The 72,089-nt window shown below is 37.1% G+C and overlaps 2 protein-coding genes and 1 non-coding gene across 3 annotated transcripts; 2 read left to right on the top strand and 1 right to left on the bottom strand.

Moving 5' to 3' along the window:
* Nucleotides 1-3,731: 3,731 nt before the first annotated feature.
* On the top strand, nucleotides 3,732-7,713 carry RPUSD2 (RNA pseudouridine synthase domain containing 2). Its single transcript, XM_063091480.1, has 3 exons — nucleotides 3,732-4,346; nucleotides 5,694-5,990; nucleotides 6,682-7,713. Exons 1-3 carry the CDS (start codon nucleotides 3,741-3,743, stop codon nucleotides 7,414-7,416), a joined length of 1,638 nt encoding a protein of 545 aa, XP_062947550.1. The 5' UTR covers nucleotides 3,732-3,740; the 3' UTR covers nucleotides 7,417-7,713.
* An 8,683-nt stretch (nucleotides 7,714-16,396) lies between these two features.
* TRNAS-GCU (transfer RNA serine (anticodon GCU)) lies at nucleotides 16,397-16,478 on the bottom strand. Its single transcript has one exon. It is a non-coding gene; the product is annotated as a tRNA-Ser (tRNA).
* An 8,586-nt stretch (nucleotides 16,479-25,064) lies between these two features.
* On the top strand, nucleotides 25,065-69,569 carry KNL1 (kinetochore scaffold 1). The gene is made up of 25 exons (XM_063091529.1): nucleotides 25,065-25,099; nucleotides 26,022-26,061; nucleotides 27,009-27,068; nucleotides 29,793-29,854; nucleotides 37,019-37,071; nucleotides 37,349-37,382; nucleotides 40,898-40,935; nucleotides 43,486-43,538; nucleotides 44,330-49,381; nucleotides 51,102-51,240; nucleotides 51,776-51,843; nucleotides 52,214-52,312; nucleotides 55,750-55,865; nucleotides 57,340-57,430; nucleotides 58,033-58,149; nucleotides 59,286-59,373; nucleotides 63,094-63,171; nucleotides 63,327-63,366; nucleotides 64,511-64,612; nucleotides 65,042-65,142; nucleotides 66,738-66,806; nucleotides 67,477-67,586; nucleotides 67,782-67,900; nucleotides 68,587-68,709; nucleotides 69,455-69,569. Exons 1-25 carry the CDS (start codon nucleotides 25,065-25,067, stop codon nucleotides 69,567-69,569), a joined length of 7,002 nt encoding a protein of 2,333 aa, XP_062947599.1.
* Nucleotides 69,570-72,089: the final 2,520 nt, after the last annotated feature.

The following is a 72,089-nucleotide window of genomic DNA, read 5'->3' as shown; positions in this document are numbered from 1 at the left end:
CTCAAGGCCAGTTTCTCTCTCCCAAGAAAGCATGCGATGAAAGGCATCAGCCAACCATCAATAGAAGTAACTTGGCTGAGAGTACAGTCTCTAGATGTGTCCAAATCCAGTCATTGTGGCTATAGTTATAATAATTACTACCATGTGAAAGGACCACCACAAGGTATACTGTTGCTCATAATTCGTAACCATTCTTAGAATACGTAAACAGAAGGAACTGTAAAGCAAGGAGATTAGAAAAGAAAAGAGCAAATACTGGGCAAGATTTTGGCAGTATTTATTCATAGGGAGAGAGACATGAATCTGGATTCACAGAAAAGGGCACTGTCCTAGGTTTATGAGTGCTTCATCAAGCTACTCCATGGCCTCATGACTCACTTAAACTCTTTTCTCTGATTTCATGTTCACCAAACTCTTGATTTCAAATTTGGCCTCTCAGGTTTCTTGATTCCAGAATAAGGGTGCCTTTGACAGTGGGCACAAATAGCCCAGTCGCTGGAAAATTACATTTTTAAATTTAAAGTTATAAATTAACAAATTGACACCTTGCCAATTCATCTTTGTCTTCTGAGTCTGATTAATATGTGCACTGAACAAATCCAAACCAGATCCTGGACTTGGAAAGCTGAAATCATAAGCCTTCGTTATATCCCCCTCCCCAAGTACTACTCACATGGGGAGCCATTGGAGTACATATACAAGCCCTCTATCTTGGAGCCCTCTCTCCTTTACTGTAGTTTGATTAGCATTAATTTTTTTTAATTTTTCCTCAACCAGCTTAGACCTTCACTGCCATCAGGAACCATGTCTTTCTTCCCTCTGTATCTCTAGAGCCAAGTCTGGCAAATGTTCACAAATTGTTGTCTGTGAATATTTGAACTTGAACCCTAGTGGTAAAGGACCATGCTGAACTACAGCTAAACTTATGATTTCCTCTACCTTCCCTTTTCTTTGCTGCAACCAGAGTGATCCTTTTGTTATGGAAATCAGATCATGTCTCTCTCTCTCTCTCTCTCTCACACACACACACACACACACACAAAATTTTTTGATTTCCTATTGCTCTTAAAACTAACTAAATAAATAAAGACCCAAATCCTTACCATAGTAAATTAGTTGGAGTTCTTAGTTCCAACAACAGAACTAATTCTAGCTAGTTTGAGCAGTAAAAGAAATTGATAAAAGCAGCTCTGTCCAGTAGAACTTTTCATGATGACTGAAATGTTCTGTATCTGAGCTGTTAAACAAGGTACCACTAGCTTCATGTAGCTGTTGTAGACTTGAAATGTGGCTTGTGTAATTGAGAAACTGAATTTTAAATTTTATTTTTTTTAATTAATTTAAATTTAAATAGCCACATGTGACTAATGGTGACCCTATTGTACAGCACAGGATTAAATAATGTTAAGTAGTTCACAGAATCTCAAGGTGGGCAGAGAGTCAGGGTTCAGGTCTATACAGCCAGAAATAGTATCTAAACCTCATTAAGGTACTGCTCAGGTAACACCCCACTGCCACAAAACATAGATACTATAGCTGGCATCATTGACTGGGCACTGGACACAAGAACCTCCCCCCACTGTAAGATGCCTCCAAAGCTACCTTGTCAGACATGGATTCCCCACTGTGCCTGCCTCAGCTGCTGTGTGCCTCTGAACCAAAGCATCTGCTGGATAGATGGAGCCCAGGTCAGATGCCTATGCCCAAGCTGCAAGGGAGGCCTGGAAGGCCAGTTTCTGACTTCCACCCATTGGAGGCAGTAATGTAATGTGAGAAAATCTTCACTAAGAAGATGCTGGATGTCCATCAATTACATAGTCTATGCCAGTGCTTCTCAAACTTTAATATATAGACAAATCACTTGGGCATCATGTTAAAATGCAGATTCTAATTCAGTGAGTCAGGAGGGAAGGGGGAATAAGATTCTAGTTTGTTTTCTATCTCCATAGTTTTTCCAGGCACTATTCTAAGTGTTTTACTTGAATTAACTCATTTAATTATCCCACCCCATATAAAACAGAGAGGGTAGCTAAGAATACTTTCTTTTGGATAAGGTGCTACTGTCATTGTGAATTTCTTAAAAGGTAACTCACTTGAGAGATAGTGTCTCTCCTTTGAAGCAATTTGGTTCTAATGTACCTCAATCAATGGAAAATTCTACCTCTTAATTTGAGGACAGAGTTAGGAATCAAGCTTTTCGGGAGTTCCAAAGCTGTGGATACCTCAGACTGCTCTGAAGTAAGAATGTCAGCTGCAGTCCCTCAGTTAGTTTGGTGAGACTGATGACTTACAGAAGAAATTTAGCTAAAAAAGACTTCTCTTTCTCCTCTCCAGTGTCCTAACGCATATGATAAGAATTCCCTAAATCAACACCAGCATTTTATATCACAAAGGCTCAGTAAAGGCTAATGATTAGTCTCCTGAATGGGACTGAACAATTGTTCTTTTTTTGCACCCTAGCATCCAAATGCCTGTCTATCTGGAGGAATCCCATTCTGAAAACTAAACAGGGTCAGATTCTTCTATCTTCATGCACCCTTGAAGTGAGGGTTCATACTAGTGACCTGGGTTTGGTTGATAAGACTCTCCTGCAGGACTCTGAACCTTGAGAGAGGGACAGAGAGATTCAGGTAGATGTAAGGATTTTCAAAAGGTGGTAGGGCAGTAGGGTAATGAGTCCTTTGGCACAACAGAGTGTCTGGTAGCTTCAGCATCCCAGCTGGATTTCTTCCCTGGCATCGGCTTGCTAGTTCTCAAAGGCCTTGGCTTCCTTTGATTTAGCCCTTTCTTTGAACCTTTTCTCCAGTTCTCCTGTGAATTCTACATGAGGCACTAAAAACCTTTCCATAATTCCCTCTCTGATGAAGTTAACCAGAGTTGGTTTCCATATATATATATATATATATTTTTTTTTTTTTTTTTTTAAGATGACTGGTAAGGGGATCTTAACCCTTGACTTGGTGTTGTCAGCACCATGCTCTCCAAGTGAGCAAACTGGCCATCCCTGTATAGAGATCCAAACCCGTGACCTTGGGGTTATCAGCACTGCACTCTCCCAAGTGAGCCACGGGCCAGCCCAGGTTTCAATATTTTGCATTTAAAAACCCTGGCAAGTACATTTTCTGACCCACTTGCAGTTTTAATTTCAAGATGGGAACATATAGGAGACAAATGGGAGATCTCTAATCCTTCTCATGCTGTTAGGGGAAAGGATAAGTGTGAAAACATTGCTTCTGGTGTGTGTGTGTTGAATACATATATAACAGCTTTACTGAGATATGTCAATACTATAATATTCATCCTTTTTAAGTATACAATATAGTGGGTTTTAGAATACTAACAGCGTTAAGCAACCTTATTGTGCTTGTTTCTTTGTTTGTTTTGTTTCGTTTTAAATAAAGCTCCTTTTCAAGCCTTCAGACCCAAGTGACTTTTAACCTATCTATATGGAATCTACATGATCAACTCCTGCCATGGCTTTTATACGGAGCAATACCGAAGATTTCCTTTATGCAATAACCGTCGGATCTCCCTGGTTAGGAGGACTTTTACGTAAGGTCACTTTTGGTGACACATCCCAGCAGTCTCTCAACTCGCCGCCATTCACTCAACTCATCGAACAATTCAAGCAACTCACTCATTCACTCATCGCAGACCCCGCCTCGGGACTGGGTCTCACTGATTGGCTGGTGCCGAGTGACGTCTTCAGATCGCGACCCGGGAGTGGGGGTGGCGTGGTTATGTGGCTGGGCTGTTGGCTGAGGTTCAGGGTTCTTGGTCATTGGCGCTTAGACTTCTGGAGCCCCAGACTTGCCAGGACTTGGAGTGGCTGTGGGGGTCCTATGGCGGAAACACTCTCGACCAGGGTCGAGGCAGCGGGAGGGCTGAGGTGTCTGGCTCAGGAAAACGGAGAAGCTGGTGGCGACGCGAGGGGAGAGCGGCTCCTGGAGCGCCCGGAGCCGGCGGGCCCGGGTGTGGAGCAAGCCCTAGGAGTCGGGGAGCAGGGCTCGGCTTCAGCCTCGGGCCCAGGCAAGCGGAAAAAGCGGCGAGGCGCAACCGGGGAGCGCGTCGTGCCGCCCCCGAAGAAGCGGCGGGCTGGCGTGAGCTTCGGCGACGAGCACTTTGCAGAGACTAGCTACTACTTCGAGGGCGGCCTGCGCAAGGTGCGGCCCTATTACTTTGACTTCCGGACCTACTGCAAAGGCCGCTGGGTGGGCCACAGCCTTCTGCACGTCTTCAGCACCGAGTTCCGAGCCCAGACCCTGGCCTACTACGAGGCCGCCGCCCGGGCGGGTCGCCTGCACCTCAACGAGGAGCCAGTACAGGACCTCAGCATCGTGCTCAAGGTGGAGTACTGATAGGGCTGGCCAGAAGCGGGCGAGGAAAGGGGTCAGTTTTTTTTCAGACCTAGTAGAACATAGCAACTGGAGTAAAATCATGGTAACTCCGGAGTTCTCTCCCTTTCATCTCCGCAAGTAGACTGTCTGTGCTTCAGACCTCAGTCCGTTTATCCTCTCCTCCAAGATGGCTTCCTTCTTTCCAAGTTGGAATTCTCATTGTTCCTTTTATACACTGTCTTGTAGCAAGGACGCTAATCACTTTCTACCCTGCATTGTAGATCTCTGTACAAATTGTAATAACAGGGACTATCACTTATGTCTCCTTACTGTATGCGGGGCACAAAGTTAAGCATTTTATGTACTTTAACGTTTAATTCTAAGGACAACCTGTGGAGTAAGTATTTCCACCCCTGTGAGATGTTTACCTGTGAGGAAGCTGAAGAAACTAAGTTAAACCTCACAGAGGTAAGGCAACAGTGCCACTTCCAAAGCCTGTGTTCTTATTATTACTTGACTATCACAGAGCCTGATATGTGCTAGAATTTTGAGATATCAAGGATAGAGATTAGAATTACCTAGCCCAGTGCTTGACCCCTTCTTTAAAATTCCATTATAGCTACGAGGTACCAGACACCCCTCTGTCAGTACCACTGGCTCATTATGGTTGTGAGGGGAGACAAGGTGATTTCACAATTTGGGGAATGGATGGTTTGAATCCTGTTCCCATTCCAGTTTTGAAAAGCACAGGTAATGGTCTAACCCTCACATTTTATGCATAAGGAAACTGAGGCCCAGAGAAGTTAAGTGACTTGCCAAGAGCGTGTAGTGAGTCTGTGGCAAATCCAGGTCTAGAGCCCAGATCTCTGGACTTACAGCTTGGTGTTTGTTCAAGGCTATGATAAGTGACAATTTTTTAGTGTTTTTCCTCTATTTTAGAAAAATTGACCTTTAAGGGTTGGCTGTTAGCTCAGTTGGTTAGAGCGTGGTGCTGATAACAGTCCAGGGTTCGATCCCTGTACTGGCCAGCTGCTAAAAAAATTTAAAAATTTACTTTTAAAATATAACTTTATTATAGAGAAAATACAAATAAAACCAAAATCCATAATTTCATCACCCAGAGATATTACCATTATTTATGTGTATATACTTCCAGTATTTTTTCAATGCCTGCTATCTGCCTGTGTGTCTGTATTTTTACAAAATGAGATCCCACTACGCACACTGCTTTTTCTGCTTAAGTTTGAACTGTGACCATTCTTTCATATCAATAAGAAATAGGGGGAGCAGGGTATGAAGTTGACTGATGAGAGGCTACTGGTCCCTAGGCTGACTAGTTATTTCTATCTTTGACAGGACAATGATTTCTTGCGCAACACGGTTCACAGGCATGAGCCACCAGTCATGGCAGAGCCTATTCGCCTGTTAGCTGAGAATGAAGACGTGGTGGTTGTAGACAAGCCTTCCTCCATTCCTGTTCACCCCTGTGGCCGCTTCCGACACAACACGGTCATCTTCATCCTCGGCAAGGAGCACCAACTCAAGGAGCTACACCCATTGCATCGGCTTGACCGCCTTACCTCAGGGGTGCTCATGTTTGCCAAGACAGCTGAAGTTTCTGAGAAAATTCATGAGCACGTTCGGGACCGGCAGGTGAGCCAGACTTTTGTCTCCTGCAGGCCACATCCTGGGCTCACAAATGCTTTGTGTCAAAAAGGCAGCACAGAGTTCTAGATCTAAAGTAGGCCTTCAGGTTTATCTGGCTAAACTTCCTACCTTCAGGAGGATTAACATCTGAAGTGCCAAATACATGTTATCATTTTGTATGTTTTAAAAGATCTTTAGAGATGGTGTACACTGCATCTGTTGGTAGTTTGCTGTTTTGAAGTTTTAAAATGCTGACAGACTGAGCAAGGTTTTTAAGACTGCACGGAGAGCCTCATTGGTAGAAAGATTCTATGAAGTTGGACAAGGCTTTGGTAGAAGAGTTTAATGGTAATGACTGTGGTCTTGAGACTTGTAATCCCGGATCTGGATCGTAATACATTTATTAAGTGTATAATGTATAATAGGCTTAGTACAAAGCACATTAGAGCCTAACTTACTGAATGCTTACAACAACCCTGAGAGATAAATGCTTTTCTAATTTCACATTTTCTAGATAAGTTAATGGGACTTAAAGAGGTTAAGTAATGTATCCAGGATGATGAATCTGACAAAAGCTAGAGCTGGGGTTTGAATCCTCTTCTGTCTGACACTGGTATATTCTTATCACTCCCCAGAGAGTTTGGATTCCATACCTTTAGACTTTGTGCTGACTTTTTCCCTCTTGCTTCCTGTGTAGCTGGAGAAGGAGTATGTGTGCCGAGTGGAAGGGGAGTTCCCCATCGAGGAAGTGACCTGCAAAGAACCCATCTTAGTGGTGTCTTACAAGGTCGGAGTGTGCCGTGTAGATCCCCAGGGCAAGCCCTGTGAGACAGTGTTCCAGAGGCTGAGCTACAATGGCCATTCCAGTGTGGTACAGTGCCGGCCACTCACAGGTCGTACCCACCAGATCCGAGTCCACCTCCAGTTCCTGGGTCACCCTATTCTCAATGACCCCATCTACAACTCAGTTGCCTGGGGCCCCTCCCGAGGCCGGGGTGGCCACATTCCCAAGACAGATGAGGAACTGCTACGGGATTTGGTGGCAGAGCACCAAGCCAAACAGAGCCTGGATGTGCTAAATCTCTGTGAGGGTGACCTGTCCCCAGGACTCACAGACTCTATGGCCCCCTCCTCAGAGTTGAGCAAGGACAGCCTGGAAGAGTTAGCTACAACTGCCCAGAAGACGGATGGAGTAGTTGAGGCAGCTCCTCAGGATCTGGACACAATGGCCTTGGCACAAGGGACGGCAGCTGAAACAGATGTTATAAATCAAGAGACAGACCCACTCTGTGCAGAGTGCCGACTGGTGCGACAGGATCCCTTGCCCCAAGACCTCGTGATGTTCCTGCATGCCCTGCGCTATAAAGGTCCGGGCTTTGAATACTGCTCACCCATGCCTGCTTGGGCACATGATGACTGGCAAGAAAACTGAGGGCTGTGGCCAGTGGAGGAATTACTTTTTGGGTTGGAACAGGGATGGGCCATGTGGCAGGGGCTGACCTCATGGGCTGGTACTTAGGTTTTCTACAGGAGTGAGATTGGGCTCTAAAAAGACCTGCTCAGGGCCGAGCCCGTGGCGCACTCCGAAGAGTGTGGCAGTGGGAGTGCGGCGACGCTCCCGCCGCGGGTTTGGATCCTATATAGGAATGGCCGGTGCATTCACTGGCTGAGTGCTGGTCACGAAAAAGGCAAAAAATAATAATAATAATAAAATAAAAAATAAAAACACCTGCTCATACTACCTCTTTCCTTCCTTTCCCTCTAGCTAGAGTTTGGGAACTTTTTGGTTTATAAATATATCCTTTTTTCTAACACCTCGTGTGTCTAGTTTTCTTACTGCTTTTTTTTTTTTTATCGAGATAAAGTTCACACAACATAAAATTAGCTACTTAAAGATGTATATGTTAGTGGCATTTAGTATATTTACAATGTTGTGCAACCATTACCTCTTATATAGTCCAAAACATTTTCATCACCCCAAAAGGAACCCTGTAACCATTAAGCAGTCACTGCCCATTCCTCTCTCCCCAGCCACTAGTAACCATTAATGTACTTTCTGTCTTTATGGATTTGCTTATTCCAGACATTTTATATAAGTGGAATCATATGTGACCTTTTGTATCTATCTTTTACTTAGCATAATGTTTTCAAGGTTCATCCAATTTGTAGCATGTGCCAGTACTTTATTCTTTTTTTATGGTGGAATAATATTCCATTGTATGGGTGTAACACATTTTGTATATTCATCAGTTGATCGATGTTTGGATTGTTTCCGCCTTTGGCTGTTGTGACTAGTGCTGCTATGAACATTCGTGTACAGGCTGGCCAGTTAGCTCAGTTTGTTAGAGCAGGGCCTTGTAACACCAAGGTAGAAGGGTTCAGTTCCCCAGACTGGCCAGCTGCGAAAAAAAAAAAGAAAAAGAAAAACAAAGTTAATGATAGCTAGAATGCTTACTCTGTGCTAGAGCCAGCTAGAGTGGGAGATGCTTTACTCTCATTTGAGGGAAAGGTGGGAAAAAAACCGTTCGTGTACAGGATTTTTTCTGAATACATGTTTTCAGTTCTTTTATACAAGGAAGGGTTTTTTGTTTTTGTTTTTGTTTTGCAGCTGGCTAGTACAGGGATCTAACCCTGGACATGGGTGTTATCAGCACCACACTCTAACCAGCTGAGCTAACTGGCCAGCCCAGTTTTCAGTTCTTTTGAGTACATACCTAGGAGTGGAATTGCTGGGTCATATAGTAATTCTATGTTTAACTTTTTGAGGAACCACCGAACCACCAAGTTTCCACAGAGGCTGAACTACAATGTACAAAGGTTCCAATTTCTCCACATCCTTACCAACACTTGCTATTGTCCATTGTTCTGATTATGACCATCCTACTGGGAATGAAGCAGTATTTCATTATGGGTTGTTAGTCTTTTTGTTGTGGAATTGTAAGTGTTTTTTATATATTCTAGGTATGAGATCCTTATCAACAACAAAAAGACTAACAACCCAATTTAAAAATGGGTAAAGGAGGGGCTGGCCATTTAGCTCAGTTGGTTAGATTGTGGTGTTGTAACACCAAGGTCAAGGGTTCAGATCCCCCTACTGGCTAGGTGCAAAAAAAAAATTTTTTTTTTAAATATGCAAAGCAAACCACACTCCAGAGTAATAGAAGAAGCATCTGCTTTATGATAATAGGGGAGGACTTGATCACACCTGTCTCAGTACTGGACAGATCATAGGCAACAAACCAACAGAGGAACAGTTAATCTATCAGATGGAGAGAATAAATCTATGGTTGTTAGTGGTGGAGGAGGGAGGGAGGTGGAGGGGGAGAGACTGGATAAGTGGCATAAAGAATAAGTATGATTTGTAATAATGAATATGCTAATAAAAATAAATTTAAAAAAATAAAATAATAAAATGTGCAAAGGATTTGAAAAGACATTTTTCCAAGGAAGATATACAATGGCCAACAAATATGAAAAAATGCTCAACATGATTAGTTGTTAGGGAAATGCAAAGCAAAACAGTGTGGTATTAGCATAAGGGTAGACATATAAATCAATGGAATAGAATGAAGAGTCCAGAAATAAACACATACATCTAAGGTCAATTGACTTTTAACAAGAATGCCAGGACCATTCAATGGGAGGAAAATAGTCTTTTCAACAGATGGTACTAGGAAAACTGGTTATCCATATACAAAAGAATGAAGTTGGACATCTACCTCACATACATAAAAATTAAGTGAAAATGGATCAAAGACCTAAATGTAAGACCTAAAACTATAAAACTCCTAGAAAATGCAGGGGGTAAATCTAAATGACCTTGGATTTGGCAACAGATTCTTAGATATAACATCAAAAGCACAATCAACAAAAGAAAACTAGGGCTGGCCAGTTACCTGAGTTCGTTAGAGCACAGTGTTACAACACCAAGGTTAAGAGTTCAGATCATGGGCTGGCCCATGGCTCACTTGGGAGAGTGTGGTGCTGGTAACACCAAGGCCACTGGTTCAGATCCCTATATAGGGATGGCCGGTTAGCTCATGTGGGAGAGCGTGGTGCTGACAACACCAAGTCAAGGGCTAAGATCCCCTTACCGGTCATCTATAAAAAAAAAAAAAAAAAAGTTCAGATCACTATACTGGCCAGCCGCCAAAACAAAAAGAATGAAAAACTGAGTAAATTGGACTTTATCAAAATTTAAACTTTGGTGAAATCAAAAGACACTTTATCAATAAAATGAAAAGATAAGCTTACAGAATGGGAGAAAAATCCAGAAGTTGAATTGTTGGATCGTATGGTAATTGTATTTTTAATTTTCAGAGAAACCTCCAAATAACCATACTGTTTTCCATAGCAGTTGCACCATTTTACAATCCTACCAGCAGTACACAAGTGTACCAGTTTCTCCACATCCTTGTCAACACTTGTCATTTTTTGTTTTTTTCATAAGTGGCCATCCTTGGGCCGGCCCGTGGCTCACTCGGGAGAGTGTGGTGCTGATAACACCAAGGCCACGGGTTGGGATCCCATATACGGATGGCCGGTTCGCTCACTGGCTGAGCGTGGTGCTCACAACACCAAGTCAAGGGTTAAGATCCCCTTACCGGTCATCTTTAAAAGAAAAAAAAAAAAAAAAAAATAAGTGGCCATCCTAATGGGTGTGAGGTGATTTCTCATTGTGGTTTTGATGTGCATTTCTCTGACTAGTAATGTTGGGCATCTTTCCATATGCTTTTTGGCCATTTGTATATCATCTTTGGAAAAATGTCAATTTAAGTTCTTTGCTTATTTTTTAGTATGATTATTTGATTTTTTTTGTTGTTGTAGGAGCTCTTTATATATTCTAGATATAAATGCATTGTTAAATATATGCTTTGTAAAAATTTTCTTCCATTCCATAGGTTGCCTTTTCATTCTGTTGATTGTGACCTTTGATGCACAAAAGTTTTAAAGTTTAATGCAGCCCCATTTGTCTGTTTTTGCTTTTGTTGCCTGTGAGGCTGATGGGATTTTGGTAGGGATATTGAATCTATAAATTGAGGTAGTATTGCCATTTTAACAGCATCAACTCTTCCAACCCATGAACGTGGGGTGTCCTTTCATTAATTTAGGTCTTCTTTACTTTCTTCCAAGAATGTTTTGTCATTCCAATGTACAAGTCTTGTACCTCCTTTGTTAAATTTCTCCCAAAATACGTTATTCTTTTTGATACTGTTTCTAATGGAATTGTTTTCTTAATTTCATTTTTGGTACATTCATTGCTAGTATGTAGAAATACAACTGATTTTTGTGTGTTGATTTTATTCTTGGCAATTTTGCTGAATTTCTTTATTAACTTTAGTTCTTTGGTGGATTCTTTAGCAATGTGTATGTGTATGTATAAAATCATGTCATCTTAGAATAGAGATAGTTTTACTCCTTCCTTTCCCATTTGAATGCCTTTTATTTTATTTTATTTTTCTTTTCTAATTGCTCTGGACAGAACTTGCAGTACAATGGGTTTTTTTTTTTGGACCGGTAAGGGGCACGGTGCTGTCTGCACCACACTCAGCCAGTGAGCACACCGCCATCCCTATATAGGATCCAAACCCGCGGCCTCGGCGCTCCCAGCACTGCACTCTCCCAAGTGAGCCGCGGGGCTGGCCCTGTACAATGTTGAACAGAAGTAGTGTAGTGAACGTGGGCATCTTTGTCTTGTTCCTGATCTTAGAGGGAAGTTTGCAGTCTTTCACCCTTGGGTATAGTGTTAGCTGTGGGTTTTTCATAAATGCTCTTTACCATATTGAGGACATTCTTACTTCTTGTTTCTTGCCCTGCATTTCTGCCTGGACAGCCCTTTGACTTCTATTCTGTACAAACAGAAATTTTCTCTTTTCTGTTCCTTCTCTTGTACATCTGTTATGTATTTTCTGTTTCTTTGGAATACCCACAAAGAACTGTGGATTTTTGTTTTCAGGTGCCTTCAGGGTGAATGTCACAGGCTCACTAATACCCAGTCCATAGCCTTTGACCAGCACATAATGAGCAGTAGTAGTGTGTGTGGGGGGGGGGGGAAACAATTGTGTTTATATTCTTTTAGTGCTCCATACTGGTTGTTAACCACCTACTATATGACAAACACTTAATACCAGGATACAGAGATGAATACCTGGCCCCTGCTCTGGTAAAGCATACATGATGGAATGTGCAAAATACAAAGGGAACCACTGGAGATATTACATAATTCTATCAGAAATGCAAGCACAGATTTCTCAGAGGAAGAGGCATTTAACAGTGAGTTAGAATTTGCCCAGCAGAGACAGGTAGTGGATTGAATTCTGTCCCCACAAAACTCCCTGAAGCTTGAATTGTTTCCCCCAAGTTTTATGTATTAGAAACTTAGTCCCCACTGTGACTGTTAAGAGGGTGGGAAATCCTACTATGGTGATTGAAAAGTGGAGCCTTGAAAAGGTGATTGGGTTGTAGGACCCTGCAGTAGTGAATGGATTAAAAATTATGGTCAGAACATGGTTCTGAGGAATTTAAAAGAAGAGAGTATGTCTCTCTTCCTTGCTCTGCTCTCTCTGCTTCCACCATCTTGCAGTGTGAGACCCCTAGGTCACTGTTGCCACCACCAGATGGACTTTGGACTTCCCAGCCTCAGAAACTGTAAGCAATAAATTTTTTTTTTATAAATCACCCAGTTTCAGGTATTTTGTTATAAGCAACAAAACAGACTAATACAAGACATAAGAGTAGAATTCTAGGTGGGTGCAATGTGAGAGAAGGCAGGCATATTCCAGAACTAGAGAAACACAGAGGATGAGATAGATACCCAAAGAAGAGGCTTAGGGGACATTTGGCCCTCAAGTCCTATGTATGGCTCATTGTCACTGACTATTGAAGCCTTTCAATGACTTGTATATCACACGGGACTCTGAACTGCAAGGCATAGAAACAGCCCAGGTGATGCAGGATTCTCATGGATCTGAATATTTGCTCAACTTCATGAAAACCCTATTTCCATCCCATGAGCTAACCAACTCCTCTTATCACTGAGACCCTCTGTAACTTGGGAGCTCTGGGCTCCTAGGACTGGGAAGAATCGGATGCGTAGTAAAACTCGTTCATTCAGCAGATATATTCATACTAGGCTCTGGGTATATAAGAGAGGTGAATAAGAGAGACGTGGTCTCTGCTCTTATGGACTATATAGTCTGAGTGCACAGCACAATGTGGGGAAGACCAGCAAGCAGTTAATATATGGTGTGGTAAATGTTCTGTGTGATAGGAGGTAGGCAAAGGCTACTTCCACACCTAGTATAATTCCTTCCAGTGTTCTGAATGGGAACATTAGTGTTTGCACATTTTTCCATCTCAGCTCTTCAGTTCTGTATTCTACCCTTTCTAGCCCTGTTTATCCTATTCTGATTATTTTAGTCAGTTTCAGAGGTTATTGATCTAGAGACACATGGATGGGCTTGAGAGGGTCCCTGGATCTCTCTCTCTCCCTCTCTCTCTTTTTTTTTTTTTTATAAAGATGACCGGTAAGGGGATCTTAATCCTTGACTTGGTGCTGTCAGCACCACACTCTCCCAAGGGAGCCACGGGCCAGCCCAGAACCTCATTCTGGAGAGAGAGACTGGATCTTCCTGAAGTTGGATCCAGAGAATGAAAACCCTGGCACTCAAATAGTAAGAGCTGGAATATCTTGGTAATGTATTTGACTGTGCAGCAGCTCTTTTTTGAGGTCTTCCAGAGGTTGAGGGGTCCTGCAATAGTTCAGGATAGTACTTGTGAGGAAGAACCTTGATGTTGATTGAGAATGGTTTCTTTGAGCTGTGGTTTGTTGATGAATTTGGGGGGATAGAGGAGATCTTTCCAGAAGTAGCAAATCATTCCTGTAGGATTATCTTGTCCAAGTCTTGCCGTTGCAGCTGCTCCAGTAGATGGCGCCTCTAACTCATTACTGCCTTAGCTTCTTAAAAGTTTCTGTTTCCATTACTAATTCAAGTATTTCCCCCTCTCCCCAGGGCTTTAAATAATCTGGCATGTTGTTGATTCTTTTGACTCTTTAAAAGGGGGGTGGGGGGGGAATAAGCACAGTTTTTATAGATCAACATAAATGACAAATTGTCATATTATCTTACTGTGATTTCATATGAAAGAAACCACAAACGAACAACTGAGCATGAAAACGAGTAAAGAACTGAGGACTAGAAAAGTGAGCTTCCAACTCACAATTTCTTCTTTTTTATCCCTCCTCTAGACTCTTCCAGTGCATTGTATTTTCAGAACTTCTACAGCTGAAGATTTGACTTTGAGAAAATAATCTATCTACCTCTTTTTTGTAGAGACTAGACACATTGATAGACTTTATCTATTTTCCAAAGGAAGTCATCACTGCAAGAAGCTGGTAAAACTCCAGGAAAATGATGCACACCTGCCAGTCTCTAGTGAGGTTGCAGCACTACAGGCAATTTAAATACTGCCTGGCAAGTGCTACAGGAGCATCTAGGAGGTGTGCAAAGGCCCAGAAGCAAGAGAGAGCACTGGGGCTAGTTGAGGGAAGTGTAAGAGTGAGCTGCAGGTTTTATGGCTAGGGGAGCCTTGTTGATGGGGATGACATTTAAGCTGAGATCTGAAGAAAGAGCAACAACCAACTAGGCAGTGACAGGATGGGAAGGAAGGGGGCAGGGGGTTCTGGGTGTTTTCCAGGGAGAGGAATAGGGACAGCATCTGCAAAGGTGTTGTGGAGAGAGAGCAAGCCCTAGTTCAGGAAAGATAAGATCAGTCTCTCCAGGGCAATTTAAAAAGGTCCTCAGGGGCTCTTAAATTTTTTGTGACACAAATCCCTTTGTCATTCTGGTGAAGCCTATGGATGTCTTCTCAGAATATTGTTTTTAAGTGCATAAAAATATGTGGGAATACAAAGGCAACCAATTACATTGGAATACAGTTATTAAATTTTGTTTTTAGTTTGTGATATAACATAATAATGTATGTACTAATTTATGAATGCATAACATGACAAGATCTAATGGCAGTTCTAATAATTACCATAATTTTGAAGTAATAAGGAGCATGAAGCAATAACGGTAATGTGATATAAAAATATGTGACTTCTATTGGTCACAAAGTTACAGGTAAAGTTAACACTACTGTAGTTTGTTGTTTAGATATATTGAAAGAAGTACTTTAATGAGAGATTATAAAAATAAGGATGCACTCTTTTTTCCCAACCAAATAACCCACTGAATTTTATCCATGGACCCTTGGTAATTGTGTGGAACCCAAGTAGAAACTCTTCCTAGCAGCAGGGCAGTGAATGGAATGGAGAGCAAGGCTAAAGAAAGGTGCCCCAAACTCCTCAGCCCAAGAAAATAATAATTTTCCCAAGGGATTTGGATCTCAGAGGGAGGAAACAGTGGAGCCCTTAGAGAAGGGGTTACTGCCTTCCACCCTCAGTGTGGCAAACCTTGCTGAAGCACCTGCCAGGTGCTGGGTTCTGGAGCAGCATGCGCGCGCTGCAGCCACCTTGTGGGGCACAGAATCTATAACCCATTACTGCAAGAGATTGATGAGCGCTGTTTATTAATCTCCAGCACGGTACAGGATGGTGGTTAAGGGCCACCAGAGTCCGACAGATTTGGGTTACACTGCCCTTTCTGCAATTTAGAAGCTGAATAACCTTGGGCAAGCTAATCTTTCAGTGTCCTTATCTGTAAAATGGAGTAATAAAAATATCTATCGTGATCACAGGATTATGGTGAGTTAAAGTGATGTAATTCATGTAAAACGTGTGGTGCCTGTAGATATTACATACCGGATAAATAAACGTTGTTAAATGTGAGTTGAATGAATCTGCTTGATGACATTTCAAGAGGGGAATCTGTTCTTTTCCTGCTCCCTGTTACTCCTCTGGTTAAATCCAAGAGAGTTCGTCCCGGTGTTTACATTTCTTGAGTACCTGCCGCCTGCTAGAGCTGGAAGAGAATCCTGAACACTGTCTCGCAGTAGCTTTTTAAGTGAAACCTGACATTTCGTAATCACGACAGATATTAAAAACCTTAGAGTAAGATTCCACAATACTAGAAGCCCCTCAGTTAGGAACTAGATTACTTTAAGTTGGAGCGGACCAGCATTGGAACACATGAGATGGTAATAATCGTGGAATTCTGTGCAGTTGTTTACTTCGTAAGAAATAAATTAAATCTAGTAAATTTTCTGATTCCCAGAAAAAGTTTTTACCTCTCCCCTTTTCTTTATCTATGAGGTCAGAACGCTCCGTAGCAGTATTTCAAATATTCCAAATCAGAAATTGACGGTGCCATATTAAATTGACTAATAAATCATTACCAGAATATTCAACTGTTTCCAGTCTGCAAATAAATTTACATACATCGGTTCAAATCTGAGGCAAAATAGACTGCCGACGAGGATGGGATTCGAACCCACGCGTGCAGAGCACAATGGATTAGCAGTCCATCGCCTTAACCACTCGGCCACCTCGTCACAGAGACTACCGTCTTCCTGATGGCTATAGAGAGTAATCATAGGTGGATGTGACGCAACGTTATGGAAATCGCCATTTTGTACGGAAGCCAAGAACCCATCACTTCTATAGCAAGCAATCGAAAGAAAATGGCCGCTCCCATGCATGGGGGGGTCTGCATTATAGACGTCAAAGGAAAGTCGATAGAAAATGAGATAAACTTGAAGGAAATAAAATTGACACAGAGGCTGAGAGAGTTTAATTAAAGGAATGGGGTTGGTCTGGACAGTAAGGGGAGGAACCGACGAGTAGAGCAGCTTTGCGCATGCGCGTCAGTTAGGCGGTTAGATTTGAATACTTCACTGAGGCAGGCTGGGCGTTGTGAGATGACGTCTAGAGGCGGCAGTGAGCTTCCTCTCTGAGGAGCGCGCGGACCCCAGACAAGTCTGAGAAGAATTTGTCAAGCAGGTGGGCCGCCGTGGGTAAAGAGAATGACCCTTTAGTTCTGGACTCCTGGGAGGACTTTGGGTCTTGCCTGAGCTCTCTGAAGTTCTCGCGGTGGGAGGCGGGGGGCCTACCTCAGCCAGGCGGTCTCCGGAAGAGCCGGGCCCGGAGCGGACGCCTCTGCCCCGCCTCTGCTCGGCTCATTCTTTCCCCACCTCATCCTCACATTATGCCGCCTCCCCATTCCCTACTACTGCTCCATCCACACCTGGACCCCTCCCCTCGGGCTGGCTAGGATTGCTTGTCTGTCGCTTTCTCGGTGTCCTCGTCCTTCTCGCCCTGCCACCTTCTGTAAGAGCTCCCGGACTCTTCTTCGCACCCCTGCCTCTCTTCCCTGGAAAACTCACGGCTGTTTGTTGACTTAAGCTTTTCTTGACTATAAAATGAAGTGACAGCAGTAAGTGATTTTTAAAATTCTCGGCTCGTCATGGTTTATTTACAGTGTCTGATCGGAGTGTTAGCAGCACTTAACAGATTTTCGATTTTCCTTAGATATAATACCATTAACAGATAAAGTCAATATTAATAGGCCACAAATTAATTTTTAAAAAATTTTCCTCAGTCCGTTATTAAAGCTCAGGGTTAAAGCCCCCTTTCTTGCCATTTATTTAAATACTAGAGTTTAAAGGGAAAAAGTATTGCCTATTGGAATTTTACAGATAGGTTTTTTTAGGCGTTAACAAGAGATAAAGGATATGGATGAAGACCAAAGCAGAAGCTTACTCTAGATAATAAGATTGAGATTTTTCACTTCAGTTGAATTGGATCAGTCGAATTACACAGATATTTTTTGTGTTAGGGATAAAAGCGGATGATTCAGAGTTTAGAGAGGTTTACAGTCCAGAAAGGGAAATAACGGATATACACAAACTGCGTTCTAAAGTGGTGTGAGAGCACAGAGAAAGAAGAGCTTATTTAATGCTTTTGGTAATGGAGACTAAAGTAGACTTCCTGGAGAGAGTGGCATTTGAGGTGGAACTTGAAGGGATAATTTACAGAGATGGAGAGTTGATATATTGTGAGGTATTGGTAATTAAAGGTTAGGTTCAAAGCAGTATAATTCTTCTTGACTGTCTGAATGGCTGGAAATGTTTACAAGACGACAAATACATGTAATTTGAGTAAAAAAAAAATTTTGTTTTTTATTATAAAGATGACCGGTAAGGGGATCTTAACCCTTGATTGGTTGGTTTTAGCACCACGCTCTCCAAAGTGAGCTAACTGGCCATCCCTATATAGGGATCCAAACCCTGCAGCCTTGCTGTTATCATTACCACACTCTCCCAAGTGAGCCACAGGGCGGCCCCGGCGTAAAAATATTTGGAATGGTAGTATTAAGGATGTGTTTGATGCTAAATAAGAGACTACAGATGATACCGACTCTAGATATTAGTAATAAGACAGTATTGTCCAACAGAACTTTCTGTAATAACAGTTTTGTTTTATATTTTATATTTTATATTTATATTGTTTTATATTTGCATTGTCCAGCACAGTATCCATCAGCCACATATGACTCTTGAAATGTGGTTAGAGTGACCAAAGAACTGAATTTTAAATTTTATTTCATTTTAATTAATTTAAATGTAAATAACTACTGTATTCGACAGCACAGGGCTAGAGTCATTATCATAGGTGTATATCATTGGATACTGTGGCTAACATTAACTCTAGATATTGGTAGTCTAAATACAGGAGTGGGCAAAGAGCCAGATAGTAAATATTTCAGGCTTTGCAGGCTGCATGGTGACTGGCATGGTCTCTGTCACGTATTGTTTGTTTGTTTTGTTGTTGCTGTTTGCTTTGTTTTCTACAACTCATTAAAAATGTAAAAACTGCTCTTAGCTCAAGGACTGATTTGGTCCAGTAGCAGTAGTTGCAGACCTCCAGATTATTTAGACTAGTGGTTCCTAAACTTTCTTGGTTCAAGGCACTCTTAGGCCAAAATAAATTTCCATTTATTAAGTAGTTAGGTCCAAACAACTTAATAAGTATTTATGTCCTAATCACTTAGTAGCCATTTGAAAAAGAATATGCATAAATTGAAGGAAAAGGTAATATTTTAATTTTATTTTTAAATCACAATTACTGATCACACTTCTTTTTTTTTTTTTTTTCTTTTTAAAAGATGACCGGTAAGGGGATCTTAACCCTTGACTTGGTGTTGTCAGCACCACACTCAGCCAGTGAGCGAACTGGCCATCCGTGTATGGGATCCGAACCCGGGGCCTTGGTGTTATCAGCACCGCACTCTACCGAGTGAGCCACGGGCCGGCCGGCCCCACTGATCACACTTCTAATGCTGTTGGACACTGCACAACTTCTCAAAGCTTGGAATCACATTGTACATTACCACTCATTTCCTGTATCACTTCAATAAAATGTACTTCCTTTGTGTCACAGCAACTGCTAAAAATCTAGCTTCACAATGATATGTTATTAAAACTAATGTAATGTGAATGGATACTATTTTGAGCTAGTAGTTCATAAGTGCCTGGTAAATGTTGAGAATTGCTGTGAGTCGCTCAAAAATTTAAAATATCCCAGGACACCTCTGTGAGTATGCTGCAGCACCCCTGGGTGCCAGGTGTAGTTTTGGAACCAATCAATAATCAATCAATGTGGCAGTAATCAAGAGTTCAGCCATAACAGCATTTTACAAATGAAGCTTAACATGAGAGTCTGAGGTCTCCAATTTCTGATAATGGTAGGGCTTATTACAGTTATGTAATAAATAGAATATTTAAAAAGGGAGACCTCAGTAAGCTTTGAATCTCATCAGTAATTACATGCCAACTGGTCTGCAGATTGGACAGGAATGATTCTCAATGACTATTTCAAACCATTCAAAGATAGTTAGGTGATCTTGAGTTGATAGTATTTGATATTTTTATTTGTGAATTTTGAATATGTGCATTAAATTTGAAAATATTCCCAAAGGAGAAAAGATATGTAAGTTAGTGTAGAACTAGGGCTAGGGTCTGGTGCTCACAGACCCCTCAAGCCCATTCACTAGCCCTTCACAGGCAAGTCTATGAACTAGGTAACCGGACAAACGGTCATTGGCGCCTTGGCTGAAGAACGAATAGTCTTTATTCAGCACACACACGTCTAGGAGCTAGGCAGTACAAAGGAGAAGCTCAGAAACTCAACTGCTATGGCAAGTCCAAAGACAAACTGAGCAGCTGCCAGCAGAATAAACATGCTCTAATTTTAGACGCGAGCTCTGCCAGCCAGCTCTGCTAATTAACTGAAGAACATACAATAGCAGTAAGTAGAAAGATACATGGGTGCACATGCGCACCAACTCCACCCACACAACTTGTTTACAAAGAAATGTCGAGGGAGCCTGACTAAATTATCCTATTTTCCCCACAGTTAGTAATCATAAAGATTTAAATAATTGTTTCTTAATTGGTATATTTAATGTTTTGTATTCATCAGGGTAGTCACAGTGTCGTTGTGGTATTCCTGATAAACCAAGGAAATATTGTGGAAAGAAGGTAACTTCTATGATTCTGAAGTGAATTTTGGCTCAAGTTAAATCTAGTGTGTAACCTGAGAATAATGGGAATCAGTGAACAACTTCTCCTATGATGGTGAAAACTGCTTCTATTGATAGGATATAGTGGAAATGTGCTACAACATGTGTCCTGAAGAACAATGTCTAGTGATGAGTGAGCTAATATAGTTCCTGTTAGGCCTCCATCTATAATTAAAAAGATAAAGCAGGGAACACTTATTCTATTTTATGGAATAACATGTTGCTCAATTCTAGAATCTCAGTAAAGCCAATTGAAATCTTCAACCGAAAAAATAAATAAATAAAACATAAAGCTCATAATATAGCTAGAGATCATTTAATGTTACCTCCATGTAGTGTTTGTTGCTAGTCAGCTAAATACTTTAAACCCTGTAGGAATAGTAGTAATTATAGTGGCAGATGTAAAGTATGCTCGGGTGTCCACATCTATTCCTACTGTAAACATACCGTTTGCTCCTATGATGAAGCCTAGAAAATCAATTGATACTATAGCTTATACTATTCCTGTATAACCAAATAGTTCTTTTTTCCAGAATAATAGCTCACAATGTGTGAGATTATTCCAAAGCCGGGTAAAAAAAGAATGTACACTCTGGATGACAAAAAAATCAGAATAAATGTTGGTGTGAAATTGGATCCAGCAAATATTTATGGAGCTCCTACTATTTACAAAGCACTGCTAGTCTATAACAGTAAACACAAGAGACAGCAGCCCTATACTCATAGAATTTACTGTTGCGGCAAAGGTAGTTTAGGGAGATAAAAGGAATAAATTAATTTACATAGCAAATTTAAAAATTACAGTTGTGATAATGGTACAAAGAAGACATACACAGTGCTACAAAGAGTGATTTTCTTATCCTTCTTGCCAAGAGAGAATAGCCAATATAAATTCATTGATTAAGGACAAAGCTCTGTGTGCACAGAAATAGAAAAGCTAGTATAGCTAGCATAGTCAGTGAGGAAGACAGTAGTATGAGAAGAAGTCTGAGAGGCAAGCAGGAACCAGATCTTGTAGAGCTCTGTGGGTCCTGGTGAAGAGTTTATTCTCAGTAAAATGAGAAACCATAGAAAGATTTTAAGTGGGAAATGCCTTTAATGTGATATATGTTTTAAGAAGATAACAGGCTGCTATGTGAAGAAAGGATTGTACTGGGATAAGAGTGAAAGCAGGGATACCAGTGAGGTGGATATAGCAGTATTCTATGTGAGAGATGATAGCTTGAATTATGGGTTGGCACTGAAGGTATAAATGAATGGATTGGAGATATATTATTGGAAATAAAACTATTAAGACTTGATGATGGATCAAATAGAAATGTAAATAGCTGTCATACTTGTTTGATCTTAGAAAGTTTTCAAAATTTAAACTTTAAGTTGATTTTTGCTGTTGGTTTTTGTTTTCGTTTTTTGCAGCTGGCTGATATGGGGATCTGAATGCTACTGGTTTTCTAAATAGAGACTGTTAATTTATCTTCTATTCCTAGTTTGCCAAGTTTAAAAACAAAAACAAAAACAGGAAAGAACGTTGAATTCATCACTTTTTTTTTTCTCATCCGTTGATATGATCATATGATTTTTACCTTTAATATGTTAATATGGTAAATTGCAAGGTTGATTTTGTAATATTAAGCTGAGATAGGAGGTGCTCAGTTCTGGGTTTGGGTTTCAGGACACACCTCTGAGTTTTAAGCCATTCCCCAAAGTCTTAGGGCCCCCCCCCCACCCAGAGGAAAGTTACTGTTGCTAGTTAGACCTATTTTCAGCACTAAAATGAGGAGATTGAGACCGTGTGGCTGGTTTATGCAAATCCAGTGGCTGGGCATGCTCAATAGAGGAGGGTTATATAACCTTGGTAGCCAAGCATGCTCAGTGGAAGGGAGTTTATCTTTGAATGACTAAAGGTGCTAAGCAGCACAGAATATTCTTTTTTTTAAGTTTATTTATTTATTAATATTACTTTTTTATATTCTATGATGTTGTGGTGCAGTTGGGGGAGGGGGAGAGGAAGGGGAAGGTAATAGGGTGGGAGAAGAAGGAAGGAGGAGGGGCAAGGTTGAGGCCTGCGGCAACCCCGTCATTCCTGCATGAGAAATCAGGAGGCTTCCAGCAGTGGCTGGTGATTGCTGAGCTGGGTGCAGATGTCAGAGGGATGTGGCTGAAGCCCTTGCTCGCCCACTGCCCCAGCTTGGGAGCCTAGGTGCTTCCTGCAGCAGCTCCGTGGTCAATGCTGGGCTGGTTGCAGGTATCAGGGCATGGCCTACCTAGGCCCTCGGGGGGGCCCCACCTCCCGGCTTGGGAGAGCCCAGGGCAGAATGTGCTTGAGTTTATCTGGTACATGTGATAGAATTTGACCAATGAACATAATCCAAAAGGAGACCAACTGAGTATGTGGGAGACTATGTTACATAACAGGGACCCACCCCCTTAATTGAATATTCATTAGATAGTGAAACTATAAAAGCCAAATCCCGGCAAAAGGCAGTGTTGTTGCTCACTTTCCTGGGACCATCAGGTGCTTTGGCAGCTGAGGTGTGTATGATATGCTTTACTTTTGTGTTAAGTTTACTTTTAACAGGTAGCTGCTCACTCTCTTGAGCCAGCCTGCACTCTACTAAACTTTAAGTGTGTATTTTTTACTTCTGTATTAAACTTGGTGTGGGCCCTCCCCAGTGTCTGGTGCTAGGCTGTCCTTTTTCGGTGAGGTCTGTATTTCTTATCAGTTACATTAAACCTGTTTTCATCTTCTACTGTGACTCTGCTCTTGAATTTTATCCTGTGTCAGAGTTAAGAATCTGGTAAGAGGATGGGTTGAGTTGAGGCATGCTATCGGACTCCCCCAGACCGTTCCTCTGGCATCAAAACCAATTGTGCGTTTCTGCACAATTCTGCACAATAGTGGGGGCAAAATATAACATGACCGTGATATATTATCATTTTTACAAATTGCTAGATTCTTTTTGCTAACATTTTATTTAGGATTTTTATATTTATGGTAGTAAAATTGGCATATAATCTTTCCTTTCTTATACTGTATTTACCTGTGTGTGTGTGCGTGTGTGTGTGTGTGAGTGTGATGGAGGTGCTTGTAGGAAAGGGAGCTTAAATTTCACTTCCATGGTGAGAAGACAGTTTAATGCCTAAACCTAGAAAAATCAGAAAGTAGCAATAAATTATCTAGATTAATAAAATAATCAGCTAAACGTAAAAATGGTTGCCTTTGGGAAGGAGGAAATTGGAGTGCAGGGAGCTACTAATCTAAAAATACAGCGATCTAGGGGCCGAGCCTGTGGTGCACTCGGGAGAGTACGGCGCTGGGAGCGCGGCAACGCTCCCGCCGCGGGTTCGGATCCTATATAGGAATGGCCTGTGCACTCACAGGCTGAGTGCCGGTCACGAAAACGACAAAAAATAAATAAATAAATAAATAAAAATACAGCGATCCAACCAGTCCTATATAATCGACTCCTTATACTGTGTACATAAAAGCTAAAATTTTTTAAAAATTAAAAATATTATTTTAAGAGTGTTATTTGTGAACAGGAGGTAAGTGAAACCAGAAGAATGGAAAAGTATACTGAGAAAGTGATGGAAAACAAAAGGAGAGGATTAGACATAAAATCCCAGATGTTGCCCATCATCCTATCTATACTGACAGCTAATTGATTTCAGTGACACTAAAAAATAAACAGACTTTTATTTCATTTTGAAGTTTAGTTTCATTATGAAGTATTGTTCTCTAATTTGGCTTTTATGTATGATGAAAGCACATAACATAAGCTATCTTTTAGAGATAACTGTTTCCTTATTGCTAAAAGTAAGAACATTGATTACAACAGTTTATGTATATGGTATTAATTTAGTATTATGGTGGAAATGTTAATACAGTTGAGTCAGAATTTTTAGTTATTCTCTTTTTTGAAATCTGTAATGGCATTTTTCTTACCCAAAGATGAGGTTCTAAATGTATAAAGTGAAAATCTAATACTGTATGTGTAGGTAGGAACTGAGACCATCTGCCTCCTACTTCATCTTTCCAGGGCAAATACTCATTGAATGCAATTTTAAGCATAATTAGCTGTACTATTTTAAATGTTATTTTCTTATCTTTTTTTTTTTTTTTGCTGAGTACTTATAGTTGAATTTTCCTAATATAAACATGCATGTAATGCAAATCCACTGTACTTAGATATCTGATTGACTACCATTTGGGGATTAAATTACTATATAACCCATAAGCTCTTGTAAGTAGGCCAAATTTTTATTTGAACCAGTAAAGTCCATATCATCCTGATCAGAATTAGTCACTGATTTTACCTTGAATATGAGAAATTTTCAAAAGTATTAATTTAACAGAGTAGTTTAAACTCCTTAAAATGTTTCATGGTTTATGGCCTCATAATGTAGTTTTTTCCTTCCTGTTTTTGGTCTTCACTCTGAAAGTAACCCTAAAGTCACAATTCTGCTCTTAATCTCTTCATAGATTGTAATTTATCTTCCTTCTTTCTCATCTTTCCTAATATGGTGTATTTGTTACAGAAAAAAGTTTTCTTCAAATATGGATGGGATGTCTTCAGAGGCTAATGAAGAAAAGTAAGTTCATTCAGTGCAGCTAAAAATGTTGTACTCTATCAGAGAAAGATTCTTTTCCAACTAGTAAGACCTATCCATAACTTCTGAAATCTTATCCCATTGTGTTCCAGGGAAAAGAAGTAAATGTTACAAAGTCATAGCCCTCGCTTGCCATATCTTTGTATAAACTCATCTAAAGTCAAAACTGAGAGGGACTTTAGACACCACTTCCCATCTCTTCAACTTAAGAATTAAAAAATTGAAGCCCAGGAAGAAAAAATGATTTGTGTAAAATTGGCATCACAAACTGTTTGCAGCCTACAGATATACTTTTTTCAGCCTACATATGTTTTTTAATTTTTTGAATTCGTTGCCAAAATTTAAAAATCTTAAGATTTTGTACAATAGGATTTTCAGCTTCTCTTGAAAAATCAACTGTGGCAACACTGAGCTCATATTCTTGCTTGGCAACAACCAACCAGAGCAGAGTGATGGCTGTGGCCTTTAGACCAGGCAGGAGTTCCCCAGGTCATTATAGTCTAAACACTACTTATTTTTCTTACATCTAACAAATTATCTGTTTGGCCTCATGGGCATTTGAATTTTCAAAACATGGCCTAAAAAGTCATACAGTACTAAAACCAGAGCTAGAATCTCTTCATTTATATCCCATTTATCTTACAATTGTGCCTGTGTAAATATGGTAAATTATGTTGTAATGATTCTTATTCAAGAGATAGTCTTGTAGTACATAATATGTATTTTAAAACACTAAATTCCTAAATATTGAATTTAAAGTCTTGTAACATAAATTTTACTGGCTAGAGTGCTAAGTGAAAGTGATGGCTAGTGTAAAAGCATGTAAGGGGGTGCTGTGATGATGGTTTTTGGAAATTCAGACTTTTACCAAAGTGTACATAAATTTTTATTTTTCCTCTTTCAGTGACAATATAGAGAGACCTGTTAGAAGACGGCATTCCTCAGTAAGAAAAACTTACTTAAATTAATAATTGTTACCTTTAATTGAGTGATAACTATATATCACAGTGATTTTGACTGTGGTTTGACCATCCCACCGCCACTGGATTCCTATTGCTCTCTGGATAAAGACTCAAATATTTTACCTGGTTACATAATTCTGCAAATATACTAAAATTAATATTTTATTAACTTTATGGTAATGTTATAAATTTTATGCCATGTAAATTATACTTCGATAAAGCTATTTAAAAAATATATTTAACCTGGTGTACAGAAGCTCTTACAGTAGACAAAAATCCAGCCCAAACTGAGTTAAGCACAAATGTATTTGGTTATGAAACTGAAAAATCCAAAGTTAGGGATAGTTTTAGGTACAACTTACTGACCAGGGGTTCCAACAATATCATCAGTACTAGGATTTCCTTTCTCTTTTTCTGCTCTGACTGCCTCCTCTGGGTAATCTCCATTAGCAGACAGACTCTCTCCCTATGATTACTGCATTACATCTAGTCTCCCTACTTTTAGGTTGAAGTCCTATGTGAAGAATGTTGTCTGTTTCCTCAAGATAAAAAAACAAAAGACTCAAAATTGAAACATGTTGGCTCAGTTACTCTGATAGGGGTCAAGTCCTCATTCCTGAACCAATCATGGTTGACCAGAGAATATCAGATTGTTCTAAACAAGCCTATATATTGTATCCTAGAGTTGGTGTGGAGCTTTACCCAAAGCACATGGGATGAGACTGGGCAAAATAATTGGGAAGGTGGACAGGGGGGAATAGATGCTAGATATTTAAATTGCCCACATGGTAAGCACTCAGCGGTATGAATTTGAGGAGTTTCAGAGGTTTTTATGGAAATTTTAGCTTTCTACTCATGATATGACTTGAAATAAACATTATTAATAGATCTGTCAAAGTTTTAAAAATAATTCTAATTATTACCTCTAGATTTTGAAACCCCCAAGGAGTCCTCTACAGGACCTCAGAGGTGGGAATGAAACAGTTCAGGTAAGTCTATAGCACAAATGCTTTATAGATGACTATTTTCAGTGATGTTTTTAATAGTCAGGAACTTTATTAGTTATGAGAAGAGAGAACATTATAAATGATTCCCAATTGAATGTATACAAGTAGACATCCCATGGCCTTCATGTTAAAATCCCAATGCTTGAAAATGCTGGCATTTATGATTTTTTTAACCCATATTTAGTTTTCCAGCCTTCTTTCTTGTCACTCTCACACAGGTATCACGCTATTCAGAATTGCTTACTATTCCCAAAATAAGACATGAGTTGTCGAGCCTGCAAGTATTTATATATGTTATTCCTTCCCTCTAGATGGCTAGTCCTTCATTATTTTTTCTCCCAACATTGTATTACATTTTTTTTTCAAACATACCAAAAAGTAGAAAAAATTTTACAGTGAATGCTCATATATTCATCATCCAGATTCTACAATTAATTTTTAATTTTTATCATACTTGCTTTCTGATAAACCTGTAGCCCTCTTCTTTATTTGGTTAATTCCTATTTGTCCTTCAAGACTTAGCTTTGGTATCACTTCTCTCAGAAACATCCTTAACACTTTCTATTATAATTGTTCACTTCTGTTCATTCTGAACTGAGAACTCCCTGAGGGCAGAAAGTTTATCATGTGTTTTCTGTATTTATTATTTCTGGTACATAGTTGGCTTTCAATACATTTTGTTGATTGATGAAATGCATATGGTATTAGAGACTATATGATTCTGAGTGTTCACTACTTTGGCCTCTCTAACCTCCCTGTATCTCTAATGCTTAAAACTTTTTCCAGCTTCAGGGCTTGTGCACACATTCTGCCTAGACTCAACTCTCCCTTACTCAGTGCTTCATTTGGCTAACTTCTAACTAATCCTTCAGGTCTCAACTTAAATGTACTTCCTCAAAGAAATCTTCCCTGGTTGTCAAACTAAATTACATCTCATATGTAGTTTTCCTTTATACCACTCTTTACACTTTAAATTTCATATTTGTGTGACTTTTTGTCTTAATGTCTGTCTCACCATTAACCTCAGTAGGATAGGGACTATATCTGTTTCCTTTACCACTATTTTTCCATCACCCAGTGCAGGATCTGGTGTGTGCATGTTTGTGTGTATGTGTTTGTTTGTTTTTTTTAATTGAGTGTTGAATGAGTAAATGACAAATTCATACTCTTATAGAGCTTTAAAACCAACAAAACTGTACTAGTTCGTTTTCTGTAGCTTATAACAGAACACCTGCAACTGGGTAATTTATAAAGAAAGAATTTATTTCTTACAGTTTTGGAGACTGGGAAGTCCAAAGTCCAGGGGATGAGGGTCTTCTTCCTGGTGGGGACTCTCTGCAAAGTCCCATAGGGACGCAAGGTATCACATGAGAAGAGGCTGAGCAAGATATACATTTCTACATGCCTTCTTCCTCTCCTCGTAAAGCCCCCAGTCTAGTTCCTGATAACCCATTAAACCATTAACTCATTAATCTGTGAATGAATTAATCCATTCATGAAGGCATAGTCCTCATGGTCCAGTCACCTCTTAAAGGACCCCCTTTCAAATACCATATTGGGGAGTAACTTCCAACATGAACTTTGGAGAAGACAAACATTCAAAACATAGCGAGGATCTCACCAGTAATCCTGAATCTAGTTCCATCTTTTTATAGATGAGAAATATGAGGTCCAAAGAGGTTAAATGTTTTTTCTGAGCCCACACAACTAGTTAGTGACAGACCTTAAATTGGAATGGTTGTCTTCTATTTTTTCTAGCTCAGTGCTCTTTCCAGTTTACCACACAAATTTCAGTTTTTCTTTTTTTAATAAGAAATATATAAGTCTGTGTTAGTACTAGTATTTACCGTATCCATATTATCATTGTTATATTAAGCTCAAGGCTACCTGCAGTGTTTGCTAGGGCCTTAACCACATAGACTGCTTGATATAAAATACATTCTTTATTCTGTATTATAATAAGGTTTATGCTCAGGTATTCACAATAAAATTCTCTGTGAATTTTGTTTATTTCTCTGTCTTCTGTGTTTTGTGTGTGTGTGTTTGGTATCAGTTTGAGTACAAATATTTGCTCTTATTAAGGAGGAAGGTGGGGAAGGAAAATAAAAATAGTATATTATAATGAAAAGATGCTTAGTATCACTGATCATTAGGGAAATGCAAATCAAAACCACCTTGCACACATTAGGATTGCTCTCCAAAAACCAAAAATAATAAGTATGGCAAGGATGAAGAATTGGAACCCTTGTGCACTGTAGATGGGAATGTAAAATGGTACAGCTGCTTTGGATAACAATATGGCAATTTCTCAAAAAAATTAAAAGTAGAAATACCATATGATCCAAAAATTCCACTTCTGGGTTTATACCCAAAAGAACTGAAAGCAAGTTCTCAAAGAGTTATTTTTACACCCATGTTCCTAGCAGCATTATTCACAGTAGCCAAAAGGTAGAAGCAACCCAGTATCCATCAAGGAATGGATAAACAAAATGTGGCATATATACACAATGAAATATTATATGGCCTTAAAAAAGAAGGAAATTCTGACACAAACTACAACATGTGAAGAATTAATTCAGAAGAAGACTTGGTTTCTGTCTATAGTACTCCAGGGACCTAACTCAGTAGTGTCATTAAGAATCATACCATGTGCTCACTTCGGCAGCACATATACTAAGAATCATACCATGTATTCTCTGCCCTTAGGAATCCAATGCTTTGAGAAATAAGAAAAACTCTCGTCGAGTCAGCTTTGCAGATACTATAAAGTAAGTTGAAAGGAAAAGCAATTAAAATGTTACAGGTAATGCTTTTTTGTGTGTCAAACCAAGTACGTTTGTACTAACTTGGCCTTTTGTGAGGGGAGCTCCTAGATAAATTTAACCCTGAATTTAAGCATTTTAGGATGAGGCTTTATTGTTTCATATCCAGAAATTTTCCTAGCAAAGTCCTGGGCTTTCATCTGTATTGTTTCCCATTTCTCCTTTGTTCTCTTCCTTCCCCCCAATTCTTTACCTTAACAAATATTTAGAATCAGAAAGATTAAAGAACTCCAATTCCTCAATTCCCATGTAAAATATGATTTTGCATTAGGATAAGTTTGTAGTTGCCCAGGATTTCAGTTATGGGGCTATTGGGACCCTCTTTTCTTCTTTTCCTTAGAGGAGATGTTGGTAGGTGGTGAAAACAGGGATTGCCACTTTGCAGTAAACACAATGTGACATCTTTTGGTTACTAAGTAGTTCCAAACAGTAAAAGCCTTCTGAAATATATATTTTTTTGTTGTTAATTGGTAGTAATTCTAGTTTTATAACTTTTTTCTATTTACCTCTTATCCATAAGTCAGTTAATGTCTCCCTGGATAAACATGAGTTGCCAATATTTCATATGTGTTGAATTTTGAAAAAAAAGATGTATTATGAGATTTTTATGTAGTTAGGGAAGACTAGCTATTGCCTGCCAATAGACTTCCCTAGGTGGTATATTCCTTGATGAAGTCTCCAGTGTCTTTTTAGATCTTGCCCTTGGTTTTACAGACTCCATATTGTTTTTGTCTGCACCGAGAATGGGTTGATCTCTTAGAGATAAGATAAATTAATATGCTAGAAATTTGTGTATAAATAGAATGCCAGCACTAAATATACCAAAAGAAGCAGTGAATCAGATCACTTGTTTGAGCATATCAGTACACTCTTTATAGGGTATTCTACCTAAAAAAGTAAATTATAATGTAAATATGGGTTGCTTATCATGGAATTTGAGCTTGTAGTTACTTGAATGATTTTTTTTTTTTTTTTTTTTAAAGATGACCGGTAAGGGGATCTTAACCCTTGACTTGGTGTTGTCAGCACCGCGCTCAGCCAGTGAGCCAACTGGCCATCCCTATATAGGATCCGAACCCGTGGCCCTGGTGTTATCAGCACCGCACTCTCCCGAGTGAGCCACAGGCCGGCCCTTGAATGATTCAAAATGTTTAATGGTGTCAGGCTATGAAATCTATGGATCTATCTCCACAACAGATACATACATACCGACTGCCGAACCTTGAATACTTCTCTCTATATAGTTCTTGGATAGATGTGGCTAAGACTTGATTTAGTAACTCATTTTCCCCCCCTTCGTTTCAGGCTGACTATTCTTTCACATTTTTTCTTTAGGTGTGTTCATGTTAATGTAAAAATAACCATTTCTAACTTTCTGATTTTTCCTTGTGCTACCTTAGATAAGGTGGATTACCTTTTGTCTTTTGAGTTACTTCCTTGGAATATTATTCCCCAATGTGGAATTGCCAGGCTTAAGAAGCAGGCATGTAGCAATTATTACATTTTTGTTATTGGTTTCAATGCCACTAGTAATATTTTTTCACAACATACTACAAACATCAGATTTTAGCACTAATTTATTTTTAGCTGATTGATCAATTATAATGTTATCTCATTTTAATTTGTACTTTATTTGCAATTACTGATTTTCTCTATTTTGTTTATTTATGTTTGTGTTCTCCCATTTTAACATTTTGCATTTTTTATTTCCTCATCTACTTAGGAAACATTGAAAAAAATATTTTAAAGTTTCTGTGTGATTGAGCATTTAAAATTTTGTGTTTCTATAATTTTTGTAGTTAGGGTGTCTATCCTTGTTTATAAGTAATTTTGCTACAGATTATACCTTTGAAAGCTTTCTTATGTCATAGATACTATGTAGATAAAAAAATAAACATAGAGCAAGAAACAACCATAATTAAGATAAATTTACAGAAAAATTAAGTAAAGAATTATTTTGCCCTTTTCATTTAGCTCTCTATATATTTGCTAAATATGCTTTATTAATTACATTATATTGGTTTACAATCATTCTTTGCTTACCTAATGCGTGGCATTCTAAAATTTTGATTTGAGGGCCGAGCCCGTGGCGCACTAGGGAGAGTGCTGCGCTGGGAGCGCGGCAACTCGCCGCGGGTTCGGATCCTATATAGGAATGGCCGGTGCACTCACTGGCTGAGTGCCGGTCACAAAAAAGACAATCAATCAATCAATCAATCAATCAATCAATAAATACAAAAAAAAATAATAAATAAAAAAAATAAAATTTTGATTTGAGGCATCTAAACATATTTCTGCATTTTCATCTTTGTATTTCTCCATTTTTTTTTCCCTATGGGTATTTTGTTTTTTATATGAAATTTCGGTCATCCATTGTTAGTTTTCAGTGTTTAACTTTCCTTTTATTGTATGATAGCAACCCTTAGTTATAATACTTTTTTGCTATGAAACATAATGTATTGAATAATTAACTTCATAATTATCTTTACTTTTCCTACATTTGTGTAGACCTTCATAGTCCATAGATGATTTCCTTACTTTGATTTTCCAGTTTGTACCTTATAGGTTGTAGATTGAGTGTTTTAAATTTTTCAATTTAGTCAATAGCCAATCTTTAATAGGGTAGTTTTGCCTATTAATTTTTTTAAAATTTACTTATTATTTTTTATACATTCAAAGATGTTGTTGTGGAGCAATGAGGGGACAGGTGGGAGGAGGGTAGGAAAATAGAGGTGGCGGTGTTGGGGTGGGGCTGGCCTGGTTGTGGAGGGCAGGGGGCATGGCTGAGTCCTGCGGGCTCCGCCAACTCCGGGCTCCCCTCACTCTGGTTTGGGAGCCTGGGGGGTTTCCTATGGTGGCTTGGTTGTCACTGGGCTGGATGCGAACAGTTGGGGGGGGGGTAGCTGAGGCCTTTGGCCCTACCCCACCCTGGCTGTGGGCCCCTGGGGCTTCTGGTGGCGGCTTGGTTGTCACTAGGCTGGATGCAGATGTCAGGGGAGGGGGGCGCGCCGCACAGCCTATTTTCTTTTCTTGTTAAAACTAGTATACCTAATTCTCCCTTTTTTTGTTGTTTGGTGGCTTACCTATGGGGATCAGAACCCTTGAACCTCATACTGAGCTCACCTCAACCAGCCCTGTTCTCCCTTTATTTTTGGCTAATTTTAACTTTTATCATTGTAGATTTTTGTTTTGTTTTTAATCAAGAATGGGTGTCAGATTTTACCAAAGGCTTTTAAAGCATCTGTTAAAATAGTTATATGGGGTAAAGGGTGCTGGCCAGATAGCTCAGTTGGTTAGCGTGCAGTGTTCTAGCCTCAAGGTCAAATGTTTGGATCCCCATACCAGCCAGCTGCCCATCCTGTCCCTCCCCTCCACGCCCCGCCCCCAGTAAAATAGCTATATGGCTTTTTCTACTTTAATATGATAAAATAACTTTTTGGATGTTGAATTATCTCTGCATTCCTGGGATAAATCCTTAGTCATAAAATATTCTTTTAAAACATTGCTACAGTCAATTTGCTAATATTTTGGGATTTTTGCATTAATATTTATATGTGAGGTTGCCTATAGACTTTTTTGTGTACCTGCCTTTCTATTGGGGTTCTATAAGTCTTATAAAATGAATCAGAAAGCTTTTTATTTTCTATGCTCTGAAATACTTTATGTAAGCTTGTTGGAACTGACCCACGAAACTGCTGCATCTTCTTTCCACTCCTCTGCCCTATCTGTTCAGCTTTTATCCCCCCAAATAGATGTTGTTATCCTTTTAGATAATTTTTATACATATACAAGCCAATGAAAATATGCCTTCTTTTTTTTTACTTTTATTTATAAATTGTACCATGTTATCCACATTCTTCTATATTTGCATTTTTTTTAACTTAACTATGTATCTTAAAGATCTTTCCATATCAATACATAAAGAGCCTCCTCCACATTTTTTTTTAAGCCTCATGGATATACCATAATTTTTTTTAATGGGCCAGGTATCTTTATAAGATGTACATAGTTATCTGTCTTTTCAGTTTCTACTCCGTTTACTAGCTAGTGGTTTTCTGCTTCTTCAGCTAATTATTTTTTTCCTCTTAGCTCCCATACATCTTCTTGGTATTTTCACCTAATTCTAATCATTTATATCTTCCTAGAAAATCAGTGATTTTTTTCAAATGTATAGGTTTAAAGTTACATATTATTCTCTTTTAATTAAAAAAAATAGTGTTCATCTATAGCCCCCTTTCATATTCCTAATGTATCTAAGTTTAAGTATCTAAGTCGTGGTTAAGTATATTTAATGTGTTTTAGTACATTATAGTTGTTGTTTTTATTGATACTCAAATTATTCTTTGGCCAGTGGAGTCTCTTCAGATTGGTTTCTGACATTTGATATAACCCCAATAATCTTTGATAGCTTCTTTACTTTATAGTGTAATAAGATAATCATGTTCATTTTGTGTATTTTCTGCCCCTGAGTCGGAATCAACTGTTTCTCCAAAGAGCTCCTTATTTCTTTTGGTAGGAAATGGCATTTAGAAACCACAGGCTGGATGATATAGGTTCTCCTTGCTACTGGATTGGTCTTTGTTTCTAGGTCATTCTTCTTGATCTGAGTAGTTGTCTTTTTCTTTAGGCTTGTTAAAGTTCTTTAATTATTAGGGCTGTCAGCCCTTTTTCATCTGCATTGCAATTTTTACTTGTTTTGATTTTGCTTATTGGGCGTTCAGCTGTATAAAAGTTTTAAGTCTTTATATGGGCAGGTTTGACCATAAAAGTGGCTTTGGTCAAATATGCCCATCTTTTTCTTTATGGTTTCTGGTTTCCAGATTTGTTTAAAATGCCAACTGTAAAGTTATTTTTTTAAGTCACCTGCATTTTCTTCTGGCTTTTTTTTTTTTTTTTTTTTTTGGCAGCTGGCCAGTGAGGGGATCCAAACCCTTGACCTTAGTGTTGAAACACCATGCTCTAACCAACTGAGTTAACCAGCCAGCCAGCCCTCTTCTGGCTTTTTATAGGTTCTTTTTTTTTTTTTAATTTATTTGTTTGGTTGGTTGGTTGGTTGGTTGGTTCATTTTAAATGTATTTGATCCATCTGGAATCATTTTGATGTTACTAAGATGGAACAATCAAACTGATTTTTCTTTTTGTTATTGTTGTTATTTTTAAATTCAAGTCCTTATTTTCCATAAAGTTAGAAGAGGCATATCAGAAGTCATTCATATTTTTTGCATCTTAAAAAATATTCTCTCTCCTTGCTAAAAGCAATTTCTAAGAGCTTCTTTTCTCTTTCACATTTTAAAAACCTGACAATAGGTGCCTTTCTTTTGAATTATCTCTCTAAGAAACTATGCTATCTCAATAACCATATTGAAATGATTATTTTAACGTAGGAAGATACTTGTCTCCCATAATTTCTTGAAATAAGTCAAAATTTGATTAATTGCTAATATTCAATGTTTACAATATAACAGGCACTGTGCTAACTATTGTATGCATTATCTCATTGAATCCTAACAATCACATCTCATTTTACGGATGAGAGGAATCTGAGGCTTAGATTATGTAACTTGCTCAAGTTCCCATACCTATTAAGGGGTAGAGCTCAGACTTTGGACTATTTCACGTGAAGTATTTTTTTTTTTTTCTTGGCGACTGGTGGGTATGGTAATCCAAACTCTTGACCTTGGTGTTACAACATTGTGCTCTAACCAGCTGAGTTAATTGGCCAGCCATCAAGTTTTCTTAATCATTATATTACAATGTTTTCTATTTTGTTTTTCACATTTTGGGGTATTTTAGGTCTGCCACTTATCAGTTACATGGGGTTACTTAACCTTTATGACCTTCAGTATCTATATCGGCAAAATAAAATGGTAATTGTTAAAAACATTAAAAATGCATGTAAAGAAGATAGCACAGTGACTGGCCAGTTAGCTGAGTAGGTTAGAGCACTGTGTTGTAACACCAAAGTTAGGGGTTTGGATTCCCATACCTGCCAGCTGCAAAAAAAAAGAAAAGAAAACATAGCATAGTGCCTGACACACATTATACATGTAGATGTTTTCTGCTCTTTTGTAATTGAAATAAAATTCCTTTTTTTTTTTTTTTAAAGCCCACGTAGTTTGCCCTTGGTTACTGGACAGTGGGAAAAGCTACAGCTATGCCAAAATTCTATTTCTAATTAAGAATATCTTCTATATAATGAATGAATGATACTTAATATTAGCAGAATTGAATGAACTGGTCAGATTCTTCAAGACAGATACCAAACGTTCCATGAATCTAATTCTTAATCATCCCAGTGAAAACGGATCCCTTCCTTTGGAGTTCACACTACCTTATCTGAACTGTTAATAAGTCAGTGAAATATTTATAATCACTGTTCTAGCTTTCTATACACATTAGAAGCTCCTTGAAGTCAAGGATCATGTGTTTGTATCCCAGACTCTCGTATAGTACCAGGTATATAGTAAGTGCTTAATAACTGTTGAATAAGGGCCGGCCCGTGGCTCACTCGGTAGAGTGCGGTGCTGATAACACCAAGGCCACGGGTTAGGATCCTATATAGGGATGGCCTGTTTGCTCACTGGCTGAGCGTGGTGCTGACAACACCAAGCCAAGGGTTGAGATCCCCTTACCGGTCATCTTTTTAAAAAAATAAATAAATAAATAAAATAACTGTTGAATAACATGAATATTTTAGGTTATTGGGAGGGATAAAGTAATGATTAGGTAAGAGTTCATTTAAAAACCATAACAGATTTAGGGCCGGCCCCGTGGCTCACTCGGGAGAGTGCGGCGCTGGTAGCACCGAGGCTGCAGTTCAGATCCTATATAGGGATGGCCGGTGCGCTCACTGGCTGAGCGTGGTGTGAGCAACACAGTGCTGAGTGTTGCGCTCCCCTTACCGGTCCAGGAAAAAAAAAAAAGCCATAACAGATTTTAGAGTGCTAAGTGCATTTTGGCATTTGAAATACTAACAGTAAGGTGGTATAGCAAAGAAGAAGCTGAAATCAAAGTATTATCTTTACCTGTCTCAAAGCAGACTATAGATTAATACCAAAAGATTTTAATTAAAAATGCAGATTTTCAGAAATCTTTGTTTTTTTCTTCTAGGGTATTCCAGACAGAGTCTCATATGAAAGTAGTGAGAAAGTCAGAAATTGCAGGTAAATTATGTTACTGCAATATCTGCTAAATCTGTTTTCTTTAAAATTTTACTATGACTATCTAATTAGATAATTGGTATAATTTATTGTCTATTTCCTTGCTTAAAAAGTATATCTTGAGTGTTATCTTGCTTAAAAAGCGTATCTTGAGTCAGGGGTGGAAAGTAGAGTGGATATTTAGTAATTTATTTATTTTTAATTGTTAATGTCCTTACATAATTTTTCTAATGCTTTACCAGTGTACCTTGAACAAATTTAATCTTTATTTTATTTTTAGAAACAGAAGCAGGAGAAAATGTTCTGTTTACACAGTAAGTAAGAGAAATGTTCAAATTATATTTTAAAAAGCTGTTTATTTCTATTAAAGTTTTTACAAAATTAATATTCTTTTTGTTTTTTATTTTTGTGTCCCTTTTGTGGAATACTTATCAGAATTTAGTATACTGCTATATCTAATAAATATGGACATTGTACAGCTTCTAGTAGTGAAACACTTTACTTTTGTATATAAATCCTTAGGTTCATCAGCTAGTATAAAACAAATAGCAAACAAATCTTCAGATTTTTTTCATTAAATTAGTCTTAGTGTTAATATATAGAAAAGTAAATACCAGTAGCTCTTGAACAAATGAAAAGATGCTTACCTTTATTTATCATAAGAGAAATACAAATTTAGGCTATATTGAGATATATTTTTTATCTATTCAGTTAAGGATATAATTAAAAAGTCACTCATTGCTAGGGGGAGTATAAATTATAGAAGGCAATTTGGCAATATTATTCAAAATTTTAAATGCACATGTCCTTTGACTCAGCAATTCATGTCCTTAAGTTTCATTACGAAAGGAATGGATAAATTATACATTTTCCATATATTTGACTACTGTGCAGCTAGGGGAAAAATTATCTTTATATACTAAATAGAAAAATCTCTAATCACTATTACTTTGGATAAAAAGCAAGATGCAAAACAAAGTACATAGTATATTACCACATGTGTAAAAGGGAGAAGAAAAAAGCATGTGTGTATGTGTATATATATATGTATATGTATTTACTCATACGTGTGTTCATATAGATAATGCACATGGATATGTATTGACTTATATGCATAAAATATCTCTGGAAGAGGGCTGGCTGATTAGCTCACTTGATTATAGTATGGGGTTGATAACACAAGGGTTAAGATTCCCTTACTAGCCAGCTGCCAAAAAATAATAATAATAAAATAAAAAATAAATAAATAAATATAAATATATAAATATATATATATATATATATATATATATGGAAGAAACTAGTGAGATTGCCTGCAGAGAAGAGAACCTTGTTAGAGGATACATGTTGATTTTGTGGTTTATTAGTTTTGAACCATGTGAATGTGTTACCTATTAAATTTTTAAATTAAAATTGTTGAAATAAAGAAGTGGAAGTAATAGTATTTATGGTTTCAAAAAGGTAAAAAAGAGGGGCCAGCCCATGGCTCACTCAGGAGAGGGTGGTGCTAATAACACCAAGGCCACAGGTTTGGATCCCATATAGGGATGGCCAGTTAGCTCACTGGGTGAGCATGGTGCTGACAACACCAAGTCAAGGGTTAAGATCCCCTTACTGGTCATGTTTTTTTTAAAAAAAAAAAAAAAAAAAGTAAAAAGGAGCATAAATTGAAAAGGAAAAATTACTCCCTCTTCGCCTGGTGACCAATTTCTCACAACCACTGTTGATAATTTTGGGTGTTCTTGCAGAAATTTTCTGTACATGTCCAAGTGCATGTTTATCTTTTGGGTTTTTTAATTTTTTTATTATTATTGTTTTAATTTTTATTGAATCACAATTGATTATACATATTTTGGGGGTTCAACGTTGACATATGTTGATCAAATCAATATTACTAGCATATATATTGTTACAAATCATACTTATTCTTTATGCCCCTTGTCCAACCTCTTCCCATCCCCCCTTCTTCCCCCCTTCTCCCTCTAATTACCCTAGATTTCTTCTCTCCTTCTGAAAGAGTAATGGTTACTCTGTTGATTTGTTGCCTAGATGATCTGTCCAATGCTAAGAGGTGTGTTATGGTCCCCCAATATTATCACAGAGCAGATGCTTCTTCTGTCACTCTGGAATGAGCTTTGTGGCAAGAGACATCCTCTTCTTTTCTCTGCTGGTCACTCTCCTTGTGTCAATGCACTCCAGTGGCTGGTGAACCATTTGCATAGTGGTTGTGGCATCTAGTCACTTTCACAGCAGCCGTAGTTATTGTGGTGGCTATGGTGGGCTGCCCACATGAAGATGATGTTTTTGACATGCTCTTGGCACTGGCAGTGTGCCTGGTTGTGGGGTGTGTCTGGTCCCCAGATCCATGCCTTGGGTCCCTGGGCAGGTCCCAAGGCACTGGCACAGTGTGCCTGGTTGTAGGAGGGGGTCCACTCCCCGGCTCCATGCCTTGGGTCACTGAGTGGGCCCTGAGGTAACTGACACAGTGTGTCTGGTTGTGGGAGGGGGTTCCAGTCCCATTCTCCATGCCTCGGGTCTCTGGGCAGGCCCCAAGGCACGGGCGTGGTGTGCCTGGCTGTGGGAGGGGGGTCCAGTCCCCGGATCCATGCCTTGGGTCACTGGGCGGGCCCTGATGTGCTGGCACAGTGTGCCTGGTTGTGGGAAGGGGGTCTGGTCCCTGGCTCCAAGCCTCGGGTTCCCAGGCAGGGTCCAATGCATCGGTGGTATGCCTGGGCTGGAACTAATTTTTTGTCCTTTGCTTATTCTAAAACGGGGGAACTTCCTGTGGGTTGAGCTAAATTGTTGCTTTGCTGCTGTTTTCCTAGGGAAGGCTTTTTGTGCAGCTCAGGGTTTAATGGTTGACCTTATAGGTACTTACGGCTCTCCAGATACTCGGTACACCTGGGTTGTGTAGAAACTCTGATCTGGGCCTGAGTTTTTTCATCAAACTGCACCCCATGCAATTCTGCATTCCTGACCAGTCTCCTCTGAGTGGTCCTGCGCTGACTGGGGGGCAGGTCGGCTGTCTTTGCTGTATCCCAATTTTCTCCCAGTGGGCCTGTCTCCCCCACTGCCCATGCTCCAAACACTTCCCATGGGACAGGCCCTGCGCCAGTCCCTTGTGATGACTTACCAGCCTCTGAATGGCTCCCTTTTTTCAGTTGTTCTGACTCCTCGCTCTTACGTGGGTCCACAGGAACTCTATTAGTGGTCTTGCTGTCCTGGGGGCTGCCAAGGCCCTCTTCTCCCCTGCCGTCTCCAAGTAACTCCATCTGAAGGGTACAGCTGCAGCTTCTGCTGGCTCCTGCTCCATGTGCTCATCAGCTCCAGCCTTAAAGTGGCTGCAGCCCGAAACACTCAGAGCAGTTTTTTCTTTCTCTCATCATGGTTTATCCCACCTTCATGAACTCCGTAGGTCTCTCTTCCTCTTCCTCTGAGCTCCAGCGGCCCCAGCTTGGCTGATGTTACATTTTTATAGTTGTAAATTGGTTGATTTATGGGAGAGAATGACGCTGGGAACCATCTATTCCTCCATCTTGACTGGTGGATATCTGTATTTGTATTAAGCATATTTTTTATAGCATTCGTGAAATTAACAGACCATTAAGAACAATCTGAAAAACGTCCTTTAACTGCTTTGTAATTTTTTTCAGCCAGCATTAGATGTTGTTTTTGGCAGCTGGCCAGTACAGTAGATGAGTCTTTTTTTAAAAGATGTCTTTGTAATTTTCACCCCATGAAAATGTTTCACCTTCCCTATTCTTTCAACTGTTGTGAATTTTGGTATTTTGGGGGGGTACAGATTATAAAAATACTTTTTAATTTTTAGGAATAAGAATTCTGAAGATAATTACCATGAGATTTCTGGTGAGTATGAACAGAATACTTTTCTTATCATATATCCTTCTCTTCATCCAGATTCCTTGGTAAGTTATATGTACAAGAATCATGAAAAAAAATGTACAGAGAGCTTTTGTTCATTACAAAAAGTCTTCAATTTAAAATTTCACAAACTCACTATTTCTTTCAAACCTGCTGTTCCTCCTGTTTTCTCTATCTTGGACTACTGCTCACTTAACTCACTTGACTCAGTGAAGTCAGGAATCAAAGGATCATTCTGAACTCTTCCTTTATTCCCCATATTCATTTGGCCCTAATTTCTGTCTATTCTTTCTCCGAAATATCTTGCAAATCTGTTACCTATTCTTTATTCCTTCTGCCACAGCTTTAATTCTAGTCTTCATTATTCATTCTTGGGTTATTGTACTTAGTTTATCTTTCCTGATCCATTCCCCATATTTCTAAATCTGATTATATTGCCTCTCAGCTTAAATTGGTTCACTGACACATTTTTGCTTATAGAGTAAAGCCCACACTCTTTAGTACTGACTTAGAAAGTCCTATAATTTGGCCTGTCTTCTTCAACTTTAACACCTGCCCTTTATAGGTATCCTATGCTCTAGGTCATAATGAATTATTAGCCCTTCCCCATATCAACTGTTTTTCTGCCTGTATGCATTTATAAATGCTATTTTGTTTACCTAAACTGCTCTTCCTGCTCCAATATGCCTGTCAGTCTCATTTTTCACTTCACTTAGCTTAACTTCAGTGCTATTCAAAGTAGCCAGTTCACAAACTATTCAGTCCATGCAAGAAAAGGAACTTGTACCATAATGTAAATTAACTATGTTACTAAGCTGTTTAGTTCAGCTGACATTTTTCCTTAGCAAGGCTTTTTTTTTTCTTCTTTTTTTTCGTGACGGGCACTCAGCCAGTGAGTGCACCGGCCATTCCCATATAGGATCCGAACCCGCGGCGGGAACGTCGCTGCGCTCCCAGCGCCGCATTCTCCCGAGTGCGCCACAGGCTCGGCCCAAGGCTTTCTTTTTTTTTTTTTTTTTTTTTGTCGTTTTTTTTTTCGTGACCGGCACTCAGCCAGTGAGTGCACCGGTCATTCCTATATAGGATCCGAACCCGCGGCGGGAGCGTCGCCGTGCTCCCAGCACAGCACTCTACTGAGTGCGCCACGGGCTTGGCCCCCAAGGCTTTCTTGATGAGGGAATTATTACAGGATTTACATTTCCTGCAAGCTCCATGTCATCATAAATAAGCAATTCAGACTGGCACCATACGTCAAGTAGCACTGGCTTAAATAGAGCCTTCTCTGACAAAACCAAAGAGTTAGTCACTGTGGTCACACAACACCCCTTTTCTCAGTCTATTTAGAATTTATTACATTGTATTTTAGGTATTCACTTCTGGCTTTCTTATTAAACTATGAACTTTTTGAGTTCAGAAATTTTACCTTGTTCTTCTTTGTGCCTTAGTATACAGTTGTTTTTTTGCTCATAATAGGTTCTGAACAATACTTGTTGAACAAATGAATGGAAGCCTGATATATAAATAAGCCTTTTAATAAAAAGCCTATGATTACTTTATCATATGCACTCGAGTTTGCCATAATTTTTTTTAATGTTCTAAAGATTTGCCTTTAAATTTAAGTATTTTTAAATGTTTTTCCTGTTTTAGTATAGCATCTTCAATTCATTCCTTATTTCCAAAGTCCATTTTGTTACCTAAATCTTTATATTTCAGTTCTAAAATGTCTTGGGTCTATTTCCATTTTCATTGTCTCTGCCCTAACATAAATTCTTCTCCTGTTATATCTGAACTATTGCAGTAGCTTCCTCATTCGTTCATCTTCTCTAGAATCTACTTTCTTCTCATTATTTTAATTATTTTTCTAAAATGCATTTAATTTTATAATGAAATTATTTTTATAAAATGAAGTGATGGCTGGTTAGCTCAGTTGATTAGAGTGCCGTGTTGTAACACCCAGGTCAAGGGTTTGGATCCCCATATCAGCCACCAGAAAAAATAAAATAAAATGCATATTTCTCATGGAAATATCTAGATTCCTTAACATAGAATAAAAGACCCTTCAGAATCTTACCTTCACCTTTCAGTCTCATTATGTGGTACTCTTCATGTAACCTCTACTATCCAGGAAATAAAAATAGAAAAGTAAAAATAATAATAAGTAGTCTAGTTTCCACCTTTAAAACACTACCACATTCTAAAAATATTTCAGTCATGCAGAGGATTCAGTAATCTCTGATCTCTCTGTCACTAAAATTGGACAATAAAAAGTCTTATTGAGGGCTGGCCAGTTTGCTCAATTGGTTAGAGCAGTGGTATGGATAACACCAAGGTCAAGGGTTTGGATCCCTATACCACCCAGCCACACCCTCCATTCCTCCCCCCCAAAAAAAGTCTTAATGTAATTTAATACCCAAGTCCTTATGAAGGGCTTGGTAACTTGTAAATACTTGTAACTGATGAAGAACCTAAGAAAAGGAAAATCAGGCTCTTGGTGATATTTTTTTTGACTATATTTTTTTCTTTTTTTCACAATAGGGATGAACACATTGCTTTGTGCTCCCATTCAGACCCAGATGCAACAGAAAGAGGTATTCATGCAAGTGCCTTTACGTTTTAATCTGTCTTCACAGTTAAAACATAAAAAACACTAAACAATTTAATGGTAACGGCATAATTGAGGGATGACTTACCTAAATGAATCAGCATTGACTGGAAAAACTTTCTACCTTTCTGGTTGACTAAGAATAGTTAAATTTGCCAGTTTATGATAGGGAAATATACTAGGGCTTTTCAAACTTTAAAGAGCATATGAATTATCTCAAGATTTTGTTAAAATATAGATTCTTATCCAGTAGAAATGGGGTAGACCATGAAAGTCTATATTTCTAACAGTCTCCTGAGTAATACTAGTACACAGGTCCACAGACCAGACTCTGAGTGGCAAGGAGTTAAACCATGTCCTTGCAAGTAAAACCACCAGAACAAAGTGTAATATAAATTAGCCATCATGAACTTAAACACCTTTCCATTTTTTTTGTTGTTGTTAGGATAAGAATGACCTTCTATCCAATGTAGTAATTCAAATTTTCATTATGGTCATATTTGGTGTTGTCAGTCTTTTTCATTTTTCAGTCATTCTAATGGGTGTGTAGTTAACCTTGACTTTTTAATTTGTCCCAAAATTCTGAAAAGTAAATTATTCACATACTTGAGAAAAAAGTTCAATAACAAATCATATGCAATTTACCACACCATTGACTCAAACAAACCAAAGTGTCATAAAACCATCACTGAGGATTGTTTGTTTAGTACATGTTATAAAATACCTTTTTAAAAGTTTGCATTTGGTCTGATCTCTTATATTTTGCTTTCACTATAGTTTTCCATTATAGAATACAACCATGAAAGGAAACATGTGAATGACCAGACAGTCATCTTTTCTGATGAAAACCAGATGGACCTAACAGCAAGTCACACCGTGATGATTACCAAAGGCCTTTTAGATGGTACCAAAAGTGAAAAGTCCACCAAGATAGATACCACTTCATTTCTGGCTAACTTAAAGCTCCACACTGGGGATTCAAGAATGAAAAAAGAATTTAATTTTTCTGTGGATCAAAACACTTATTCAGAAAAGAAAATAAATTTCAATGATTTCATAAAAAGATTGAAAACAGGAAAATATAATGCTTCTCCTTCTACAGGGCCTGATAAAGAAAATTCCGAGATACCTGTATATTCCAAAGAATCAAATAGTGCCTCTTCTACACATCAAATGCATGTATCTCTTAATGCAGATGAGAATAACAGTAATATGACTAGACTATTTAGAGAACAAGAAGAAGGGATGAATTACACCCGGTGTCATACAGCCAATATTCAGACTTTGGTTCCAACATCCAGTGAGGCCAACTTATGGGAATTTAAAGGTGGTAATAATACAATATATGGCAGCAACTTTATGGACTTGACAATTAACCACACTATACAGGTTTTACCCTCAGCAGGTAATTTATCTGAAATAGAAAATCAAACTCAGAATGTTACGATGGATGTTATAACAGGCTATTGTACTAAACCTCCAGGGAAGAAAACAATCTTTAAGAATAAACCAAATACTGCTTTTCAAGACCCTTCCTTAAACCCTGAAGATAAAATACATATTACCAAGAGTCATATTATGGAAGCAGAAACTCACACAGTTGTGCAGACTTCTAATCAAGATGCTAGAACACTGGCCATGACGCCAGTATTTAAGTGTTCTAGTCCAGCTATTCAAGGTTATAAGACAGTTTTCTATTCTAGTTGTAATGATGCAATGGAATTGACCAAGTGTCTTTCAAATATGAGAGAGGAGAAAAATTTGCTAAAGGATGACAGTAATTATTCTAAAATGTATCCCAATCCAGATGCCATCTCCCATGTCATAGAGGAAACTATTTATTCAGGAGAGGATAGCATGGACATTACCAAGAGTCACACGATTGCAATAGATAACCAAAATTTTAAACAAGATCAGACAAATGTAGAGATAGCAGCTGTACCAATATCTGAAAAAGAAATTATGCTCCAAAATCTCATAACTGTGTCAGAAGATGGGAAAATGAATGTAAATTGTAGCTCAGTTCCTTATGTACATAAGGAAAGATTACAGCAAAGCCTGGCAAATCCTTTATCTATTTCATTGACTGACAAAAAGACTGAACTCTTAGCAGGTGAAGGTATGGATTTGACTGAAAGTCATACAAGTAACTTAGGAAGTCAAGCTCCTCTTGCATCTTATAACCCAGCACCTGAGAATACCAGTAAATGTCACTCTCACAGCAAAAGTCCCTCAGGTGAATGGGAAAAAATGACCAAAAGTCATATTGAACCATCCCCACGACAAGACATAATTTCTAAAAGCATCCTAACTGACACCCGGGGCAAAGAAAAAGATCAAGTTTTGACAATTTCACTCTGTCTTGATAAAGATTATCCTCAGTCAGCTAACAGTAATCAGGACATAAGCCATAATATAGTCTACTCTGGTAGAGTTCTTGATAAACAAGAAGCACTGGGAAATAACAGAAATACATTTTCATGTGAGCAATCTTTGTTTTCTATCATAAAGCCATTATTTTCATCAGAAGGACAATCTGCCATGAAAAATCACAGTGCTGCTATTAACAGTCATACAGTGAAATCTGTACTAGGCCAGAATTCTAAACTGCCTGAGCCACTGAGGAAAAGTTTAGGTGATCCCATACCTGACTGTTCTTACGACAAGATGATTATTTGTTCAGAGGAGGAGCAAAATATGGATCTAACCAAGAGCCACACTGTTGTCATTGGATTTGGTCCTGAAGTACAAGAACTTGGTAGAACTAATTCAGAACACACTTCCAGCCAGCTAACAACAGTAGAAAGACAGATAGCAGTAAAAATTGAAAATTGTGATAAAAGTCCTGCAGAACAAACTGGAGTATTTATCATGGATGTGTTAGAGGATGAAAATGTACAGAAATCTGGATTTCTGAAGGAAAAGCAAAATGTCAAAATTTGTGGAAGGAAAAGTGTTGATGAACTAAAAATTGATAAGACTACTGTATTTTCAGAGGATGATAAAAATGATATGGATATCACCAAGAGTTATACAGTGGAAATAAACCATAGACCTTTATTAGACAAACATGATTCTTATTTGGTGCCTTCTGCAGAAACTTCTAAAACTGTTTTCTATACATGTGGGCAGGATGATATGGAGATCACTAAATGTCATACAACTGCCTTAAAATGTAAAACTGTCTCACCATATGAAATAACTACTAGGCCTATGGACAAAACTGTAATATTTGTAGATAATCATGAAGAACTAGAAATGACAAAGTCCCACACTGTTTTCGTTGATTACCAAGAAAAGGAAAGAACTGTGTTTCCAGACACACCTAACTTTGAACTATCCAAAAGGAGAAGCCTACGAAATCCAAAAGCAACATCTACTGAGGAAAATGTTTTCTTTCCAGAAAATGATGAATGTGACCATCCTGCAGCAAAAGGCAGCCAGCTAACACTACTGAAGGAATGGCCTAATATTGGTCCTATAGAGAAAGGTGTAGCATCTATACCTGATGAGGACATGGAAATGTCTAAATCAACCACTTGGATAGATGTCAAAGATGTACAGAAGCCTGGGTTTCCAAATAAACCTCTATCAGGCAAAAGTCAGAAAAGAAAAAGCCTTAGCCTCAAAAATGACAAGACCATTGTATTTTCAGAGAATGATAAAAATGATATGGAAATCACGCAGAGTTGTATGGTAGAAATAAATAACAAAAGTGCCCTGGAAGATAGAGAGGATTTCCATTTGCTACCTTTTGCAGGAACTTCTAAAACTGTGTTATATTCATGTGGGCAGGATGACATGGAGATCACTAGAAGTCACACAACTGCCTTAGACTGTAGAACCATCTCACCAGATGAAATAACTGCTAGGCCTATGGGCAAAACTGTAATGTTTGTAGATAGTCACAATGATCTGGAAGTCACCAAGTCCCATACTGTTTTCATTGATCGTCAAGCCACAGAGAAAATATTTAAAGAATACCCTACATTTGGAACAGCAAAAGAAAGAAACTTGGGTGTTTCTTTTACTAAGGATGATAGCTGTGTTCAAGAAATCTCTAAAAAACAAGCATTGGCTGTAAAGAACAAAACTGTTCTTCATACTGAGCAAAAGAATCATATGATACCCTTTGTTTCTACTAATACATTGTCTGGGGATCAAGATGAAATGGAAATCATCAAATTCCATAGTGCTGCTACAGATGAAGAGGTCATGGGGAAAGTTGTAGACCAGGCCTATACATTGGAAAACGCCAAAATTGACAGTAGTCACTTATGCACTACTGATGGAAGAAATGTGGATTTTACAAGCAGTCATGCAACTGCTATTTGTGGATCCAGTGATGATTATTCCAGTTTGCCAAATATGATTTCCTGTTTAGATGATTTGAAGGATAATGTCATGTCCTTACATGATAAAGATAAGGAGAAAGCCAGTAATCGTGCAGTGCAAAGTGATCTTGCTTATACAAACGATTTAGCTAGTAAATATTACTTGGAATCTGAGGGACTACCTCTCTCTGCTCCTTGTCCTTTGTTACAGAAGGAAGAAGTTAATCAAGCCAATACTACAGGACAGTTAGATTGTGTTAAAACATTGCTCAAAGATCAGGATCTTTTTAAGGAGCCCCAAAATCTATTAGCTAATGAAACTGTAGTATACAGTGAAGATCTGGGGGAGATGACTGACCTTAATTCAAAGCAAGTATCTTTTAAGCTTCCAAAGGATCAAATTGAGGCCTTTGTTGATAATGTTTGTATTGCTTTTGAGCCTCATCTCTCAACCCAGCAATCTCCATTACCTCAAAAAGGACAGAGGATTGTCAATAAAGATGAATCAATACTGTCTAAAACTGGAAATAAGAGTTTAGATATTGTAGGAAATTCCTCTGTACCCACATGTGAAAACAAGTCCAAAATGCTCAATAAGGAGAAACAGTTTGCTATAGCCTGTAAAAAAGAACTGAAGGAAGATATTCAAACAGTGAAATGTAAAACCAGTATAGATGGCCACAGTAACTCAAACTCAACTAAGCAAGTTATTCAAACCCGTGCCAATGCTAGAGAAGCCTCAGATCCTATAATTGCATCCAATGCTCCATGTTTTAGTAGTGTCAAACCAAATCCAAATAATTTGAATGGAAAAACTGAAGAGGTTTTAGATTTTCGAACTGGTCATATACCACCTCCTCCAGAACAATTACTTGAATTAGGAAATAAGGCACACAATGATATAAGTATAGTGCAAGCAACAGAAATACCTAATATTAACCTTGTCTCTAGCAATGCTAAAGATAATAGAGGTGAAAAAAATAAAAATTCTCATAATGGAGTTGAAACTACCTCTGTACCATTAAATGCAGTTGTTAAAGATAAAGTGAGGCGATACTCTTTGGGAATCTTTTTGCCCAGATTGCCGAACAAGAGAAATTGTAGTGTCACTGGTATTGATGACCTGGAGCAGATTCCAGCAGACACAGCTGGAAGTAATTTAAATCATTTAGAAACTCAGCCAGTCTCCAGCAAGGATTCAGGCATTGGATCTGTTGTAGCTAAACTGAACTTAAGTCCATCTCAATATATAAATGAGGAAAATCTCCCTATATTTCCTGATGAGATTAATTCTTCAGACTCTATTAGCGTAGAAACCGAGGAAAAGGCTTTAACTGAGACATACCAAAAAGCAATTTCAGCATCTGAAAATAAAATGGAAGAAACTTGCAATAACCAGAAAAGAACTTGGATACAAGAAGATGATGATATTCAGAATGAGAAAAAAATCAGAAAAAAGGAGATTAAGCTTAGTGGTACTGCACAAGATCATGAGGTGAGCTCTGTCTTAAACCAAGGAATGTTCTTGAGTTTTGGGGGTTTTTTAATTGTGGGTGTTCTTTAATTTTAATTTTAGTCTTGGGTAATCAGAAATTGATTATTTCCAGTAATAGGGCTTGAGAAATATTCCTAAGTAGAACTTTCAGAAATTAATTGACTAACAACTAGATTTTAGGACAACTTAAAGTGACAAATATGTCACAAAAAATGAAATGGGAAGTAGTACAAAAATTAACCAATTTTGGAATTGTGTAATTCTAAACATTCTGTCACCTCTGGTGATTTGTCAATGTTGCTTTGTATATGAGAATCTCTAGGGAGGGTATATATAGTTTGAAAAGTCATCTTCTGTGCTATAAAAATTTGGGGAGTACAAAGTCTTTCTGTTATGCAAACTGCACAAGAAAAGCTTGACTGAATTTTCTTGGTTAATAAGGATATGTAGAAGCTGACAGTCCATTTCTTTAGTGGGTGGAAGAATGCCCAGGTCAAGCCCAATATCTCTAAATGAAGTGATATTTTGTATTTATTGAAAGTAGATATTTTAAGGGCCCACCGCGTGGTGCACTCGGGAGAGTGCGGCGCTCCCGCTGCACAGGTTCGGATCCTATATAGGGCTGGCCATTGCGCTCACTGGCTGAGCGCAGTGCAGGCGACGCCATGCCAAGGGTTGCGATCCCCTTGCCGGGCATGAAAAAAGACAAAAAAAAAAAAAAAGAAAGAAAGTAGATATTTTAAGTCAAAAAACACTGATTTGGATAACTTGGGGAGAACAAAACCTGTCATTCAAATCAAGTTTTACACCTGGGGAAATAAAGATTAGAAAGTATCAGAGGTTCACAGAAAGCTTAAACTTGTTAAATACATAAATAAGCATAGAAGATGATTTCAGCTCTATAAGATGACATCATGAGAGAATGGTTAGTCATGAAGTTTTGAGAAAGTAGTAATACTAATATAAAATTTAAGTCTAATGAATAGATTCTATGAAAATTAGTATTCTATTTTGTTCAATAAATATTTATTGAATATCTGCTGTTTTAGGTACTGTTTTAGGTTCTGGCAATGCATCAGGGGGAATGCACAGACAAAAATCTGCTCTCATTGAACTTACATTCTAGCATTTAGACAAAGAATATATTGTTTTCAAAAAACATGTAAGTAGATAAATAAAGATGGCATTTAGAGCTGTGAAGTCAAATGATTATAATAAATAAAGCAGGACCACATTACTTATTTGATTTCAGCCAAAGGAGTCCTGGTCAGTGGGGAAAGAAAGTACTATAGCCTGGAAATAAATTTCTTCTCTGCACTCTAGCCAGGGCCACCATGTATAGTCAATACTCTAGTCTGGTTTTCTGCAGTGTAGTAGCCCTAACGTTAGTGGCTAGTACTTGGATAATTGGATAGGACAACATTTGGTAGCTTATAGGATCTAGCTATAACTTAGATACATCTAAGAAACAATTTGCTTATACTTTATAATTGTACAAAGTTATTTATATAAATGTTTTAATAAAATTACTTTAAACTCTAATTAAAGGCCTAAGTTGCCTGTTACTATTCTGATTCTTTACTAAGGTATTTCATATGAACTATAGAAAAATTTTATGTTAGAAGTAATATTTCTGTTAATGTTCAACAAATATTTAGTTATTATAAGTATACAGTATCATAACTTTATTGTGATAATGTTCCTTAATTGGTAATTTCAGGTTTTTGATCACCACACTGAAAGGGATATAGATAAAAACGCAAATGGTGTATTGATAAGAAGCCTGAGCCGGACCCCATCTAGTTGCAGTAGCTCTCTGGATTCAATCAAGGCTGATAGGACCTCTCCAGACTTCAGCAGTAAGACCTTCATGAAGGCTAAATAATAGCCTTATTGCTTACTTAACTAATGATAAATGTATTTCAATTCTGAAAATATTTGAATGTTGTATAAGCCTTTTGAGTTTATAAAGTTTATAAATTACAAAATATTTCCAATACTGTAAAATATTTAGCTTATTTTTAATTCTTAGTTATTTTAATGAATTGAGAAGTGATATAGTACAAAGGAAGAGAGCAGTTTCCTTCAGAGGCTTATAATTAGTGGAAAAACAGAGCCTTAAAACTGTTATATGCAGGGGCTAGCTGATTAGCTCAGTTGGTTAGAGTGTGGTGTTATAACACCAAGGGCAAGGATTCAGATCCCTGGACTGGCCAGCTGCCAAAAACAAAAAAACTGTAATATGCCTTGTCCTGCCAAATGACTGTCTTTCCTAGAAAGATACCAGTGGATGGCTTCAGGATAATGAACCACACGTAAATCTGAAAGATAACTAAAATTAAATTTACAATTTAGTTTTGACATGTTCATCACATGAATCTGCTGTACTTCTAGCACACCGCAGCAGTCCAATGGAATCACAGTTTCTCACAGACACTATTTGTGAAGAGAGCTTAAGGGAGGTATGTTAAAAGTAATTCTTCTTTCTCATACAATTAATTTCCTACTTTTGTATTTTAATTTTTTTTTTTAATTACAAAATATTTCAAATACTGTATACAGAAGACTAGTTTTCTGTGTTAAGGACCCAACATAGCAATTAATTATATGGAGTAGAAATCACTTTAAAAGACATATGTTTGGATTTTTTTAAACTCTATTGTTATTGAATAACCTTAAGAAATAATCTTAGATAAAATATGCTCATGTATAGTATGCAAATATCCATAAATATATGCAAAGTACTTTAAGCTATTTAGAAGCAAATGAGTTGGTTATAGTCAAAGTAAGCTCACCTTGAATGGTCATGCAAACTTTTTTTTCTTTTCTCAGAAACTCAAAGATGGGAAAATAACAATAAGGGAGTTCTTTATACTCCTTGAGGTCCACATCTTGGTACACAAACCCCGAGAGAGCAATCTCCCAGCCAAAGTAAGTGCAATTTCTTGGCAAAATAGTTGTCTTGGTTAAAATATATTGTACTTTTTTACTAAACTAAGTCAAAGCAGAAAGGGTACCAGGGACCAAGAGCAAGCAGAGAACAGAGGGAAGGGTAGGCGCAGAAAGAGTGCTGGCAGGATGGAAGAGGGAGATCCTTAAGGATTTGAGGGTATGAATCTATGAATGTTCCCCTTTCCTTCCAGGCCTTGGAGAGGTCAGGAGGGACAATGATAGGGAAGTACATCTGGGAACAAAACCATCAAAAAAGGTGCTGATCATCTTTCTATGCACCTATTTGCCATCTGTAAATCTCTGATGAAGTTGTTTCACATCTTTTGCCCATCATGAATTTTTATTTGCTTTTTTTATTAATGAGTTTTGAGAGTTTTTTTAAATATAAACTGTATCAAAATTTTTTTATCAGATATGTGACTTGAAAATATTTTCTCCTAGACTGTGGCTTGTCTTTGCATCTTCTTAACAGTGTCTTTCAAAGTGTGGAAGTTTTTAATTTTGATGAAGTCTAATTTATTGACTTTTTAAAGGATAGTACTTTTGGTATTGTCTAAGATATCTTTGTGTAACCCCGGGTCACAAAGGTTTTCTTCATATATTTCCTTCTAAAAGTTTTATCATTTTACATTTAGATCTATGACCCACTTTAATCTTTGTATATGGTATAAGATATGAATCAAAGTTCCTTTTTTGCATATGGATATCCAATTGTTTCAGCACCACCTAATGAAAGATTATATTTTCCCTAACATAGTCCCTTTGCACCTTTTCAAAAATCAGTTGTATATATATGTATGGGTCTATTTTTAACCATTCTCTTCTGTTTTATTTATCTATATGTCTATCTTATGCAAATACCATACTGTATTGATTACTGTAACTTTAAAAAAAAATTTTATTAATATTTTTAAAAAGGTGCTGATTATGTATAAGTTGGACACTTAATCAAAATAGATAAGTCAGGAGAGAAGGGTGTCTTGTGCACATGGTCCTATGCTCAAGGGGCATCAAATTAATCCATCCATTGCATATAGCATGAGCAGCTGCATCCAATATGTGCTCACAATGCATAAGCCTAGTATTCACTGGCACCTTTAGTCCTGGCAAATCTCTGGAAACATGGTCCTGTGCTTCACTTTATGGCTATGAATGTTCATGAGGAACCTTTTTTTAAAAAACTTAGTATTATAGAAAATTTTAAACATATACAAAAATAGAGAATAGTTTTTCAGATCCCCATACTGGCTAACCACCCCCTGAAAAAAAAAAAAATAGAAAATAGTTTAATGAGCCCCTTTGTATTCATCACCCAAGTTTAAAAATTATCAACTCTTGTTTTATCTCTACTTAAGTCTCTATCTCCCCACTGCTGTTATTTTGAAGTGTCCTAGGCATCATCAATTTATCTGTAAGTATTTCAATATGTATCCCTAAAAAGATGAGGACTCTTATCTTAAAAACATATCCAAATACCATAATTATACCTTAAAATGATTAATTGTTTAGTTTGTATTTATATTTTTCTGATTGTCATGTATTTTTTTTTTCAGTTTGTTAAATTAGGACTCAAATGAGGTTCAAACATTGCAGTTGGTTGAAATCGCTCTAAATTGTCTTTTTATCTATAAGGTTCCCTTCCATTTTTCTCAATCTCAATCAATCTCTCTCTCCTTTTTTTTTTCCCCTTTTTTTTAATGAAGAAAACAAGTTTTTCCTGTAGAGTTTACCATAGTCCAGATTTTGCTAATTAGCATACGCAAACTTATTCTTCTGTCCCTTGTGTTTTTTGTAAATTGGTAGATTAGAGGCTTATCATATTAAGATTTTTTGTTTGTTGTTTTTTTCCAAGTTTTCTGTATAGTTGTACTTTCTTCAGGAGATAGATAATGTCTGGTGGTTATGTGTAGGCAGCCATTAATGATCATTATCTGCATCTATTAATTCAGTATTGTAGTGTAGTAACAATCTAATTCTATCATTCCTTCTTCATTTATTGTCTAAATATTTTTATAAAAAGAAATATTTCCTCACTATTTGGTTCCTATAGGAAAGGCAATCAGCTATTTTTCCAAGGAGGCCTGATTTTTTTTAGTGGGAAAATGGTGTTCAGAAAATACAATCTGGTTCTAGTGTTACCATTCTTTTTGAGCCAGGACATATAGCTTTGATTTTTATGTATATTTCTAGCCTTAAAATACTTTTTAAGATAGTTGACTTGATTATAATTGCTGTTAGAGGCTGGCCGGTTAGCTGAGTTGGTTAGAGAGTGGTATTGTAATACCAAGGTCAAGGGTTTGGATCCCAATGTGGGTTGGCCGCCAAAAAAAAAAAAAGAAAATTATATATATATATATATATTTAATTGCTTTTAGTACTTTTCTACATTTTCTTTTAGCACATCTGCTAGAAGATGTGTTAGGAATAGAAATAGGAGATTAAAGCCTCATTCACTTACTTCCTTTTAATTTATCAACTAAAAGGGGAGAATGAAAGGAAATTAACATTTGTTAGATTACTTTAGCAGGCCCTGGGTGGGGTATCTTTTTTATTTGGGGGGTTTTTTGGCAGCTGGCCTGTGTGGAAATCTGAACCCTCGACCTTGGTGTAACAACACTGTGCTGTGACCAATGGAGCTAACCAGCCAACCCCTGAGTACATTTTTAAAATTTTTTTTACTGTAATCTTAAGAGGCTGCTCAGTATTCTCATTTTACAGATGAGGAGTCCAAAGCTCAGAGTAGTAAAATGACTTATTCTTTGTCACACTGCATGTGAATAATGGACCGTTGTGGGATTTGTTTGGTTTTTATGATGATGTGACATTGGAAGCTGACTTGATTTTTTTCAGTACTATATTAAGGACATTGAAAAGTCATTGGATTAGAGCTATAAAACATTTTTAAATAACCAAATTTTTACTGTCTTATTTTACAAATGGAGGATGGGCCAGTTTGAGTTCAGCCTGGGATAGAAGTAAGGATCATAGGGCAAACAGTTGTAAGTCTGTTAAAAAATTAATAATAACAATAAGGATCACTGCTAGGATGGGAATAGAAAAGGATTATCTAGGAAACTGGCCTTTTTTTTTTTTAAATAAAGGAGTTCTTGGTAAGTTTCAATTTTTAGGTACTGATTTTCTTAAAAAGTAGGCATTTTCAAACTGCTTTCAATCCCATGTGAGTGGAAACAACCATAGTTACCCTAAATATCTGTAGGGAAATAGACTTTGAAGTCAGAGACTTGATTTCAAATTCCAACTTGTAGTTTACTAGCTGTATGGTCTTAATAAAGTATTCAAATTTTTCTTTGTAGAGTTTTAAAAAATAGGCACTCTGAAATTTGAATTAGTTCTTATATATGGTTTTGTTCTCAAGATACCAGTTCTGAGGGGCTAATTTATTTATTTATTTTCAGTTTACTATAAATACACCACCTACTCCAGAAGACCTGATGTTAAGTCAATATGTTTACCGACCCAAGATACAGATTTATAGAGAAGATTGTGAGGCTCGTCGCCAAAAGATAGAAGAGTATGAAAGCTTTAGTTTTTTTCTGTTGTTTTTTTTTTTTTTAATCAGTGAATAGCCTGTGTGTTAAGGTTTTGATTAAAATAACACTGGCATTGGCAAAAGTTGATGGCATTTGTTGGCAGTGTGATATGAGAGAAGTTTTATTTTTGTAGACAGATTGAAACTCAACACTAGCTGTGTAACCTTGGGTAAGATATTCAACCTTCATTTCCACATTCATAAAGTGAGGATAATAATACCTACTCTGCAGATAGAAATGAACTGTAGAAATAGTGTATATAAAATATTTTCATACCGTTCTTAGCAAAAATTAGGTCCTCAATAAAAATAAACAGTAATTATTAGATTATGATAGCACAAATTGATTTCAAGAGAACATCTTCAAAAGAAGATAATACCCTTTAAAGATTTATATACAGTGCCTGAAGTGAAGATTGCCGTTGGATTTATAATTTTATCACATTTGCCATTGATTTACATATGTAAAAGAATATAATTTTATTCAGAAGATAGCCCAGCACTTTGGTGCAGATTTACAGATTAGATTAATGATTTATAGATTAGATATATCCAGATTCCCTCAGGTAAATCAGAATTTACAAGTCAAAATAATGTTTATGTCATACTTATTTAGGAATATCCAAATAAATTTGAACCAATCTAACAAACAGAAAAGAAAGAAAATAATCTTTAAGAATTATGTAGTTTTAAAAGTAGAAATTTAAGATACTGTTTAATTATAGTACTTCAGATTTTCCTGATCTCAATTTGTTCATTCAGCAAATATTGAGCATCTACTATATGCCAGGCACTGTACTAAGTACTGAGGTATATCACTGAACAAGTATATAAAAACAAGACAAGTTTCTTATCTTTGTGCTATTTAAAAGGGTTGGGTGTCTCAGGATTTGTCTGAGAATACTTTATTTTCAATGAATTGGGATCTGGCACTCAATGAGCAGTATGTTTAGGTGTGCTCTGTTTGATTTTGCACCTATGTGCATACAGATAATATCTTCTAATTCTGATAGAAATTTATTTCTTCTACTTATTATCAAGAGACTAAGTATATTGAGATAATAGCTTTGCTAATTTTATAAATACTATCCTATTAAGGTGAGATATGACTTTGAACTGAATTGGGAACTTTTACTTAAAATAATAGCTACGATTTCAAAGCACTTATGCATTGATAGGTCTTAAGGATTCTTAATAAGCAACATATTTTCATGTTGGAACAAGCTGATATGTTGAGATGAGAATTCTTTTTGTGAGAGAAGTTTTTTTGATTTATGACATTCTTGAACTGGTGTTCTTCAAGTGTTGAATAATCAGGCTGGCCACTTTTCTTGAATGTCCTTCTTTTTATGTAGGAAAAAAAGTAGGAAGAATTAAATTAAGTGTGCCTGATCTGAGCTGGTTCATTCAAGCTGTCTTCTGAACCCCTGTGTTAATTACCTTTTGTGTATTTTAGATTAAAGCTTTCTGCACTGAACCAAGATAAACTGTTGACTGATATAAATAGGAACCTGTGGGAAAAAATGAGACACTGCTCTGATGAAGAGGTACTTCTGTCTCATTTTCTGAATGGGAATCAGTACGGACATTTTGAACAATGTTTATTGTGAAACAAATAACAGTTTTTGATAATTGGCAATGAGTTCTTTAATTTATTTCTCAGGTGTAATATGCTACCAAGGTCTTATTTAATTATATACACAAGTAATTATTAATATGTAATCTTTTCAAACCTGAGATGCTCAATTTAATATATGAAATATTTTTGAAGTTTATTTAGAGTTCCCTCCTTCCTGTTTGCCTTTCACTTAGATTTAGATGAAGATTTTCTTTAATTGATTAAATAATAAGCAATCCATTTTATATATGCCCTAATATATTAAAAGGGTTTTATTAACTAAGAGCCTGTCATTTTCTAATTTGTAATATGAATAAGTGAATTAAAGACAGGAATCAAAACTGAAATTTTTGTTTCTATTCTTAAATAATTACGTGGAATTAAATTTGCAAATGAGAAGTGTCCTGCCTTAGGGATCAGAATCTAGGATGGGCAAAGCCTAGCATGTAACAGCTGAACCAGTCTTCTAAGACTATTTACTTTTCTTTGACTCGTTTATTTTAGTACAATGTACTAAACTCTCCCTTACAGCTGAAGGCCTTTGGAATTTACCTTAACAAAATAAAATCGCGGTTTACCAAGATGACTAAAGTCTTCACTCACGAAGGAAAAGTGGCTCTGTACAGCAAGCTGGTACAGTCAGCTCAGGTAATTTGAGACATTTAACAGCATACAAAGGGATGTTAAAATTACTTTATAGTGGTCGTGGAAATATGAAGAATGTTCCTTAGGAGACATGTGAGTGAGACTTGGGCAAAAATTTATAATTGTTCATAAGAGGTAAGGTTCTATTTGTCAAAACCGGCAAATCTTGGCATTTTGAGTAATACTGGAATATAGTTACTAATATCGGCCTGTGTCTCATCTCAAATATTGGTATCCATTATACATATTGAAATAAAATATATAGGATTCTGGTCTCCCATTTGCTAAGGACTACATCATAGTGTTATTTTCCTCATAGTCCATACCACTGTATATTTGTGTGTAGGTGTTTAAAGTAGCATTTCCCAAAATAGTTATACTTTTAAAAGGTTCTGCATAGAAGATTTTCCATTGACAAATAAGTATGGGAAATGTTCATGCAATATCCCCTTTTGGAGAAATACAAATCTTTTTTTTTTTTTTTAAATCTAAAAATAGGGCTGACTGGTTAACTTAGTTGATTAGAGAGTGGTGCTAATAACATCAAGGTCCATGGTTCGGATCCTTGTACTGGCCAGCTGCCAAAAATAAAAAGTCTAAAATTAAAAAATGCTATATTCTGTTTGACCAGTGTTTTCCATGTGTATTTGACCACAGAATATTTTTTAAGAACTCTTTTTTTTAAGTAATAAATATTAATACCCTCCATTTCATGGAACACATATAGAAATGTTAGAATAAAGGAAAGTACAAAAATGAGTTTATATTAATTTGCTTTCTTAATAAAATATTTTATTAAATAAATTTATAAAGCATTTTAATAAAATATATTTAATTTTATTTTATTTATTTACTTATTTACTTTTTTTTTTTTTTTTTTTTAAAGATGACCGGTAAGGGGTTATTAACCCTTGACTTGGTGTTATCAGCACCACACTCTCCCGAGTGAGCCACGGGCTGGCCCTAAAATATATTTTATTTTAATTTATTTTTATTTTTAAGTTCAGACTTGAAGCCTTGACCTTTATTTTAAGATCTTCCTGTTCATAATAGAGAGAGCAGTTATGTCAGTAATTCAAACCATTTATAATGTTTTGTTTGGAGGTTTAACTTGACAGTCTATAATATTTTGTGTTTAGAATGAGAGAGAGAAACTTCAGATAAGGATAGATGAGATGGACAACATACTTAAGAAGATCAATGACTGTCTCACCGAGTTGGAAATAGGTAAAGTATTTTAAATACTTTTCCAAAAGAAAATTAAATTTTATCTAAATTCATTCCTACTGTAGAGATTGTTGGTATCTGTACGCTCTCTTAGCCCTATGGAACTAGTGTAGAACACATAGCCAGGGCTGGTGTCGGACACACAGCCCTGCTAAGAGAGTTCTGCAAAGGTGAGTTGCTCAGGACACACCTGGGGAGGTGGGCAATCAGGAAACCAAACACAAAGTTCTGGGACTTGGTGTGGAACTCACAAGTAACTTTATTCTCTGCAAGCTTGTTTTATAAATGTTTTAGCCAGCTCTTAACCCCTGCCTACCTCCCCGTTTCCTAGGCAACCCCATAGGATGTCTGTGGTTTGCGGTAAAGCCTTGCTAGTTCTTGCTGACACAGTCTTTTGCATTCTTGCTGAAACAATCTTAGTCCTGTATAGCAAGAGTGACTCCATCTTTAGTTCATGTTCTCCTTAGTTTTCCTCCAGGTATCATTATGCTGAAGACTGTGCATGAGTATTAACAGCTTAAAGCATTAAATTAGAGCAAATTAAAACTGCTTTACTATAGTCATCCATAACACAATCAACAAAAGATGCTCAAGATATGAATCTCTTTGGAAAGATCTTCATAACCTAGACCATAATCTTGTGTTTTTTAATAGATGAATTTATCTCCATTTGAAAATTGTCTATCCTTTCAGTTTCACCTCTGATAATTCTAACTGGTTAGTATTGTTATCATGAAACTGCTTTCTCAAAGATCACAAAATTCCATGTAATTATCAAATTTGGCTCCTCTCAGTCCTTAGCCATCTTGACCTCTTTCAATATTTGACATTGCTGATTCTTCTTTTATTTACTTTTTTTTTTTTTGATCTTTTCTTCCTGAAATTTTTATATACCTTAATCTCTATCGTATTGTACAACCCTGACCGTGTTCTTTTCTCCTGGCTGTTCCTTTTAGCTCCTCTGTTAGCCTTTCTTTCTCTAACCCCTTGTGTGGGATTTAGGTTTCATTATCTTTTCTTTTCTTTATTTGCTCCCTAGATCCTTTCATCTGCCTTAATAATTATGTTTATGTGACTGATTGCCAAATTCAGTTAAACTCATCAAGCATTTGTTGAGCACCTACTGCATACCAGATACTATGCTTAGCACCAGACACAGATTTTGCCCTTAAGTAGCTTATAATCATTTTGGATGAGGGCATCTGTAGTCTTTTTCTCTTGAGTTTCAGACTTAAATTTCTAGCTTCTTACTGAACCTCTTGCAAAAATATCTTAAGAACCTTAAACTCTGTTGTGAATAGAAAGAAAGTTATCTTCTCCCATCTCCAAAATAAAATCCAAAAATTCTATGATCATTCTCTCTATGATCTTAATTCTCATCTCAATTAATGGCATCACAATTCTTATACATTATAAAAGGCTCAAAATTTTCATTGTCTTTGACACTCTCTTAACAAGTTCTGTCATATCTACTTCTTCAGCATGTCTTGTATTTTTTTGCCTTTCCCATTATGGCTCTTATTAATCCTGTAATGCGCTATTTGAACTCTTCTAACTAATCTTTTTACATTCTTACCCTCATTCTATCTGCTTCCCATGCAACCTGCATATTGCTGCCCAATTAATAATTATGAAGGACAGTTTTTATTGTGTTATTTCTCTGAAAAACTTGACTTTTCATTTATTACAAAATAAAGTCCAAACTCCTGAGCTTGACATTTAACATTCTCTACAATCATATTCACATCTTCCATTGTTGCATGATTTGCTCTCACATACTTACACATCCTGAATTCCAACCAAATCTTGCCATTTTTGTGCAGTTCTTCCACTTCATCTTTGCTAATGCATTCTTCTGTTTTCCACCAAAGGAGTTAGTCTCTATATCCCTTGAGCTCCTGTGGCTATTTTGTTGGTACTTTTTATAGTACCCATCACATCTTCTTGTATTATAGTTACTTTGTACAGTTTATCTTCCTAATTATAAGCTCTATGGAGGTGAAGATTAGCTCTTATTTTTCTCCATATCCTTAAAAGTCCTTAGCAGTATCATTTGCACAGAATAAGTACCTACTCTGTGTTTTCTGCATTAAATTGACAATGAGTATGTGAATTCCACAGGCTTAGACTTCCCCACCCCTTTGTTTATTACCTTACTTTCTACTTCACAGAAAAAAATAGAACCCATTAGGCTGGAATTTCTAAACTTCCTACTACCAAAGAAACCAAACTTCTGTTTATCTGTATCATTCTTTCATCCTTTCTTTCTTTTCCCCAATGCCAATGTTTCCATCTCAGCTGAATTTTACCCCCTCTTGCCTTCTCAGGAATTTTAAATCACTGACTTCCCCTTTTCTTGTGTATATTCAGCTTCATCACTTCCACTGAATATGTTCATCTATCTCCCCATCTTTAAAAATACCAACAACCGCATTTTCCTCTCTAGGTACCACTGAATAGCTCCCTATTTCTTTCTTCTTCCTTCATTATTCATTGAGCAAATTTATTGAGTACCTACTATGTGCTATGTACAAGTGCTCAGTGCTGAGAATACTGTTGTGATAAAAAACAAACACTATTTGTGCCCTTATGGAGCTTCCAATCCATAAAGAAGAAGAAAATATAGGTATTAAACAAAGTAATTTTATGATAAATGCTATGGAAGAGAGGTTACATGGTACTATGAGGTCTTATAACAGAAATCCGATCTAGGATAGGGGAGCTTTCCCTCTGAAGAAGTGAAATTTAAGCTAAGATCTGAAGAATGAGTAGGAGTTAACAAAGTAAAATGGGAGGGGAGAGCAGACTATTCAATATGAATAACACATGCAGAAGCCCTTCTGTGGAAGAGAATACACCAACTACAAGGGTTTGAAAATAAGGCCAATCTAGCTAGAATACAGATAGCAGAAGAAAGCATGATCTGAGATAAAGCTGGAGATGTCACTAGGGGCCAGGCCTGGGAAGGCCTCTTAAGGAGTTCTCATTTTTTCTAAGAACAGTGAATAGCCATTTGAAGGTGTTAAGCACCAGGGCTACAGCATAGAGATTGGATTTGAGTAGATCAAGAGTAAATGTAGGGCTGGCCAGTTAGCTCAGTTGTTTAGAGTGTGAAGTTGATAATACCAAGGTTAAGGGTTTGAATCCCTGTACTGGCCACCTGCCAGAAAAAAAAAAGAAGAGTATATGTAACTAGTTATGTAGTTATTGGACTGGTATGGTTAAGAAAGGACAATAGCTTATATTAGGGAATACTGGTGGTGATGAAGAAAAAAAGTAGATTTAAGAGATGTTTTTGAGGTAAAATCTAAACTTGGATAAACTTGGTTTGGATGTGGGGAAAGTAGGTTTTTAAAGATGACTCCTAAGTTTCAAAAACAAATTAAAATTTTAAATGTTTGTGCATATATTTTTTGTGTGTGTCTGTTCCTACTTAGCCTATGGGTGGTTGCCTAACAGTAACTATTCCATATATGCAAATTATATATATAAACAGTGTCTATCTCAAAGTGGCTCCTTAAAAGATGCTAGTGGAGATCACTGTTGTATAGGTCAAAGTTCACTTGTCTGCTACTAGAAATCTTTGTACAAAATTATAAAAGGTGGATGTTTGTGAAATATTCCCAGCACTTCATTTTGGGATCATCTATTCTTTTCATCTCTGGTTGTTTAATAAATTATTTTTGACTGACTTATTCTAATGCATATTGTTTACTTTAGAAACTAAGAATTTGGAGGATGAAGAGAAAGACAATTTTATGAAACAATGGGATTCTGAATTGAAAGCGGCAGACAAAGGTAATTGAATTAGTTAAGGAGATAAATGGGAAATGTTCTGAGTTTGTTTATATATTTAGGTGAGAATAAGTCAGAATTTTTAATGAAACATGATTTTTGTGGCAACATTCTAATGTATCCATTCTGTTCGTTTGTTTTTTTTTTTCTTTTCAAAGAATTGGAACAGCTGAAAACTGAAGAACATGAGCTTCAAAGGTCAGCCTTCAATCCCAGTGTTAGAAAATATAATGCTAAACTCCACAAGGCTAAATGACTTCCTCCCTCCAGATACTGACAGGATTGGTGACATCAGTCTTGACTAAGAATGAGCACTTCTGCTGTACTTTGAATTGGACCCTAGAAGCCATCTTAGTCAATAATATTTTTAAAGCATTTATTGTTTACAGCACATTAATCCAAGGCGGTATTTCTCAAGCTTAAATACTATCAGGGTCCTTTTAATGAAAATAAACCTAGCATTAAGGTCAAGGGTTCAGATTCCTGTACTGGCCAGCCACCAAAAAATAAAATAAAACCTAGCATTATACTGTTTTTATCTTGTACTTAAATAAGTATAAAATGAGGTATATATTTCTTAGGCTTATGAATCTTATTCAACTATAAGACTAAAAGTAAGTAAAAATAGAGACAAATCCAATAAAATTCCAATTGACATGATTTTGACAGTTGATAATGTTTGGCTGAAATTAAGTTGATGCTATCAAAATGACTAACAAAGCATAAGTTCTGTTTAGCTCTAACAAACTAAACAAAACCAAATGTACGCAACAAAGTTGTGGCATGTCTTAATTTTAAGGTTGGCATCCTTGTGATATATATTATGCTTATATTTTTATCATCAAAAATGAAAAAGTAATATTTAATAACTATTCTTTTTTTTTTTTTTTTTTTTTTAAAGATGACCAGTAAGGGGATCTTAACCCTTGACTTGGGGTTGTCAGCACCACGCTCTCCCAAGTGAGCTATCCGGCCACCCCTGTATGGGATCTGAACCCATGGCCTGGTTGTTATCAGCACCACACTCTCCCGAGTGAGCCATGGGCTGGCCCTTAATAACTATCTTAAAGAACATGTGAACCCCAAGGATACCTTCATGGATCTTAATTTGAGAGACAAGTAGAACCACTTCCTAAGTAGACGAACTTCCAAATTAATGTTTATCCAAAAAAAAAAAAAAAAAAAGCCTAAAAATGCAGAAATGGAGGCCATTCACCTGTATTATTACCTCAGTAGGGAGCCATCTAGCATGTGATTTCTTGTGTGAAAGTTTTATGTTAATAGAGTCTGCATTGTGTAATGAAGGTCTTATCTCTCTGTGAATACCTGGTTTTATTTGCAGAAATCTCTTAGAACTGGAGGTACAGAAAGAACAGACCCTTGCTGAAATAGACTTTATGCAAAAACAAACAAAAAGAACTGAAGAGCTACTGGATCAGTTGAGGTAAGGAAAAGCAGGTGTTGTTAGTTTGTATTTTACCCGGTGCCTTCATGGTTGTTTGAACCTTCTGGAGCAGTCTATATGTTTTGAAATTGTCACTGTTTTTAACTTATAATACTGTGCAGCCTCAAAAAGAGTCAGTGTACTCAATACTAAGCTGAAAATACAGTGTGGGAGAGCTATGAAATTATATTAACACTTTTCATTGATAGACTTGGTTTTTCTTTGATATACAACTCAAGATTGAGTTCTTATTTCTTTCAAAAGCATAAGATTGTACATTCACAGTATTTGAACTGAAATATTGTCTCTTAATCCAGTGGAAAAACACCAGCAGCTGCTGTTGGTACTGTGTAGGTGGTATCAGAAATTCTCTCTCTTTCTTTATCTCAAAAAAAAAAAAATGTTTTTTTTTGTATTATCTCTCTTCAGCTTATCGGAGTGGGATGTCACTGAGTGGAGTGATGATCAAGCTGTATTCACCTTTGTTTATAACACAATAGAACTCACCATCACCTTTGGAGAGCCAATAGGTGAGTAGCAAAAATAAGATAATTTCTCTATAGAAAAGTGAATGGCTAAACTTACTAAAGATTCAAATCTTCATTTTACTACAATGATAATTGACATAATGAAAGAAAGCACTGCTGAAAATCTTAGAAGAGTCAATCACCTTAGTGATATTAAAGAATAAAATAAAAATGCAGCTAGTGAAAGTTGCCCTTTGCTGAATTACATTAGATGATAAAAATTTTGCCTACTCAAATAATGAATAAACACGTTACTCATGTCTATATATTCTGAGTTCCCTTTTTCTATCTCTTGTCTTTGTGAAGTAGAATTTATTCTAATGGCTGGTGATTCTTGACTGGCTTTTTTGTACCTAAGAGTCAGGCCCTAAAAAGTTAACTGGAAGAAGTTCTGCATGTATAGGTGGGCTTATCAAAGTAGTTAGAAATCACTGTATGGTAAGTAGACAGAGTCCCAGCTGTTTTGTTTGAGCCTCCTAATTGTCAGTATCTTTAGGTCTTTTCTCTTTATGCAGTCAGCTTCAACATGGCCAACCATAGGCAAACATGGCCATATTGGAACTTAGGATCTTCACAATCCCCCAGCCTCTAAACCTGATTCTCCTTAAAAGTTTATTTTCTCAGTGAATAATGTCACATTCCATCCAGTTCCAAAATTAAAATGTAGGAATCACTATATACTTGCTTCTTCCTCACTATACATATCCAAATCATCAAAAGATGTACTGATTTTAATTTCTTAATATTCATCCACTTTTCTCCATCTTTCCTGGATTTTTGTTTCTGTTTTTGTTTGGTGGCTGGCTGGTACAGGGATCCAAACCCTTTGACCTTGGTGTTATAAAACCATGCTCTAACGAACTGAACCAACAAGTCAGCCTCCATCTCTCCTGTTAATAGTCATCTCTAACTTAGATGACGACAAAAACATTCGAACTAGTCTTTCTGAATCTTTTCCTTTACCTCTCCAATTCATTCTCCTCCCTGTATAGTGGTTGTTGAAAATCTGATAATGCACCTGTTACTCTTAAAGTAATTATCAAAATACTTGATATAGCCTGTAAAGCCTTACATGAGTTGAATTTTTCCTCCTTCTCCTGCCTCATACTACCTTCCTTCCTATTCTCTCACATTGGCCATAATAGATTTCTTTAATTTCCTTAAATGACCATGGTCTTTTATGCTCAGTCATATTCCCTCCTATGTCAGTCCATCATTGACTGGAACATTGTTATGCAGCACATGACTATATTGGTAGAAGGATAATAGGTGTGTGGTGGTCAGACATTTTCTTATATGATTCCTGATAATAAAATTATCTTTGCACAGAAATTAGGGTGTAAAGGAGGAGGCCTTTACAAATGTGGCTGTGTACTACACTTTAAATGTCCTTCGAAGGCCTACCAAGCAATGTAGTTGAGTAGTCTCAGGGGAGTCTTTACCACATACAAAGAATAATATGATGCAAGGATAAACCTTCAACTGCCTATGAAAAAACCCTGCTACCCAGAAGGAATAGGATTCTAAAGTACTAAGTTTTATGTGGCTTAAAATCAGATAGTAAAAAGAAATACTGTCCTTATTCTGGTTTTTCCTAGTTGGTCTCCCTTTCCTGGACAAAACTTATAGGAAGATTATTGACCTGAATTTTCAATCTCTGTTAGATGGTAAGTTAAAAACATTTAAGTTTCTAAAAATTTGTTGATAATTTATAGGTATAAATTGCTCCTTGAGACTATTTCACATACTAAATTAAATATAAATAATAATAATTTTTCCTTAGAAATATGTATTAGACATAAAACTGCTTGGAGGATGTTTCAAATATTGGGTTGGTTTAAAAGAAAAAAAAATTTTAATTATTACTAGGTCTTGAACAATGATTAATAATAACTATTTCCATAATTTAAAGACTACCATTATAAGTAGTTACTCAGTATCAGGCATGTATATTACTTACATTAACACTATGAGATAGGCATTGTTCCTCGTTTTACAAATTAGGAAACTACAGATCAAAAAAATTTATTGTGCTTAGGATCACTTAGGTAGTAAAGAAAGCCAGGATTTAAACTCAGGTTTATATTATATTTAAACCCATGCTCTTAACCAAGTACTATTCTGTATGTGATAAAGGCTTACACTTTTGTAGAAATGCCTGTGTTTACCATTTATGTTATAACCATGTTTGAAAATAAAAATGAAGAGGATACTTATGCACTTAGTAGTTTGAGGGCATTTCTAGCATATATAATACAGTATTTTTAGCTTATATAAAATATATGAATAATAAGTAATACCCTACTTTTGATCTTTTTTTTTTTCCCCCTTCCCCAGAGGATAAAGCTCCTCCTTCCTCCCTTTTAGTTCATAAGCTTATTTTCAAGTACATTGAGGAACACGAATCCTGGAAAAAGAAATGTACAGCACAGCACCAAGTACCCAAGGTAAAATCTGATTGAAATATTTAAAGGAAAATTTGCATTATCTATTCCAAAAAGCAGAACTGAAATTTTACATGTATAATAGTGGATCCTGAAATGGTAAATATATTCAATTGTTTAACTTTTTTGAATTCTTTATAAAAGTGCCACTAGGCATTGAAATGTTTTCATAATTTCAATTTTTTTTGTTTTTCCTAGATGCTTCAAGAACTCTCACTGGTAGTGAACCATTGCAGACTCCTTGGAGAGGAGATTGAATTTTTAAAAAGATGGGGACCAAATTATAACCTAATGAACATAGATGTGAATAATACTGAGTAAGTATATTTGCTCCCTAGGGCTACTGTAACAAAGTACTACAAATTGAGTGGCTTAAACAACAGAAATTCTCTCACAGTTCTGGAGTCTAGAAGTCTAAGATTAAGTTGTCAGCAGGGTTGGTTCCTTCTGAGGGCTGTGAGAGGCAATCTGTTCCATGCCTTTCTCCTAACATCTGGTGGTTTACTGGCAATCCTTGGCGTTCCTTGGCTTGTAAATGCATAACCCTGATCTCTGCCTTCATCTTTCATGGTGCATGTCTATGTCCCAATTTCCCCCTTTTTATAAGAACACTAGTGATACTGGATTAGGGGCCCACCCTATTCCAATAGGACCTCATCTTAACTAATTGCATCTGTAATGAACTGATTTCCAATAAGGTCACATTCTGAGGTATTCGGGGGTTAGGACTTCAGCATATGAATTTTTGGGGGATACAATTCAACCCATAATAATAAGTAAGTAGTCAAAAACTTACTTAAATAATTTACTTTATTAATGTGTTTCATGACTAACAACGAAAAAACAACCACTGTAACACTTTGTTCCAGATGTTTTACCCTCCGTCTGATAAAGTCAAGAAATAATTTATACCTAAGTTTCACATGCCACTGTAAAAGGAAAATGTATTTGTTTCAGTGTGTTTTTGTTCTGTATTTTCAATTGTGGATCTTGTCTTTTACAGATTGAGGCTTTTATTCTCTAGCTCTGCAGCATTTGCAAAGTTTGAGATAATTTTGTCTCTCTCGGCCCATTATCCTTCTGTCCCATTACTTTTCACCATTCAAAATCACCTTGGGAACATCGGGTGAGTAAAGAGCCAACAGGATAAGACTCTCAACTACTTTTTACCTTTGTTATTTCACTTGAAAGAGTCCTCAAAGTAGTCAGCAAATTGATGGACCATAGTGAGAACTAAATGTCACTTCTGTCTGACTTCACTTTGAAGAATTTGTTCTTTTAAAGTCAGTGACCTTCATTGCTATCTCCAGTAGATGCTAGAGACCATTGGTCTATTCTTTTATATCTGCTTCACTTTTTGAACACTTCTACCTAAAACAGGAATCCAGAAAGAAAAAGTCCTACATAAGCTGAGTCTAGATCATATGTAAACAACTTTTATGGCCTTAAAAACAAAATAATCACTTAAAAAGCTGTGCATTCACAATACTTTTCTCAATTAGTCTGAGGAACCAGACCTAAAAATCTCATTCCTACTAGGCTATAGACACACAGTGCTGACAGATTGGAAGATGGCAGAGTTTAGAAGGTACCTACCTTAAATCCATCAGAGAACACCAACAGTTTAGATTTTTATAGCCAGAGAAAGCAGCTAGGTCAAGATGCCTCACAATTACATACAGAATTGGTTCTTAGGCCTTGTTTTGGAATCCCATTTCAAACAGGACAGTCTGGTTATTTCCAGAAATGCCCATTTGTGCTTCCTAGGAAACTGAGAGATCATACCTAAGAACATGAATTCCACTGAATTGAAAGACAATCCAGACAAGTGTAAGCTTCCAGAAAAATTAATTAACCTTTGTTCTTTCCAGCCAAAATGAAATTGCTACCATTCTATCTAAAGTGCCACTGGAGGACAACTACCTGAAGAATGTAGTCAAGCAAATTTACCAAGATCTGCTTCAGGACTGTCATTTCTACCACTAGACGCATGGACCACAGCTATTCCAACCAAGCAGAATGTACTTAATAATTTTTATGTCTGGGTCTCCATTGCTGTTTAACCTTTTTCTTTAAGTCATAGAAGCTTAGTAAAAATTCCTTTTGATGATGTTATAGTTAATTTGTATAGTTAGTTTTTAAATCTGTATAGTCAGGAATAGTGAAAGGCATCAAATAGCCTGCTGTCAACTTGCTCATTTTTGTACCAAAGGTTTAAGGACATAAAAAGAAGATATGCCCTAACTAAAGCCTTGCTCTCTGCTTTAGTACAAGCTCTTAAGAGTAATTATTAAGTATAAGAGGAAGCATCACAACTGACAAAAACATTAGCCATTTCTCCATATGTGGACCTATGATTAGGTAGCCTGGCTTCTGCCTAGCAGGTATTTCTGGAGTAGAGACATGTCTGTCTACAAACTACTCATCCCCCTTTTTCTCTATTCCAGAAATGCTATTAAGATAAAGTAATAGCACTCAGCTATTGGAATGGTTGCCATCTTTCTTGAGGGTCTTGCCTTTTATTCTATAGTGCCTATTAATAAATATACTTTTCTTAATAAACATACTTTTTCTAGGGGAATTAAATTCATTTTGGCAAAGTACATATATGTAAATATATTAATGTTGTTTTTGTGTTTGTAATGTAGTAAGGAGATGTATATAGAAATTCATGGAGATATATAGAGAAATACCCTTCTGCCTAGTCAGTTTCTATCTTTCTGAAGGAAGCTTTGCAGCAAGATTCTCAATTTTCTTTTATTAAATAAAGATACTTGAATATCACATTCAAAACACTAGTTAGTTTTTCAATTTCTGGCAGTAATAATAAACTTACTATAAATATTGGTTCTTGAAGCTACAACCTCCTCATACGCAAAAATAAGCATATCCATTGATTATTAAATGACCGGTATTTAATGAGGTAGAAAAGTATGAGAAAACTTTTACCCAAACTTTAGTCAAATTCTATTCATGATAACTTTTGTTTCTTTTATATTTAATTCTAAACTAAAATATATTTGGGGCCGAGCCCGTGGCGCACTCGGAAGAGTGTGGCGCTGGGAGCGCGGCGACGCTCCCGACGCGGGTTCGGATCCTATATAGGAATTGCCGGTGCACTCACTAGCTGAGTGCCGGTCACGAAAAAGACAAAAAAAAAAAAAAGAAAGAAAGAAAATAAACTAAAATATATTTGCATTTTTAAACTAATTTGTCTTAAAATTTTGCATTGTACTTTAGGATCAGATTAAAGTCCTGTGGGTCTCAAGAATGTTATCCTCCCTCTTGATTGGTTTTTACATCTGAGCTATATGTCAAAAGATCACATGATCTTTTAAGCTTCAAAAGTCAATAAATACTCATTTGCCATAAAAATCAAGATGTAGATATTCTCTACTTGCATAAACTTCTTGAAAAACTTTTAAAGTCAGCAATATGGTCTGTTTCACATAAAACTTGTTAGCTTTCTTATTGGAGTTGGGTTTTTTTTTTTCTTTTCTGTAAGTCTAAAAAGTAGAAGTTTTGTTTTATGCATTTCAATAACCTAGAACAACCAGTTCAAGAATGATTTTGCTTGTAATGATGGTCTCTTCTTTTTCGGGTTTGGAGTAAATAATCATATTTACCTACCTATTTATGTTTTTCTTTTGGCTAGTCTCATAAAAATTTTTGGAAGTTTTTCCTTTACTGACTGGAAAGCAGATTTTTTTGTACTATTAAAACAAGTTTATTACTTGAAATCTTTTGTAAGTAGTCTGTTTATGAAGTGAAGAGTATTTTATCATGTTATCTAATAAACCTTTGAAGGTATACCAAACAAACCTCCCTTTAGGAACACCCTATCTAGTTGAAAACTGGGATAAGGTTAAAATATGTTAGGGCCTGAGTATAAGAAGCAAGTCAAGTACAAACCAGAATTATCTCTATGTCTCTGAGGGACAGTAAAAGAAAACTATTTTGAGGTTCCTCAGGAAACTATCAATTCTATGTACTCATGCATTGGTTCTCAAACTATAGTTCCCAGATTAGCAGCATCAGCCTTACTCCAAACCTGGGAAACACTAGGGGTAGGGACCAGCAATCAATCTGTAAATTCACCATTTAAAGTACAAAACTAAAATGGTTAAGTGTATTCATAGATATGTACAACCATCACCACAATCAATTTTAAAACATTTTATCACCTCAAAAAAAAAAAAAAAAAAAAAACCACTTTTCAACAAATGGTGCTGGGAAAACTGGATATCCACATACAAAAGAATGAAGTTGGACCCTTACACTACATAGAAAAATTAACTCAAGGGCCGAGCCTATGGTGCACTCGTGAGAGTGCGGCACTGGGAGCGCAGCGACGCTCCCGCCGCGGGTTCGGATCCTATATAGGAATGGCCAGTGCACTCACTGGCTGAGTGCCAGTCACGAAAAAGACAAAAAAAAAAAGAAAAATTAACTCAAAATCGATCAACAACCTCCAATTGGAGGAAAATTGGTATATTTACAGTTTTG

Source organism: Cynocephalus volans, chromosome 3 (assembly GCF_027409185.1).
Source record: "Cynocephalus volans isolate mCynVol1 chromosome 3, mCynVol1.pri, whole genome shotgun sequence".
NCBI lineage: Eukaryota > Metazoa > Chordata > Mammalia > Dermoptera > Cynocephalidae > Cynocephalus > Cynocephalus volans.
Note: the sequence above shows the minus strand (reverse complement) of the source record. Positions and strands in the feature narration are given on the sequence as shown.

What these genes read in the sequence shown, in the direction of transcription:
- KNL1 (XM_063091529.1), top strand. Translation starts at nt 25,065, where the DNA reads ATGGATGGGATGTCTTCAGAGGCTAATGAAGAAAA. An exon ending in GACCTCTCCAGACTTCAGCA is followed by an intron (nt 51,241 to 51,775) that starts GTAAGACCTTCA and finishes CTGTACTTCTAG; the next exon opens with CACACCGCAGCAGTCCAATG. An exon ending in GAAGAACATGAGCTTCAAAG is followed by an intron (nt 63,367 to 64,510) that starts GTCAGCCTTCAA and finishes TTTTATTTGCAG; the next exon opens with AAATCTCTTAGAACTGGAGG.
- RPUSD2 (XM_063091480.1), top strand. Translation starts at nt 3,741, where the DNA reads ATGTGGCTGGGCTGTTGGCTGAGGTTCAGGGTTCTTGGTCATTGGCGC. An exon ending in ACCTCAGCATCGTGCTCAAG is followed by an intron (nt 4,347 to 5,693) that starts GTGGAGTACTGA and finishes TATCTTTGACAG; the next exon opens with GACAATGATTTCTTGCGCAA. An exon ending in AGCACGTTCGGGACCGGCAG is followed by an intron (nt 5,991 to 6,681) that starts GTGAGCCAGACT and finishes CTTCCTGTGTAG; the next exon opens with CTGGAGAAGGAGTATGTGTG.